Below are 71,474 nucleotides of genomic sequence, written 5' to 3' on the forward strand. Positions count from 1 at the left end.
AAACCCAAGCTTGTTTCCCTATCGCCTAGCTGGCGACAAGATGGTATCCCAGTGAGGACATGACCACATCCTAACTCCACTTCTTGTTTCATGCTGCCCCACCACCCACGGTCTCACACTCGTCAGCGACGCACACAGCATTCAGCTGATATGCCTGTGGTCCTGCTTGTTAACCGTCTGTTGTCGCCCCGCGCCACAGAAAAGCCCAAAGCTAAGTGACAGGTGAAGGAGCTCTCTTTCATCATCAGGGGCGGGACCACCTCAATTCAAGGGTATTCAGCTGAATACCCATTATTTTTGCAATTTTTTTTTGTATATATACATGTATATGCTATGTATACATTGGTAAATATGAAATAGACTGGATGTCTGCATATTTGGGCCAAATAAGCTTCCAATCGGCATCCCTTCCTTCTCCCGCGAGGCCTAGTAGCAACTACGAGGCCTATCAGCGCCCCAACCCTAAACCGCGCCCCCGAGAACCCGCTCGGCCGCGCCGCCGCAAGCTCGTAGGACGCAGGCCCCGATGGCCGCCGCCGGACGCAGCGCCAGGTCTGCGCAGCGCGTGCGCGTAGGCCGCCGGCGGCCGCAGCGCGGGCGCGTAAGGCAGCCGCCGCCACTCGGCCGCGTCGCGCCGCGGGCAAGGGCGCCGCCGGCCGGCCGCGTCGGGCGCGCAGGCAGGAAGGGACGCCGGCACGCCGCACGGCCGCGCCGCTGCCCGCTGCGGTCTGCGGACGCGCAGGGCCAGAGCGGCCAGGGCCTTGTCGCATGGCGCCTCGGCTGCTGCCGCCTGCCGGTGCAGCGGTGCTGCCTCTGTGTGCTGGCGTGCTGCGCCGTGCCGCAGACCGCAGTGCATGGACTGGGAGCAGAGCAGTAGAGTAAGCACTGAGCAAGTGAGCAGTGAGCAATCGGTGGTGAGTGATGTACCTTCCTGCTTTATTTATTTTGTGATTTGACGAATAATTGCTTTAGTTAAGGACTTAAGGTGCTCTATGTTGTTGACTTGTTGGTCATTGAAAGGGAATTCTTCTTGCAAGTCAAGCGGATATCATCACTTATTTTCAAGGCACGAAGGATTCGGAAAGTTGTCTTATAAATTTTAAGCTTTCTTATCATTATGTTATTTTTTGCTTTAATATGCCAAACAACTAGTACTTAGTATGTTGGATAATTTCAAGATTTGTCCAATTCCATGTTAAATGTATTGTGATCTTGTTGTGCATACTCAATTTATATGTCCTAAATATTAAAAATTATTGGTATGGCATGTGATTCTATAATAAATTATATATGCCGGTAGGCTAGGCTACATGCCGTCAAAACATTTTCTACCCTTTCATAGTTTCGAATACCCACCCTCCAAATCCTGGGCCCGCCACTGTTCATCATATCCTCGGCCTCTACTTTGCTCCGTGGCATAATTCTTTCCCTCACCTATCATATCATTCTAGCCATATTTCTAACTTACCCTTGGTAAAGTCATGTTGGTATGTCCAATAATTAGCCGCAAACAAAGCCATCACACATGACTTGACTATAGTCCTTTTTCATATTCTTCTTCACCATTTGTCATATGCATTGGCTCGTCATCATAAGGGCACAAAATAGATAATTTATGTGTGTCGACTAACCTAATAGTACCGGTTGCTAACTGGGGCTGGGCACACCACGTAAGGATCACTACATACGTCTGCACACGAGTGCTGTCTTTTCCCAACAATTTCTAGTACATATATGGTTAGCTACCGACCTATACATAATTGTGTACATTGAGTTTATTATAAATTAAATTACATTGTTCATCTATATCTATACCTATTTCTAAAGCATGTAAGATTTTCACCTAAATTTTTGGTTTGGTCCGCCTTGTGTCATTGACAGGTGGGCCAAGGTCCATCCCATATGTGAGTCGGACTAACCATTCGTCCACGACTCGATCATTTAGATCCCTAAAAATTAACGCAGGGACAACTATACGTATTTGATATTTGTTCCAACTTTCCGCATAGCAACGCATGGGCATAATTATCTAGTGATTAAAAATGTTGGGTAGGTTACAGTTGGACTTAAAAAACCGCAGGCTGCTCGGGAATACTAATTTTGTTGATGAGTAGATAAAAACAACAATTGAAGAAGACAAATTTCATGTAGTGGATTAGAGATGAAACCGAGGCCAATGGAAAACTTGGATGAATATATATGCTTATTATCTGCTGATAGGGTGCACTTTGTTTTAAACGACTAAACTTTTATTCTGAATATCATGGATGTGGACCAATGTGAATTCCAAGGCTGCAAATGTTTGCTTCATTGAGATCACTAGCTATGAAACCTTTTCTTTCCTCATTCACAGAAGATATACAAATACTGACTAGATTTAATTGTCTTGATTTCAGTACTTGTATCTAAAAAAATATATATGTGACAAACAGGTGCAGCAGAGTATGACGGCTTCACGGCACGCAGCCCAGTGCCGTCTCCATTCGCTCATTTGCCAGACAGTACTATTCAAGTAAGGATAGTATGTGCACCATGCCATTGTTGCGTTGGGGATCCTAGTTGCCCTCAAAGACCAGCGTGCTGCATGAAGTTAACGTGCAACCAGCCTCATGATCCGCTAGGCGCTTGTATAGTAGAGCAGCTCGCTTGCAATTGTAACAATTGCCCAGTGTAGTAGCTCCGGCGATCGGTCCTACAAGCTTGATCCATGGGGACTTGGGTGTCTTATTGAGGATAGTTTTATTCCTCACTAAATAAATAAAAAAATTTCTGTTCAAGGACATATATACGCGTGGAAGCGAGCCGCAATTAATAATACTGCAACATGCGTATTGACTGTTCGAGGGTGCCCAAGGGGGTTCACTGCTGCAAGGGGGTGGGGTGAGTGGTGTTGTTGGGAGCTCATGCCCCCTACCCTCACGTTGGATCCACACCCTGCCAATTGGAAAGCCCCGAAGTTAGTTTCAGTCATGTCTTCACTACAACACATGTGAATTGTATTTGCTATAGCTTTCTATAATAGTACCTCTGTTCCTTTTTTTCTTTACTTTCTATTTCTATTCATCAACATGCATGGCCCCGTATATATTCCCCCCCATGTTTTATTTAGGGGAATAAAATGTACTTATATATGGTCCACGCTTATACCCAGCATTTTGCCTTCCAAAAACCGAACCTGCAAAAGACAGCGGCCACTCAGTTATTATTGCCACGAGGTTCTCAATTCAATCGATTCCTCTCTCAATCCTTACCAAGTTCTCAGCCTCATCCACAGGTTATTGACTCTCAAACTCACATCCTCCAACGAGATGTGTATATGTACCCCCTCTCTTCTTAGACCTATATATATACCAACTTGCGCTTATAATTAATTATGTGCATACCATACTTGATTCCCCTTTCCCCGTACGGCTAGTTTGGGAGCCCGAATCCTGATCAAGAACCCGGCATTTTCCATGGGCAGGACCCAACGTGCAAAGTTGACCTAGGTCAACTTCCCCACAATGAGCGACTCAAACCTCATGTTCTCCCTGGGGAGGCTCTTCCCCACTTTTTCGAGCCGTACACGTCGTCCTCATCTGGTCATTACCAATGCGATGCCAGTGATGTGCCACGGCCGCAGGGGTGGATCTAGAATTTTACATAAGGTATGCCAAGCCAAGACTCTAATATATACAATGTGTAGCATTTAATGGAAAATTTGGTAAAAAATTATAAATTTTACTGTTCAATACACCCTCCATCCACTTCTTATAGCTATATCTCAAAAGCTCGAATGTTCAAAAATGATAGCTATATTTGCAATTAGCATGCACTACCGGAAAGGAGCCTCCTCCTCGCTGCCTGACCTTCTTCGAGGTCCAGTCCATGATGCCCCATCATGTCCTCCCCTCCAAGTCAGATCCGGAAGCTAGGGGTCGCCTTCGAGTTTGCCCAGATCTCGCCTGCGTCGCCGGTGTCGCCGGCACTGGACAAGTGGGGCATGGACTCAGTTTTTGCAGCAGCGAGCCTGGCGGTGGAGGAGGTGCAAAAGGTGCGGGTGTTGCGCGCCTCGCAGATGGTAGTGGTGCGCAAATTTGGTTGCGCCACCACCGCCGAGCATGACAGAAGTCCGTGCTCTCCATCAGGCGCTCGATGAGACTGGATGCGTGCCCGTCAAGACCGTCTTCCTTAGCATCATATGATACATTTTCTCTTCCGTGGTGTTATTTTCTCTCTAGGTGACCGAGTAAAGATTTGACAGGAGAAGTCCACCTTGACTCCTGTCGGTGAATTCCCGACGGTGAGCCGTCAGGAATCATATTCCTGATGGTATTTCAGGCTTTCCTGACGGTTTTTGGCCATCAGGAGTTTCCTATTTTCTGGTAGTGATGGACTGTGTCAATAGATAGCACTAGTAACGAGGAGTTCTCATTTAAAATATTGGAGGACCAATAAAAAGTGTGTTGCATTTATTATATGATAACTAAGGTTTTTTTGTCATTGTGTCGAAGTGAAATATAGCTATCAAAAGTAGATGGAGGGAGTATATAAATATAAAATAAATAGAAACGTGTGTCGGAGTTGTGCCTTAGTATAAGAGGACCTGGTCCTAAAGGCACTAACTGCCCATGAGAATAGGGTCATGTTGGACCAAGCTTTGCCCATGATCAATGGCCCATCCAACAGCTAAATGATAAGATCCTAGGCCACCACAAGCTATAAGAAAGGGCAGCCACCCCTTCTCTGAGTTATGAGAAAATTTACCATCTGCCCTAACCCTCTCAGATTAGCTCGCGAGTGCCACTCTAGGCCTCCGCCATCCACGACCCACCCATGCTATACGCCGCCAGCATCAAGCAGGCACCGGGTTATCGGCTCCCCTAAAGGCTCGTTTGGAAACCTCAACCCCCGCGGGTAGAAATCCCACGGGGCAAATTTTCCTCAGGCGGGATAATTATGCGTTTGGGAACCCATGGTACGAGGATTTCACGCCCCAAACCCCGCTGTTTCCACGGGGGCAAATCCACGACTCAGCAGGTCGGGAACTCCTCCCCGTCGCTTCGTGCGGCGTCTCAGCCTCCGGTGAAGAACTGCTTTGGTTGGCAACGGATCTTGCACGGATTAGGCTCCGGTGGTGGATCTGGAGCCGATTACCTCCGGCTAGAGGTGGATCTTCACAGATTAGACTCCGGCAACTGATCTCGCGCTGGTAGGTGAATCCATCTTCCTCCTCTTCTCCTTCCATTGTCCTACGAGTTTCTCGCGGTGAGGTGTAGTTCATCTAAACCTTTTATTTTAGTTGAGTCTCGGTTTCCACAGAGAGAAACTGCCGAGAACTGGTGATGGAGGCGATTTGTGGAACGAAAATGCAACTACTGGCTGTATGAGATTTTATTTGTGCTTCGAGCCTGCATCTGAGGTGCTGCTTCTCCTCTCATTTATTTGACGCGTTCAGATCTGCTCATGATTTTGTTTCTTTTTTTTGTTTGTTCAAGCATCAGTGTTTCATTTATTTGCTCATAGCACCGCCAACGCTACTACTAAATCAGAAGAAAATGTCAAAATCTATTTCCTGTAATGCCATTTTTTTTGTCCATGATTCTGCTGGTATCAACTCGGGGACCAATTTATATGTGTTTGTACACCAAGCTATTACCAATTCAATGGCTGAAGAAGGCTAGTACTTACTAATGTTGATAAAAGTTCGCGCAATTTATTTTTTATTTATTAAATTAAATGACTCTCCGTCCTTTCAACAGTACACTAGAACAATCCTTTTTGTGTGCATAATTGTTTGCACATTTGCAGGTTGTCATCCTTGCACTGCATAATCGTAGTTTCCTTGAACTAAATTGACAATCTATTTTTATGTCATATATCAAGTACAATGGTTGTCCTATCATGTTGTCTGTGGTTATGTGAGTCTGCGGTAACATTTAATACCTAAAAGTACAGTACTAACTACTGAAAACAGAGGCCGCAAGATCGGTTTTCTAGAACCTAGTTGACATTTGTCAATGTCTTTCCCTACTATAAATACTTGACCTGCGTATAATTTGATACATGCACAATACACCATTAGTTTCCTGCTGTAAGATGGCACTGACACCATCTTAGAATATCAAACCATCTTAGAATATCAAATATGCTAGTACAGTATCTATTTCTGATAGCACAAAGTTGTATGTCAGGTAAATGTCATTTCTTTTACCATTTGATTATATGTACTAAATCCTGATGTTCGACTAATTTGGCTAAAGAGAACAAATCCTGATGTTCGACTATATATTTTGGCTAAAGAGAAAAATCAGGTTTGTCTCTTTGAGCCTGTTAGCATCTTTATATGTACTTGTTCATTTATCTCCATGGTAAAGCTTCTTTATACAGATTCAGTTTAGTTTCAGTGATAAAGCTTCTTTATACATATTCAGTTCAGTTGCATTTTTTTCTTTTCATAACAATTTAGTCGCAGTTTGGAGCAGCTTCTACATGTTCTTATATATCCATGGTAGCATGGATGATATAGTAGTAGCGGTTCATGCTTTTAATTTTTAGTGTTTTGATTAGTTGAATGCATAACGTTTAGATGTGTTTAGAGAAGTAATATTTGCATGCATGCTGGTGGTTTGAAGCTGTTTCATTAGTTCTTCACCAGTGCCTTAGTAATTAAAGCAAAATTTCTTTGTATTACTTTGCAGAGCCCTTGCTGGTTAGAAGGTAGAAGTTATTTTGTGGCAAGATGCAAGAGTGGAGCAAATGCAGATTGGTGAAAGTTGATTATTGTGTTGCTCATGACTTTGAAATCATATATATTGGTGCTTGAGTTCTTCCTACTGTCTGAATTTTGTTCCAATTCAAAAATTGTCAAATAAATGGCTCATATCGCATTTTATTTTGTATTATCTATCTGTGAATGTGCATGGACATGACCATATGTAAGCCATTCATCTTGGTTGGCAGTATATCCTGCTATTCAGAAGGCCAAATGATTATGTTGTTGCTCTATTTATCCCCTGAATTTTTTCTTTATTTTCTGAACCTTTCTAATGTTCCTATATCATGGAAATGTTAGAAAAAAGTGAGCTGCAAATGGTATATGTGTTGAAATTATATGAGTAGATACAATATATGCTAGAGAATATTTTACAGCAAACTATATCTGGACCCTGCGAAACAACAGGGGAGAACGGAGAGGACGCTACCAAACAGCAACGGGGGAGGTGGGGTGCGGAACCCAGGGAAGCACAGGGAAGCAACAAAGCACAAAAACCCCCCTTGGGGGTTACGTTCCCTGGGTTAATGACCCTTTAGTCCCAAACGAAGCCTAAGGGGATCTACTGATTCCCATGTGAGTTCAATTAAGTTATATTTATTTTAAGTTCTTAGATGTTCAAGTAAGGCCAGGTTAGTCTAATCAAGCAGCCTAAGCTAGCTACATGATCCTAAGTTTAAGTGGCGATGTTATTTTTTCTAAAATTTGGCATCAGTGCCAGGTTAGTCTAATCACGAACCCTAAGGTCTTTTTTTATGTGCAATTAGCCATGCAGATTAAGAGTTGGTGTGCAATTAAGTTGGGTTCATTCATGTTTTAGTACAGATATCGCATGCAAATAAGAGCCGAGCATAAGAATGGAAAATGAGAATAGAAACCATTAGATCCGGTTTAGTTTTTTATTTATATTGAGGGTGAGATTAGAGACACACATGCACCGAGGTTGAAGCTCAAGATCTCTTCTTGTTTTAGCTCTATAGGTTAGTGTAGAGTTTAGGCTGAAGTAGTAGTCTTCGAGTCCCCGGCGTTGCTCAGGAGTTCTGATATGAGTTCATCTCTAGTTCTTCTTTGTAATTCTTGCCGATATCTGCATGATTTATATCCTGAGTCATCAGACATAAACTTCATGATTTGGTTGCATTATTTCCCTGTGCTTGAGATGATTAGCATATTAGTCTTAGAACTCTGACAGCTGATCCAGTATTTGTATGTTTGCTCTAGTATGATGTCTGTCCATCCGAAGGGTGAGGGCTCCACCCGGGATAGTAGAGTATCGCTTGTTAATGCAGACGTGGTGTCTCGTTTAATTAAGCATTGTTGGATGTGGCCCTTTCCCACTGTTTGTAGAGGCAGCCGGCAGGTGGTGATAGCCCTGTCCGTGCCTAGTAATCCTCCACATTCAGATTGAGGGTAGGAGGTCCATAAAGAGTCGTATGGTTTGGTCGGGCTTCTTCTGTCAAGCTAGTAGCGGTCTACCGGTTGTACCAGTTTAATCTAATGATAATGTAATCTTGGGATAGTATAGATATAGATAACTTAAGTACATATGACCCGAGTTGCTAACTTTTTTTCCTTTCTCCCTACCTTTATCCTTGTTTCGAGCTGAGTGTAAACTTGTATGTCACACTACCTCTTTATACCATTTATCTTACACTCTGTTTGGATGTCGGCATTCAGCCTCTGAATTCGGAATTGATATTGGCTAGCTTCAATTGCGGTTGTTTGGATGGATTGGAATTCAGAATTGGAAACGGAAACCAATACCAATCGGTATTCGCCACTCTCGCACCCCACGCCCTCCAATACCGAGCCTTACCCCTTGGTTTTGCGCTGAATTGGGCATGGGAGCGCCGCCCCCGACCCCCGTCTCTCTCGTTGCGCCGCCCCATCCTCCTCGCGACCAGAGCCCCCTTCTCTTCCTCGCGGCCGGAGGCCAGCGCTCCCCTTTTTCCTCATGGCGGCCGATGCCCGCTTCTTCCTCGCGGTTGGCACTCCCTTCTTCCTTGCGGCCGGACGCCCCTTCTCTTCCTCTTCCTCAGGGACGGCTGCTAGCGACCGCCACCCCCTTCTTCCTCGCGGCCGGTGGCATTCCTCCTTCCTCACGCCCGGGTGCATCTTCTCTTCCTTCCAATCGGCAGCCGGCAACCATCTCCTCTCATCGCAGGCACCCCTTTCTCCTCACAGCCGGCGGTCAGATCCACTTCATCCTCGCGGCCGGCACCCCTCCTCCTCCAACTACTCATCTTCCTCGCGGCCGGCGCGCCTCCTCCTCTTCCTCATGGCCGGCGCCCCCTCCTCCTCTTTCCTGTGCCCTATAGAGGTGGACGGCAAGGTGAGCTCCGACCCGGAGGGCGGACCGCGCGGTTGAGCTCTGGCCAAGAGGCGGCGGCGGCGCGGTGAGCTCCGCCGAGGAGGCCGGACGGCGTGGTGAGAGAGGAGAAGTAGATGGTCTAGTTCCCAATGCCAAGGTATAGACATCTAAACATGAATCGGAATTCGTTAACTCGCTGGATTCTATCTAACAATTTTATCTACATCCAAACAATGGATTTGGTATTGGACCCGATTACCAATACTACTCTGCTTTGGCATTGAACTCAATTCAATGCCAAGCCTTCAAATATCTACATCCAAATGGAGCCTTACCCCCTTTTTATGCAAATGAATATCCAATCAAGATTAGTTTACTAACTAGCCTATGCATCTTTAACTGCCGCCTTCCCTGTGGAAATATAAATGACACCCCGGTTGTACTCCTAGGTAAAATGCTACAATAGTATTTCGTACGCTTACGGATTTATTCATGGTTTATGAAATACCTACCACCCCCTTGACCTCTGTGGGAGTTGCCGTCCGGGATCACCCGATTCCAGCGGTGACGTTGGTAAGCGTCAACTGGTGGAAAGGGTGGTTCGCCGTATGATTTAGTAATATACGGCGGCACAAAGTTTGCCAATTCATCGTTCGGCCAGGGTTAGCCAAACTTGGAATTGACACTTGGCGGCGCTCCTCAGGTATCACTAGTGGAAATCGATGCATCGATGACGAACAGCTTTCGTCACAGAAAGATCCAAATTCATCGTGCAAAGAATCCTGCGACGAATTTGTGACAAGTAGTGACGAAATTTGGTTCATCAAAAACGAAGCATCGAGTTAGATCTACCTTGACGAAATAGCCAAAACGTCACTAAAATGATTTTTTCACGACGAAAGGAAATTTCGTCGTGAAACCATTTTTGCTTCGCTGATGCGTCACTGAAACGTCACTGGATGCCTGGATCCACGTGTGCACGTCCGCACTGGCAGGCGCCATGGGAGACGCTGGTGCTCCACGTGGCTTTGTCCACGCTGGCAGGTAACGTTGCTAGCAACACGTGTCGCGAAAGACGGTAGCGACGTGGCAAGCTGGTAACAGTCTATGTGGCGATATGAGCAACTGACACGTGTCAATTTGTTTTCGATCATGTGTCATCTTCCAGTTTTTCCATGTGTCCTTTCTCGATTCTGTTGACACTGTTTTTGACACGTGTCAAGGAAGGTGATATCACGGAAGAAAGATTGCCGATTTGCGAGAAACTAAAACATGTACAGGGTCAGGGTCGGCCGATGAAGTTGCAGCCGATGGGCTAGAGGAATATTCCATGAAGATGCTGATCCATACGTTTTGGTGATCGGCCGATGAGAGTTGTCGACGAGTCGAGTCAGGATGAAGGAAGGAAGCCCGAACTTTACATGATTTTGGCGAGTCGGTTGTAATATATTATTATAGTTTAATTTAGGGAGTCCTTTTCTTTTTTCTTTTAGGTCAAGTAATATGTTTGCCGTAATCGGTTAGGACTTGTTAGCGTAGACTATAAATATCAGTTTTACGGGACCGAAAAAAGTTGATACACATCCAATACAACAAACCCTTTACAATTTCCTCGCACTTTATTTTTCGGCGACTTCGCCACTTTTTTTTCTCTTTTCAACGAGTTCTTTCAAGTTGATCAAGGACGTCTAACATTCGAGCGATTTGATTTGCTGGTGAGTTTTTGTTTTATCGAGTATATTTGAGCTTTAGCTACCGGGCGTATCGCTGTGGCTTTGTTCAAATCTATTCAAAAGTTATCAAATTCATCTAGGCTTTGATCTCGGGCGTATCGCTATTTTCTCGTCTAGATTTATTCACAATTTATCGATATCGGCTAGATTTGTAGGTTTTTCTATGCTTTTTGGCCATTATCACATCTAGTCGAGTAACCCTTGCTGAGTATTAGTATACTCAGGGTTGTTGTTGTAACCCATCTGAGCAGGTTGTGTCCCCGCTGGCTTCGAGAAGGCTTGTGCGTCCTGGACTGGACAACCGCTTCCTCCTGGGTGGACAGTCGAGTCGGTCCCATCTTCCCTGTGAAGCTCGGGCAGGTTGGCATCACATCAATGGGTAGGATGTGGAGCTCACCTTGTATCGTCGTTCGTAGTTACTGTATTGTATTTCGAACTCTGTTTTAATTTCCGCTACGTTTGAACTCTGTAGTTTGTATTCAAAATTTTTATGTAAAACTAGTGTTGTAAATTAATTTGAGAATCTCTATATGCTTGTATCACCTGTGCTCATCTTTGTGCGAGACTTCTAGTGCAAATTGTGATCCTGGAGTACAGTAGTTTAATCAGAAATTACCCGACAGATTGTCGGATTACACCGTTTTAAGTGTGTGGTAACTTGATTATTTATTAAGATAATAATTAGTGCACCTCAGCTGATTTAATTTGGGTGATTCTGCTACAATACTGGGGACCAAGAGTGACTGACGCCACCAGAGATTGAACTCTAGCAGCTCGTTTGTTGAAAAGTTGGTTAGCCGGCACCGGATGAGGTAGTGCGGAGTAAATCTGGTGACAAAAGGACACTGGCCATAGCTCCATATGAGGGAGTGCGAAGTAAAAGGTAGCAAGAGAGTGGTCTCCTTGACACAGTTCTTTTTTTATAGTTAATCCAATCTCCAGGAGTGCCATTAAGAACAACTTATCTGACTCGTGGTTGGAATGTTCTGAACCCATTGTCTCCATTTCTGAGGAAAATTCTTCGCTTCGAGGATAGCATCAAGTGCTGACCATTCAATACAATCAAAAGTTTTACAAAAATCGAGATTTGGAGGAACAGCAGGGATGTGTCTTTCGTGATAAGTTTGAACTAAGGCCAATTTCAATAGAAGTTTTATGGACACAGATATCTAAACTGAAAAATAGGTAACCATGCTAGATAAGTTTCATGGTGATGAAATTCTCCTCACATCCCATGAAACTCTATTCTTCTCTCTCCTTTTCACGTCAGCAAAATTGATGATATTTATTGTCATAAAATTTTCTATGAAACTCCCACTGAGACTGGCCTAACTCGGCTGCCTAAATGAAACTTTCATAGATCCTTCGGCTCTTGCAGAAGCCCATTTGATCTGGGTGGATTGTGATTAATTCCATACTAACTCTTGGAGCCAGCATAGTGAAACAACTATTCCTTTTCTTTTTTTTCTATCACTCCTTTCTAGACATTTGGGCCTGCAACCAACCCATATCTGCAACTATTCCTTTTCTTTTTTTTTCTATCACTCCTTTCTATAGCCATTTGGGCCTACAACCAACCCATATCTGCAGCCTAGTAGAACACCTTCGAGGCCCGCATTTGTGACACTAACCTTTGTTCTGACTTTAGAACCCTTTCTTTAGTTGCCCTGCAAAAAAAAATGGATTTAAACCATCAGCAGTAAACTGTTGCAAGTGAATCGATAGGCCAAATACCAGTCAAGGTAAAATACTGCAAGAAAAACTGGATTTTATACCATCAGCAGTAAAATGTTGCACGTGAATCAATAGGTCAAGTACCAGTCCAAGTATAATAAGTCATTGTCGTCCTTCTTTAATGGTAGTAATTTAAAGTTATTTCTAAAAATGGCATATAATACTTTATTTCGAATTCGCACGTAGCATCCTAAAATTAGCATTACTTTTTTACATTTTCATTTGAATAGTAGTACAGATATGGATATTTTCAATATAAATAAATTCTGATTGAAGTCCAGATTCAGTTGACACACTGTTTTGTTACAGGTTGCCCCACATCCTTCTGCTTTGGAAAGGTTTCAGGAAGTTGTGCAGCTAGTAACGTCCAAGGAAATCGTCCTTTTTCTAGACTGCGATGGCACTTAGTCGCCAATTGTAAATGATACGATGGCACGTTGCAAGACGTCATCAGGTGTTTCAGAACCTCGATCGTCAGCGGGAGGGCGGGTGCAAAGGTGAGCAATTTATTCTTTTTTCAAAAAAGTACAATTCACAATTTTTACTTAGCCATGCCGCTCGCTATCATCTGGTGCACTTCGTGACAGATAGTGGCGGACGCAGGATTGAGTCTAGGGAGAGTTAGTCCCCTACTCCCATGTTGGATCCGCCCCTAGCAGATGCAAAAAAAAAAAGCATATTTAACTTGTCCAGCCCTACCAGTTTTACTTACGCGTGCTCTATTTACAGGTTTTATTTTAACTCTGCCTCGTAGGTGTTCAAATTTGTTGGTATCGACGAGATCAACTACGCGGGAAGCCATGGAATGGACATTAAATTGTCCACGGCCACTGCAAGTACCAGTAACGACATAGTAGACAAGTTTTATTGTTTGTTTTTTATTTCTATTCGTTTGATCTATAAATTTGTTGATATGTGAACTTGTATATTTACCTTAGACTGAAGAAGAACGTGGTTCCTACCAGTCTGTAGAGCAGCACCTGGCGGCAATCACTGAGGTACAGTATATATCTGTCAAAAGTAATGTTCAAACTAATCTATAGAATTGAAGTCTAACAAATAGTATACTTGCACAATAGGTCTATAACTCTCTGTTGCGTGCAACGAAAGAAATAGATGGTGCAGGTGTCGAGAACAAGTATCAGGTGTCTGTCCACTTTAGAAATGTAGCAACGGAGGTAACTTATATTCTATTTTGCTTGCAATTTTCCTGCTTCATGTCATCATATGAATTGCAACAAACATATAACAAAAATAATGAATATCTTCTTCTTTATTATTTACAGGATCACCTTCGTGTACAAAAGGTCGTGGAGGAAGTCTTTGCAAACAAAGGGGGTGGTCTTAAGATGACTGAAGGACATAAGGTGTGTTTTTCTTTCCTAGTCAACTTTAATTATATTTACAGTTTACATATTGGATATGGATATTTCAAAATGATACATGTAGATTCATATCAAAAATAATTATTTTGTGGTACAAATATATTACAACGAAAACTATAAAATTGTTATCTTGGTGTAGTGCTGAGGTCCTAAATGTCACTCTTTGCAACTAAAGAGTATATTAGTGTGATTTCTATATTAGTTTGCTTTTCCTATTGCAAGGATTACGAGGTTTGTCCACCAATCCGTTGGAACAAAGCGGATGCTGTCTTGTACCTCCTTGAGCACCTTAGGCTAGGCGACCTAGCAAAAGTATTCCCTATATACGTAGGTGATGACAGGATAGATGAAAAATGCGTTCGAGTTATGTTTCTGGACAACCCTGCACCACTAAATAAATAACTTTTTTACATGATTTCTTAATTTGTTGGTTATTATTCAAGCGCTCCCTGAAAAAACTAGTGGGGTTGGAATTCTTGTTTCAGAGGCCGCCAGGGAGATCCACACCTTCGACACATAAGAAGACCCTTCCCAGGTAATTTCTCTAATCCACATCTATGCATTTGTAATCCTTGTATCACATATAATACTCACGGTTGAAATACTCAGGTCATGGAGTTCCTTAAGCTTCTGGTAAGAGGGAAGAGGGAAATAGAAAGTAGGCGCCAGTGGCGGATCCAGAATTTGTGCTTCAAGAGGGCTCATCTTCCTTCTCCATCCTCCAGCCCCCATTTCTTTTTCTCTCTCTACTTTCCATGGAGTTTCTGGTGAGGGGGGCTTGAGCCCCCTGCCCTCACGTTGGGTCCACCCTGAGTATACCGCAACTTGATTTCCGCCATTGTGTGTGATTGAACTATGTGCGAGTGTGAGATCGGACTATTTGTCTGATGTAACTATGTGTGAGGTCAAACTATGTGTGTGATTGAATTATGAACCAATGTGTATACTACAAGGGTGTGCTTTGAACTACGTATGCCACAAGAGTGTGCTTTGAACCGTATAGAACTATGAATTTATATGTGCTAGATGAACTTTACTACGAATTTATATGTGCCGGATGAACTTTACATGAGTGCTTTAAACTTATTCATGTTTGATGATCCTTGGCCGAATTAACTTACATATGCTTTGAACTTCTCTCTTTAAATTCAAAAAAAAACTAACCCACCAGGGAAAGACCTCCCCGAAGGTATTGTAATTAAGATAGAAGAAACCTTAATCATGGATCAAGAAAATACCCAAACCCCAGCTTGTGCCGGTGAGGGAATTTTTTAACACACCAGCCCCGTAAATTTCACTCCGACTAGGATTCGAACCCATATCTGCTGGGTGCTACTCGGAAGCTCTAACCGCTAAGCTAGAGGACCTTTAAATTCAAGTCGATGATACTCATCAAAGGTTTTACAATTGTGAAATGAAATTTGGAGAGAAAGGTTCCTGTCGCACCAAGTCTGGTCCCATGCAACCCCAACCCACTGCCCAAAGTGGTCCGGGTATGTGTAGTTGGTTCCAGTCATCACAAACATCACCTAGCAGACTGTTGTAACACGACAGAAGATAGAGCAGCAGAACAGCAGGGCATCAGGAAGACCAATGTTCCATCTGCATTGTCACAAGAACAAATTCTAGGCAACGATGTGATACTAACATATTTACATTCTTATGATACAAGTAGGCCTCATCATCTGAACATCATTTTCTTCTCCGTGCAAAGAAACAGCAGGAGATCAGAACTGGATAATTTAAGAAGCTTAGGAGATTTCAGTTTTCATTGTTCCAGAGGACGATGGTTCACCGCTGGAATCAGGTGAGGCAGCAGGCTGTTGAGGCTCCTTCTTCAAGGAAGTGGGCATTCCTGAAACTTCCTGAAGCAAAGATAGATCCAATGAATGTAAATTAGCATCGTATATGAGCCTTATGGACACAAAGCTTCAAGAAAAGAATTGCATCATAAATAGCTTAGAATTGCATCATAAAGTGAAAAGAATCACAGCATGGATCAAATCTTATTATTTATCCAAACAGATTGCAAAAGCATCACAAACTGTATATTGTATACCCCAGACATTGTGCTAAACCTGTTCAGTTTGGAACACCCAAACCATCATGCAGTTTATGAACTATCCAGTCACTGATGTGCAGACCCTAAATGCGCGCACTTCACCTTATACCCTATAAATTGTGGAACTTCCATATCAAATAGCATGCAAGCCAACACACAAATATGACACTAATACCACCCAGTTTTATTTGATTCCTCTCATTTGAGTTTATATGCACTAGACATTTAAGTTACTAGATACAGTGCCACAAGTGTGTTCTCAAGGAAGGATACTCTTTTGCGAACAAGGTCATCATTTCAGAGTTTTTCTGACAAAGTGGTGATAAAAGCATAAACCTCAAAATCCAGTCTCTTCTTTCTTATTATTTTTAAGACTCAACCTTAATATATGCTGAGGTATAACTGCACTTGAGTTTGAGAAAGTTAGATCAACAGACATATCAGTTAATTCTGTCTCAGGTCCGCATACATGAACCAACATAACCAATTGCCAAGAGTGCAAGGCATCTTACAAAAGGCAACCATTTGTGGATAATAGAACATAAAAGCCACTGATGTGATACTAACAATTCAAAGCAATTAGAAGAAATGTTTCATAGAGAAAATTGAATCAGGCAAGAACCTGGTCAATAATGTCAATGCATGGGTGTGGCAAATAGGAAAACAGAATAAATTATACCAAAAGTCAACGAACTTGTCATATAGGATCACATATGTCATGACTCATGAGACTCCTAAACCCCTCTTGATGTCACTTAAAACAAATATTAATAAGATGTTATCTGTAGATTTTTTTACCTCTCAACTTATTGGAGCCAGCTGATTTTGTGAAATTACTACTGGTTGCAACAAGTGAACATTCAAGAGTAGCTATTTCTTAGGATCAGAAGGAGATGGTGAGAATAATGGGACTAGTAAATAACAGTTCAAAGCCATAGCAAAAAAAAAAAATCATACGCTCATCTGATTCTTGTACAGATTTTTGTACAAATTATAGACCCATCACTGTGCAACCAAACAGTTCAGTGGGGAAGACAGCAAACCATGTTAAATAGACCTACTCTGGTGAAAAACATCTCAACTTTAGCATTTAGAAAAACTAAAGTGCACTGGCACCAGCAAATGTTAAACAGAAAATAAGATGGAAACTAACTAGAACAAAGCATTTATCTGCTCAGGGAGCAGTTCTTCAAAAAGAGAAAAAAAAATATGATCAATGCACAAAGATGGGTGAAATCACAAAGGTCAACCATGATAAAAAGATAGATGAACCCCATATAACAAATATACCTTCATAAGATGCAACCTGAGATCAGTAGGGCGAACGTCCTCACCAATGCAGACCATAACAAACTGTGAATAGTGGAAAAGAACATCTGCAGCAGCTTGCTTCTTTTGTTCAGTCTGCAACACATCACTGATTATAAGAGCACATACAATCACAATTCAGAGTAAATTTAGATCTATACAGATGTGACAAAAAATATACTGTTACTTTGTGGATGGGGTCGCATCCTCTACCCAACCCCGTAATTCTGCTGCCACATGATTCTACATCATGGTCTATTTCACACTGCTCTCAAGCAACTAGCTGTTCATAATTCTGTACACTCATTCTTTTGCAGACTATGATTCTATGAATCCTCCAAAAAAAAATGTGGTGACAATTGATAAGTTTTCCATTCTGCTAATCAGTGAAGTCATCTATCAATAATTCCACCTAGCTAGAAACCAAAAAAAAAGGAAGAACTCATCCAACAACAATAGTTAATCAACTTCTGCTCGACTGCCTAAGTAATTTACACTATAGTAGTGAAAATGTCATCTATTCATCCACTTACCAGCAATTAGTCAGTAAAGGCGTACCTCCACGCATTTCTAAATTAGTAAATGTGATCCTACAGAAAATAGAAAACAGAGCAACAGCTGTAACTCATTTCTTCCCTACCTCATAATCATCCTCGGAGGCCATGGAAGTGCTCCGCGCAGCCATTCTTAACTTATCCTCTCACTCTGCCAAGAGTATGAGATGTGAGCGGATTAGGCAAGGGCCGGCTTAACGTGTGGTGTGGGGATTCACCTGAACCCCACGAGTAAATTTTTTGCAAAATAAATAAACTGACAGAGAACCAATCCGCGGAAGAAAAAGAAAAGGTTAATTGGAGAGGACGGGAATGGATTTGAGGGCTCCCAGCAAAGAGAAGACCTTGTGGGAACCAAAGCTAGGGCAGGGGTTTCCTTACCAGCACTGCACGAGATTGGATCAACGCAGGCAGGGGTTGGATCCCTGCTCCACGCCCGTCCAGGTGGGGGCGCTGTGGCCGGCGAAGGCGCCGAAGAGAGGAAGAAAAGGAGGAGCAGCTGGTGGAAATACCGAAATAGCGCCTTGAATCGGATTGAGGCGCGGAAGGGCGGCGATGAGGTTGGGAAGCGGCGGCGGAGCAGGGCGAGGACGGCGCGGAGCCGTCGACACTCCAGGGGGAGGAAAATTCCGTAGGGACGGACCACAAATATCCTCCACCCGTCCTCGATTGGCGCCGCGTGTCCACGGAAGGGAATCGACGCTCACGGCTCGCTCGGCTCTGCGCTCTGAAGAGGGAGCACCCAGGATCCGCCTCCGCAGATAGGTCATAGGCAAGGTTTTTTTTTTACCGACCGGAACCGGTGCGAAACGGCAGTAATCGGTTAAATCGATCCGGAAACCACGATAACAGGTCCGCACCGGTTCCGGTACTTGCCGGTTTCGAATCAGCCTGAATTTAAATTTTAAATTTGAATTCAAAAAAATAAAAAAAAATACTTCAAGATGAGACGAATTTAATGGCGTCAAATTTTTTTAAATATTCGTTCATTTAGTATACTTTGCGGGTATTTGAATTTAAACAAAAAAGAAAAAAAATAGGCCAGAACCCTCACTCCCACGCCTCCCCCCTCTCGAACCCTCAGTCCCCTCCCTCTCTGCCGCCCCACGCCCCCGTCCGGCGCTCACCGCCGGCTAGCCGACTGAAGAGCGCGGTAAGCCGGGCGGTTGCTCCGGTTAGCCGGGGGACCCGCGGATCTACCGGCCCCCGAGCGGTCAGCGGCGTGCGCCACCGGTAAACCGCGCGCGCACCCGGTTTACTGGCCCTGAGCGGCGGTAAGCCGGCGCTGAGCGGCGGTAAGCCGCCCGAAGGTTTTTTTTCCTATGAGTTGATTTAGAATATTAGATGATTTGTTTTAGAATTTAGGTAAGATTTATGTGTATAACTTAGGTGTAGTTAGGATTTAGGTAAGATTTAGGTGTATGATTTAGGTGTGTGTATGACTTAGCCACTTAGATTTGATTTATGTGTATATTTGATTTACGTAGATTTTATTTATGTGATTGATATGTTTTTGTTGTCTATTTATGCAGATAGACAATGTCAGGCAGAGATAAAGATGTTGTATGGGAACATGGTGAAAATCTTTATCCTAGATGGCGATGCAACTATTGTAACACGCACAATGGAGGAGGTGGTGCAACTAGATTGAAACAACATTTGGCTGGGCGCGGGGCGAAGGTGGTCCATTGCAGGAATGTGCCACCAAATGTGCGGGAGTACTTTCAGCGTGACCTTGAGAGGGCTAGGAATGCAACTGCTGACCGGGCTCGAGAGAGGTTGAGACGGCAGAAGGCTGCAGCAGAGGAAAACAATCCCGGTGAAGAAGAAGATGAGGAGGCTCAGCTGCAGCGTGCCATGGACCTATCGAGAGCGGAAGCAGAGTACCGACGGGGGTGGAACAGAGAGGTGCATACGAGCATAGAGGGGGTAGTGGTTCGACGAGGGGGGATCCTATGCAGAGGATGTTTCGAAGGGCAGCTTCGCAGAGAGTGTCCTGCGGTGGAGGACTATAACTTGGCATCCGATGGAAGAAGAGGAATGACGCAACCAAGGATTGATACAGGCTCCTGGACGCAGAAGGGTATGAATGCAAAGGAAGCTATTGGTAAAGCTTGGTCAAAGTTGTTTCATATTGCGGGAGTACCTGGAAGACAGGCTGACAATCCATACTTTGTCAGCGCGGTCAGGGAGACACAGAAGTGGGGTAAGTTTTCTTTCATTCGTATGACACCTATGAGCTTACATTCCCGTATCTCATGATTTCCATATGGTTGCAGGTGAAGATATCGCATCACCCACTGGACGGGATATTGATGGCAAGTACTTTGATCAGAACAAGCAAGACTTGAAGACGAGGTACGAAAAGTTTCAGAAAGACTGGCCCTTATTTGGCGTCACGTTGATGTGTGATTTATGGACTGGGCCGACGAGGATGAGTGTCATCAACTTTTTGATATATTGCAATGGGGTTATGTGGTTTCACAAGTCTATTGATGCGAGTGGAAGAACTCAAGATGCCACATATTTGCTCAAGGTAGCCCCTAAACATGTTTCATTCGCTTTGAGTATGTTTTGAAACTTACTAAAGATTCTGCCTATTTTGACATGAGATTCGAAAGGCGGTGGACGAGATTGGACCGGAGAATGTCGTGCATATAGTCACCGATAACGGCTCGAACTACAAGAAAGCTTGCAAGGCACTAGGAGAGGTGTATGAACACATTCTTTGGACACCTTGTCTAGCACACACCGTCAATTTGATGTTGAAGGATATAACTCAAAGGCCTGAACATTCTGGTACGACCAAGCAATGCAAGCGAATTTCAAATTGGTTACACAATCATGGTAAGTTGAATACAATGATGAAGAACGCAATCAGTGGTGAGTTGGTCAAGTGGAATGCCACTCGATTTGTAACCAACTACATGTTCCTAGAGAGCATCTATCGGAAACGTGATCATTTCATGCAATGGATGGCATCTACTGAGTTTTTACAAAGCAAATGGGCAGATACCGAAGATGGTAGATTTACTCATTCCAGGTTTTCAAGTTTGGAGTGGTGGGACGGATTGATATATGTCATCGACACAGTTCAAGCAATATACAAGTTCCTTCGCTTCGCTGATCAGGACAAGCGGCCCAACATGTGCGAAGTCGTGATGGCCTACCAGAATACGAGACAGGAGCTGGAGTCTTTCTTTGGAAACAATGTTTCCACTCGGACTGAGTATCTTAAGGTTTCGGACAAAGGATGCGTGACGTGTTCATAGGCACGTATGTCGGTCCAGGTAAGACTGTACGAGTCATCTATTTTGAAGCTCTATTGACTTTATGCTTATTTGAAGTGATTTATATTTTGCAGCTGCTGTCCTAAATCCGATGTATTCATATACGATGGATCCAACTCAAGAAATGTTTCGTGGACTCAAGGATACATTTGAGCGCATGACGAATGTCTAGAGCGCTGTGCAGGCATTGCAGGAGTTTGAGGTGTTTCGGCAGAAGGTTGGCGAGTTTGGCAGTGAAATGGAAATGAGAATGGCGATGGACCCAAAGACATCCCCATGTAAGAGTTAGTCCGTAAGATATTATTGTTTTCTCTATTCGAATATATTGCTTACATACTTGGTTGCACATGCAGCGTCCTGGTGGATGATGTTCGGATCAAGCATTCCAAAGCTGCAATACCTTGACATGCGGCTTGTTTCACATTGTTGTTCATCCAGTGGATGAGAGCGGAACTTTAGTACTTTTGCCTTGCTGCATACAAAGGTTCGCAATCGGTTGTCGCACAAAAAACTTAACAAGCTGGTCTGTGTCAACTACAACCTTTGTCTGCAACTTGAGGAGGTCTCCGGCCCATCGATGCGTGAAGAATGTGATTTTATTGACCAGCTAGGCCATCTTTCATTCTATGATGAGAATTATCCGGTGCAGGAATGGATGGAATATGGTAGATCTAACCGGGCTCTAGTTCTGGACGAGGATGGTGATGACGGGGACGTCCCTCTCCTGTCCCATATTGTGAGGGATCAAATAAACCTCTCAGATCTACGTGAGGCTACGGGGGATGATTGCATCAGCGATTGGGCACGTAGATATGTGGGTGACACTGACCTAGGGAAGAGGAAGTTCCAGAAGGGGCCTACGAAGGATGACCCGAAGCGTAAAAAACAAAAAAGAAAAGCAGCAACAAAATCAGTGAACAGCGACACCTCCACTGATGATGGCGATGGTGAGCGTAGTCCACTGTATCAGGAGACTGGGGATAGCAGCTCGACTGATGATGGTAATGATAGTGACAGTGCTGATGCTGGTGGTCGTGGTGCTGGTGGTAGTGGTGGCTATGGTGCTGGTGGTAGTGGTGGTGGTCCCATTCGTTTCACAGGTATACATTGCACATACATATGCACACATGTTTCTGACTATGAGTACTAATTATGATATATGCTTAATTGCAGGGGAGACTCAGTTCACACATGCTACTCAGAACCCCGACCATGGAGCACCGGAATCTCAGAGGAGAACGGTTGGACCGACGGACTACGACACTCCACAGTATTCTTCTTCGTCCTACAGCGATACCTCGCACTCTTTTCACTATCCCATACCTGACATCAGCATGCAACCACCGACGAGATGGGTGTATGAATGGAAAGACCCCTATTTTTACACTATGTTAGTTCAGGAATGGGAGACAATATCGGCGTGGACAGGACAATCTTGGCAAGACTAGAAGGCTAAGCTGCTTAGAGTGCGAGGTTTGAATGTGATGTCCACCGCCGAATACCAAACGACGTCCCAAATGGGGGTCTTCCCATTCTTACGTTGAACTTTTATTAATGTGTATCAGTGACTACTGTAATTGTATGCGCGATTATGACTATGGTATTCGTATGCATGCTTATTACTATTGTATTTGTATGCATGATTATAAATTATTGCTTTGGTGCGGTATTTTACATTAATATGTGCATAGCTCATGCCAAAATTTTCATTTATTTCACACTGGGGAACCACTCTAAAACTGTCGGACCAGACCGGTTTAAGGACCAAACCGGTTGAAACCGGTTGAACTGACACTTTTGAATTTGAATCTGAATTTGACCGGTTTTTTCCGATAACCGGTCAAACCGGTCCAGTATACCGGAACCGGAGGCCGGCGGTTTCAGGCGACCGGTCGGTTAAAAAAACCTTGGTCGGAGGTCGATCTACGCTGGGGTAGGAATGAAAATAGTCGGAAAGTATCGTCGAGAGGTTTCACTATTTTCATTTAACATTTATTAGTATAGACGCACGTACGACATGCACGTGATTTAAAAAATCAATTAGATTTTAACTCATAAGTATATTGAATGAAGTATTAATTACATTAATATTGGAAATAAGTTCTAAAAATATATATATCATGTTAAGCGTGACTGATATCTTATAATATTTATTGGTTTGAAACCACAAGCACAAAACATAGAATTGTTTATTCCTTATATCTTTTCTGTGTGATGAGAAGGTCAATGGCTAGCACGTGGTTTGAATGAAACATTTGGAGTGCAGGTTGATTTCTTGTGGAAATTTCATCAAAATGAGATAATCTGTTCATCACAGCTTCTAGAATTTCTGGTGATTCATAAATAACTTTCAGACAATAATTGGAGCACCAAGTAAAATGAAGAAGTGATTATTAATTAAGAAAAAATTGAAGAGACGTTTATGCTGCAATTAGCTAGCTACGTACTTAGCTTGTTGTCGGGGACTATGAGCAATGTAATTTTACTATTTTCATCTTGCTGTTTCTTCTTTCTTCTACTTGTTGTTCACACCTTCCTCCACTCCACTCCACCTTCCTCCCTCTCGCGCTTCACGTCCCGCAGCGGCGCAATCGAACTCGTCGATGCTGCGAATCGTAGAACTCATCCAGTAATCAAGGTGGACGAGGCCGCAACGAGCGCACGGCCACAACAGCGAGTGCGCACGATTCCATCACTACAAGAAATCCTTTAATCTATGACGGATTGTACATGACAGTTTTAGAAAACGTCATAATCATTCTTAACCTGTGACGTTTGCAGGTTTTTCGTCATGGATCTGCATCATTGGATATTAGGCCCATATGGTAGTGACGTATTATCAAAAACATCATGAAATGGCCCAATACATAGTGATGTTTTCTAAATATCGACATGGATCAAGAACCGCCTAGTGACATTTTCTAAATAGTCATGGATCAAGAACCACCTAGTGACATTTTCTAAATATCGTCATGGACTGAGCTGCACGGCCCATCATTTTTTTGAGAGCCCATCTGTGCGGTCCATTTATCAGTTTTTTAAGGGGCCATCTCCACACAATGCGCGGCCCATGTTTCGTGACAGGAAGAAATCGCCAAAAAACTGGCTGCCGCTTGAGAATCGAACGCTGGCCGCCGGCTTTGGAGTCTCGTGACTTACCACCGAGCTATCGTTGTGTTCAAACATAGCTTTTTATTTATTTAACAGATAGTTGGCGTGGGAATTACCTGAAATTCAGATCATTGGAGTTTTTCAGATCAAACGCTACCTCTACCGGCGCCGCCACCACAGCCCACCACCACCGGCGCAGCCGCCGCCGTCGCCCACCGCCACCGGCGCCACTGCCACCATCGCCCACCACTACCATGGCCGCAAGTACTGCTGACCTCTACTACGCCTGCCACCGCTGACTAGCACCACGGCCGCCGCCGCCGCCCACCACCCTTGCCCCCTGTCATTACTTTCCCCTGGCCAAGCGAGACGGAGGCAGCCCTCTACAGTTTGTTGCTCTGAAGACAACGCCGGAGGCAGCCCTTCTTCCCCCACCGACTAGCAGGTATATCCCAGTGATTTACTTCTTGATTTTGTTAGATATAGCTTTTGAATTGGTGCAAACTTTTTTATTTGGATTTGTTTTTCTGCAATCCTTGACTAGATGGATCGAAGTTGGGTGTATGGCAGATTGCTTTCTCCTGAATATATTGATGGTGTCAACCAATTTATGAGATTTGTTCAAGGAAAATTTTCTGAGAATGCTGAAATTCTATGCCCATTTAGTAGATGCCTTAATCACAAGTACCTAAGGCAGCCTCTTGTGAAGCAGCACATGTTGAGGAATGGCATGGACAGTAGCTATACTCGGTGGATTCATCATGGAGAGAGCTTGCATGCAGATATCATTGAGCATCCTATTGATGAGCAAGATAATGGTGAGGGTTCCATACCTATGGAAGCCATGGCAGAGGATGACAACTATGGTGCTGACCATTTCCACGGGCTTCTAGGAGAACTACAAAGTGTGGTAGAAGCCAGGGCAGAAAACCAAGATAGTGATCCAAAACCTCTTGAAAAGAATTCATTTTTGGAAATAGCCATGAGAGAGGCAAAGCGACTGTTTTATCCTGGTTGTAGCAAATTTTCAAGGTTCTCCTTTGTGGTAAGGCTTCTTCATATGAAGTGTTTGTATAGGATCTGCAATTCAGCATTTACTGCAATATTGAAGCTATTGTCTGAAGCATTCCCAGAACACAATAGCTTTGCCCAAATCATATGCTGAAGCAAAGGGTATTCTAAAGGAATTAGGTCTTGGATATGACTCTATACATGTCTGCTTCAATAATTGTGTACTATTCAAAAAGAAGTATGGCAGTCTTGACAATTGCCCTGTTTGTGGTCTCTCAAGATGGAAAGACCCTGAGAAAAAGAAGATCCCGCAGAAAGTTTTGCGGCATTTTCCATTGGCACCTAGGCTGAAGAGGATGTTTGCGACGAAGGAACATCAGAAGAAGCACAGTGGCATTTGTTAAAGCGGCTGCCAAGTGAGAAGGAACTAAGGCACCCAGCTGATGGTGAAGCCTGGAAAAATTTTGACAAAGAATTTCCGAAATTTGCAGGAGATGCAAGATTAGACTAGGCCTTGCTACTGATGGGTTCAATCCTTTTTCAGAGAAAAACACAAAATACAGCATGTGGCCCGTGTTTGTTGTGCCATACAACCTTCCACCTTGGGCATGTATGGATGAGTCAAATTTCATGAAGGATTTTGATGTAGATGATTTACTTGAGCTTTGGAAAGGTGTGGATGCTTATGATGCTAGAACTGACAAAAGTTTTAAACTTCGTGCTGCTGTTTTGTGGTGCATCCATGATTACCTAGCTTTGAGCACTCTTTCGGGCGTACAACAAAAGGCTATTTTGCATGTATTCACTGTGACAAGGACCCTCTATCATATGGCCTGAGGAGCGAAATTGGCTATTTTGGGCACTACCGCTTCCTTCCAAAGGGTCATCGTTTGCTTAGAAACAATGAGTTTATCGGCCTATATGAAAGCAATGATCCACCTGGTAAATTCTCTGAAGAAGAGATGATGGCTGAATTGGAGAAAGTGAAAGATGTTAGACCTGGGAATCCAGAAGGAAGTGGGAAAAGGAAGCATTCCAGCATGGAAAGGGGTCGTGTGCCAATTTGGAGCCGAATGATGAGTTTGTGGAAGTTGTCATATTGGCATAAATTGAAGCTAAGGCACAATCTCGATGTCATGCACATTGAGAAAAATATATTGGAAAACCTAATTTGGACAATTCTCAAAATAGCTGGGAAGACAAAGGACACATTGAAAGCTAGGCTTGATCTGGTAGATTTGGGAATTAAAAAGGAGCGGCATATTAGAGAGCATGGAGATTCATATGAGATGCCTAATGCTAGATATACCTTATCCAACAAACAAAAGATGGCCTTCTGTGATTTTTTAAGACAAGTGAAGTTTCCATATGCCTTTGCTTCAAACATCACAAGATGTGTAAATGCTGAGGGGACTAGTGTTCAAGGGCTAAAAACACACGATTGTCACATTTTTTTGCAAAGAATCCTACTAGTTGCGATGAGAGGATTTTTGGAACATGATATTTATGAAGCAATAGCTGAGTTGGGGAAACTTTGTTAGGGTTTAACTTCTTGTTTGCTGCTAATGTAACATAAATCCTGATTACTTCTCTTCTTTTTGCATTTAAGGAAATGAGTCGCAGACAAGAAACTGACATGCCTACAAGTGCTCTAAGGTTTAAAGGTCATCATAAAAGAGTTTTTGCAGTAGAGTCTACTACAGTGACAAGGTCAAAAAGAGCCAATGCGCAGCGGCATCCTTCACTGACAAGAAGTGACATTGATGCGCCACCCCCATCCCATCCTAATATGAGCAAATCTACGGAAGGTTAGTTCTACTACAATGTTCACTACTGTAATTCTATTAGTTTGATTACATGATGAACGAACTCTTGCTGCAATTTTTTTAGATGTTGTCCCCATCCAACCTTCTATTCCTCCGCCCGATGGACCCAACCCAATGGCCAATGAAGGTGATGCTTTGTTACCGTGATAATGCTTTTCATTGCATGATGAATGCATTCTTACTAGCTGTTTTTCCTAGATGGTTTGGACCAGCATGATGAAAACCCACTCATGGGTCACGACGATGGAGCTGATGGCAGTACACATCCTGTTGAACAGAACCAGACAAATGAAGGGGATAGTCTGTTCATCGATTGGCCATATTTCAGATTGGTTACATGTTTGCTTTACTTCACTAATTGTGTTTTGAATGTACTTTTAAAACTTGGAGGAGTGGAGCGCCGGGAATGGGAGCGGGGACCTATCATGGGACATGGTCTGCAAAAATTTACCCGAGCTCGGCGTGGGAAGCTGCCACTTGTCATCAATGAAGGAAGAAAAAAACCTTTTGTACCTTTTATTGCTGCCAAGTTTGCAACTGAATGCAACATTACAGTAAGGAACCACATACCCGTGCTCAAGCATTGGAAAGAGTACAAGAAACGTCCTGCTTTGGTGACTCAGTTTATGGGGTGGATCCAAGTAAGCACATGCTGCCAATCATTCCCCCCACTATTTTGTGAACTTGTGTTTTAGAATGTTTCTGGGGGTTGGGTTGCTGCTGATAGGATATTGCTTGCTGCAGCAACTGCTTGCTGCACAGCTGCAGCCCAAGGACTTGCAGCAAGCAGCAGCAAACATATATATATATATATATATATATATATATATATATATATATATATATATATATATATATATATATATATATATATATATATATATATATATATATATATATATATATATATATATATATATATATATATATAAAACTGGTCTATTCAGCACCCCGGGTGGGCGGAGCGCCACCCCTACTCCGGCGAGCTGAATTTACGGTGCCACACTATGCGGGTAGTAAAAAAGCGAGCATGCTAGTGCTTTAATGCATATTTGACTAGAGATTTAATGGCTTGTTCGCGGCCGGAATTAATGCTTGCATGCGCACCACGGCTAGTGAGGCTGTGCGAATGGGCTTTAAAATTGTCCGGCGAGATTTGTGCAGGGAGCAATGTACGCATGGATTTGGGCCCTTGACAATATTTTAAAAGTAATTTTCCAATACATAGAAAGTTAATTTCACAAGAAGTAATTAAGTAAATATTTGTTGCGTGTCGTAATGTGCAGTTGACCACCCATTAGCATGAAATTTTGTATGAGTAGAGTTTCTTTTACTGGAGCGTGACATGAAGTTATTTTTGCAAATAACAGGAGTATTTTTCAATTGACAATAGGAGTATTTCTTTCAAAATGTAACAAGTATTTTCCCAATTGACAAAGAGTGTATGCCTTTTTGATTTAAGCGCTCCAGCGACGCTTGCAGCCAGAGGTCCAGCAAGCCTCCGCGACCGTAAAATCCATTATTTTTGTGCGGCAGCCGTAAAAATTGACAGCAGCTAGCTCTTGGAGCTCTAGTGAGATCATGTGACCGTAATTTGTCACGAAATCCATCATACAAAATCCCAAAATGAGTTTGTAATATTCAGCGCGTACTACCGTTTTTAGCGGAGCTCCGACAAGCCCTCTAGATGACTTTTTTACTATTGTTCATTGCGAGTAGTAAAAATTGTGCAGCATTTTAGTTATGATTCCGGTTTATTACTCATTTGAATGCTAGGTTGTCAATGCCTTCAACGACGCGGTCACCTGACCATTGGGCCGGCATGATAATCTCCCCAAGGATTTAAGACTGATTAAACCTTAATGGTGCATGCATGATTTTTTTTTCATGCGGCGAGTGAGTTCTCCATGAAGGTTCATTCCAGTTGATGAAGGGATTTCAGGTGCAGTTAAGACTTGCTTGCGCACGGGTGCAGTTATTTTTTACCCCAATGGCCAATTTCTCCACCAAAATGACATGGAGTAATTTGCAAAAGTTAGTCATGGGAATAAAGGAGTGAATTTGCCCAGGTTAATTATTCATACAAAAAAGTAGTTAGACATAACCTGACTCAATTTTATTTACCAAAGTTTTCTTTTGAAACAAATTATTTTGTAAAGTGAATGGACTACATAGCCAAAGGAGAGGAGTAATTAGTCGTCGGAATAAGAATTAGTTTGTAAGCGAAGGATGTGATACAAAGAGTACTTACTCCTTTTCACCTAAGGGAGTAATTATAAATGTACTGATAAGTAATATTTATACAATCAACTAATAATTACTCCTAGATATCTTCATATACACAGATGAACAAAATTTGACTACACTCATTCTAAGAATAAAAGAAAGCGAATAAACATCCATGCATGTATCTGTCCCTGCATCCTTCTAGCTTGCAGCTTCTCCAACAAAAGGTATACAAGGTTATCTGCACAACATTAGAAACAAAGAGGTCAAGCTGCTTTTGCTATGAAGATACTTTGGCCAACAGAAAATATTAGCAATTGACATACTAATAAAGTTGTAAATTACTCCTAAGCGATACTTATGTCTTGCGATTTCCATATTAGTTTCGATTGACTCCAATAAGCAACTAGAAATTAGTTGCGTGGTAAGCATGACCTAATGGTTGCATGATTCGCAAGTTATGAAGTACTATAGAGAACAAAAATACTACTCTATATTATAAAAAGATACTACTCAAAATTATGAAAGTACATCTCTAAATTGTGGAAAATACTACTTCAGTAAGAAAAAAATACTACTCACATTTATAAAAAACAATATACTACTCAAAAGTGTGAAAATACTACTTGAATAAGAACCAAATTCTACTCTGAATTATAAAAAATACTACTCTAGCATGCATTTGCCTTGCAACGTGGAAACACAATGATATTTTTTGATGCTATGAAAATTTCTACTACAGTATTGCTTGTACTACTACTATTTTGGATATTGCCCCAATTGATTTAACCATTGGCAAAAAATTACTGCTACAATATTTATCATTCATTTATAGAACAATACTACTCAAAAGTGTGAAAATACTACTCAGTTGCCCTCTGCTCGAACACACAGGAGCAGTAGAACTTCATGCATGTGGGGTGTACAGCAGCAGATGAACTACCAATTGAAAGCATTTGAGGGCGCATACGAACTAACCTGCTACCGTCACTGATGGGCGCTCCGTGTTGCTACCAAATTGGTGGACGTCGGTGGTGAGATTGGTGCCCGCCTTGAAGAGAGGTTCGGACCTCGATGCGGCTTGCATCTAGGAGGCAACGATTCAATGAAATTAGGAGCAGGATGATGAAATGTGGTAGCCTGACTTACCTACTGTATCCACAAAATGTGGCTTCGTCGGCTGATGACTGTCGCCTGCCGGATTCGTGAAAGCTGATGAAACCTACTGTATCCACAAGGTGATGGATGGTGGTGGTGAAAGCTGGTTGATTACCCTTTGTTTATATACCTTGCACCATTGGCATTTTATGGTCCCGCTGAAATTTTTATGGTTGCTATTATAATCTATGCATTATTGCTTAGCAGTTTTGACTGTGGAGGAGGGTATTAAGATAAACAAAATTAATAATGGCTAATTAATGGCCACCAATTATAGAGCAAAATGACCATAATAGATACGGCAATAATGCATGTTTTATGTGCCACCAATAAATAGCAATCAATGGCCAGTAAAAGGTTGTTTTTAGACTGTAAAAGCTTTGGTTTGCATGCGTTGCTTTTAATTGCGTTGAATGTGGTGCGTGTTGGTGGAGTAGTAAATATTCAACACCCTACGAGTAGAATAGACTATATATATATAGTCTATTCCACACACGGGTGTTGAATACTATTCAACACTCCAGAGGCGCCGGGCGCACTCCGGCGAGTAAAATCACATTGCGCTAATTACTGCCACCACCACCGATTCCATATATATTAATCAATGCCATTGAAAAGATACACCCCTTAATAATCCGAAATAAATTTCACAGTCTTGGAAGCAGTTTTTTACGGTGCCATAACACTGTTCCAATACACTAGCTTTTTTACTCCCGATCTAATTTTCACGCAAGCAACGGAAAGTGCGCACCCCATTATCTACAGTATACTACATTTTTAATACTAGTAAAACAAATTAATGATAGCGGATTGAGCCACTCCATAGCACCATCTTCGGGAGTTAAAGCCAATACATTATCCTGCCATTAATACGCTGCCAATCCCACTAACGCATCTACGTGATTTTTTGCTTTGCAATCACCGCATTCACTTTCACGCATTGATACTGCCGAACGACGTATCGATGCCTTCTTAAATGCCCCTACTACGCACTCGAGTAAATTTCACCAGCGGTCTCTGAACTTGTCCCGAGTTCTCATCCCGGTCCCGGTACTCTCAAAATGCACGTCTAGGTCCCTAAACTTGTCCCGAGTTCTCATCCCGGTCCATAAACTTGCTAATCTGTTTCATATAGGTCAAAACCTCCATAACATGCGCTCCGAACAGTACGATTAAGTGAACTGATAGGTGGGGCTCATATGCCAGTCACACCTCTCCCTTCTCCCTCTCTTGCTCCCAACGTCGCCGCCCATGGCCATGGCCATCTTCAACCTTGAGAATGGGGAAGGGGGCAGGCTCGGGCGAGGGCGTCGCCGGCTCGCCGGCCGGGGCGGCGCTGTGCGGGCCCGCGGGCGCTGGACCGGGACCAGGACCGGAGCGGGGCTCGCCCGCCAGGGCGCGCCGGCGGTGGTGGCCATGGAGGGCGCCGCCCTCGGGGTGGCACGACATCCACAGGGAACGGGGTAGCCGAGGGTCGCGTGGGACGACGGCCTTGACGGCAGCGCGGCTGGGTAGGGAGGGCGTGGGGCCGGTGGAGGGGCGGCGGGGATGCAGGGTCCACCGTCGGCGTGGCCAAGCGGCGGTTGGGGCATGAACGAGGACCGGGGCGGCGCGGAGCTGAGGTCCATCGTGGCAGCGCAGGCGCACGGGTGGCGACGGACGCTAGGGGTGGGGTCCGGCGGCGCCCATACAGAGGGAGGAGGGAGAAGGGAGAGGTGTGACTACCATATGGGCCCCACCTAATCAGTTCACTTAATCGTACTGTTTGGTGCGCATGTTATAGAGATTTGGACCTATATGAAACAGATTAGCAAATTCATGGACCGGGATGAGAACTCGGGACAAGTTCAGGGACCTAGACGTGCATTTTGAGAGTACCGGGACCGGGATGAGAACTCGGGATAAGTTCAGGGACCTAGACGTGCATTTTGAGAGTACCGGGACCGGGATGAGAACTCGGGACAAGTTCAGTGACCGGTTGTGAAATTTACTCTACGCACTCCGTCTCCTCAGGCCTAATGGGACGCCCACACGAAGACAGCTTCGCCCGCAAGCAGCGGTTACGCACTGCTGCATCCTCCGGTCGATCCACACCAGTGGCGGCATCAAGAGCCTCCTACGCGAATCAGGTACCAACACCACGGTTCATCTTTGAAATTTTATAAATTAAATTCGCGTCTCGTCAGATTTTGATCACTCCAGTCCCGTGCGTCAGGAATCAATGAAGCAGGATGCATCACATCATCAACGTACGCCGGGTTTTGCCAGACATGATGTCGCCACCGCACCGGCTCCAGAGGACGCCGACGTTCAAGTGACACCTCCGGCAACACTAACCGCCGCTGAAATGGCCACCCCGGAGGAGGGGCAGACATACACACACGTAAGCTTCACGTACCCAATTGTCTCGTAATCCATACCTGCGCCGTGACTTACAATTTTTATTATAGTACAATGTCCAGCGATTTTTTACTGCTCCAAACACCTAATTCCATCAAATATTCCTTTTATTAAATCACGCACCAATTTTTTTCAATCACTCGGCAAGAAACATTTTATTTACGGCATCTCCAACACATCACTACTCGAAGCACCAGCATTAGGCATGGAAAATTACCACAACCATAGAGTAAAAATACTAGCATTACCCAGCGAGCAATAATGTAGACATTATTTGTCAGATGCCACTTATATTATTTATTCCTCACGTCATTTTTACTGCAATATTAAAATGCCATGAATGACGTACATCTGCACCACCCACCAACATCTTACGGCACTACTTTTTGTGAACTTAAAACAAACTCACGCTATCAGCAATAAAGATCAATAATTACAAACGTTACCCATTTTGAATTTACCATCAGCAATAAGAACTTTTTTGATAAATCATTTTACTTCTTTCCATGAATTCCTTCAATCATTTTGGATGGCCCGTTTCTTACGCATACGGTTAAATAATTTAATCATTTACTGCACAACCCTTTTTCCTCGAATTCGTAGGACAATATACTACACCCGTTACCACAAAATACTGCACAACCCTTTTTACTCGAATTCGTATGACATTATACTACACCCGTTACAACAAAATACTGCACATCCCTTTTTACTCGAATTCGTATGACAAAATACTACACTCGTTAACACAAAATACTGCACAACCCTTTGTACTCGAGATTCGTATGACATTATACTACACCCGTTACAACAAAATACTGCACATCCTTTTTTACTCGAATTCGTATGACAAAATACTACACCCATTAACACAAAATACTGCACATCCCTTTTTACTCGAATTCGTATGACAATATACTACAACAAAATACGTCTCAAACTTTAATGTAATCACACTTTTTTTAATCCTGCCCTCCATCACTAGTGCAATAACCACCAGTTACTCCCTACCGTGTCAGCGAGTTCCGAATTCTGTACTTAGTCTGACCATAGTGCATTTCATTACAACATTGTCGCATTTTAACCTACACAATTTATTGCCAAACAACCTAGTTTTTCACTCCCTCCGTTCCAAATTATAAGTCATTCCAAGAATCTTGGAGAGTCAAACCATCTCAAAGTTTGATCAAAATTATAGAGAGAAATATAAAGATTTATGACATCAAATAGGTGCAGTATAAAAATATAGCTAACAAAGAATATAATGATACTTAATTGATATCATAAATATTATTATCTTGTCATATAAATTTGGTTAAACTTGAAAAACTTTGACTCTCCAAGATTCTTGGAATGACTTATAATTTGGAACAGAGGGAGTACCTATTCTGTATGTGTTCCCCAGCTACTGACTACCCAGTCCGCTTCACTTTTATTCGCAGGGGCCAAACGTGCCGGAGGAGCTGGTCCCAAAGGTTGGCATGTTTTTTGACTCTGAGGAGGAGGCTTACGAGCTTTTCAGGAAATACGCAGAGAAGGCTGGATTCCCAATCAAGTGGGATGGGGCAAAAGGCACTGTGCGTGACATATCCTGTTCAATGTCAGGTCATTGGCCCTACTTCAAGCCTGGCCAGCAACGAGTCCGTAACAAGTTTAGCAAGAAGACTGGGTGCAAGGTTCACATGAAGCTTAAGGACGTTGAAACAGATGGTGAGGAGTACTCTGGAAAGGTTATGATCGAGCAAGTATGCACGGAACATAACCACCCGCTCGCAAAAAAACACCGAGGGTGGTAAAGCAGATGCGCCGCCACAAAAAACAAAGATAAGGAAGTATTGGAATACGTTGACCATCTCCATGATAGCAATGTGCCATCCCAGTGTGTTCGAACCATCATCTCCGATATGTACGGCGGAGAACCACATTGTGTTTTACGGCTAACTGCAATCGCTTCATGCAAGTATTATCTTCCTTTCACTGTGCTAGGACCATCGAATCACTACTCTTTACTTCCGTGCGCTCTAATTTATACTCCAGTGGTATACGTGCAAGGCAGCCCATAATACACACATGTCTCCAACAAAAGAGTACCTGTAACCTAGGTTTTTTACTTTCGCATCTTCAAGTTTATACTCCATCAGCACAATTACATCATATTCAGAAAGCAATTAATCGCTCATAGAGCCCTTTTTCCTGCGTCGTTCAAGGGGCTCTCAAATCACACATGAAAGGGAAAACAGTAATTTTATACCCTTCATTTTGCGTGCATGCAAGATTGTGTCCCATAAACACGCTTCCTCGGTTCATCCCCTCTCAAAGGCTGCTGGTCGTAGTATTTACTCCAACAGTGCAACTCCCACCTGACCCCCTTTCTTTCGATTTTCTGGCCCATGATTGCAGGCAAGGTTAGATACAGATGCACCCACACAACCTACAAAACTCAGACATAACTTTTTACTTTCGCAGAGAATTGTTTATATCAAACACTACTTTTTACTTTTACACAATCTAATTTATACTACAGAGTCACGCCGGCAAGGTAGCCCATAAGACACAGACGACTCGAACAACAATTTTTTGGATGCCATGACCTGCACGTAACTGTAACCTAGATTTTTACTTTCGCAGAATCTAGTTTATACTCACTCTTCAAATCTACTTAAAATTCGAAAAGTAATGAAGTGCTGATATTCGTTGGTCAACCAATGCTCAAAAAATATGCAGAAAATTGAAACTGTAATAAATACTCCATTCCCACGTCAAACCATGCGAATTTGACCGGACCCACCGCAATCTACATTAAATGCAAACTCAATACTACATTTTACTCCCGTCTTAACAAAGCACCGTAAATACCTCTTGCCAGAGGAGGGGCGGCACTCCGCCGTGGGTGTTGAATAATAAAACGGACGAACCACTTATTTTTACTTCCATGCATGCCACTTTATACACCACCCGCCCATTTTCGTGCATCCCTGAAATTGCTGATTTGATCATATTTGAACGATCCCTGCATGGCGCCATTTTTAATGTTAATTCAATGCTTTATTGATGTGCGAGAAAGTCAGTCATGCATTAATACAGTCAATAATTGCGCCAAAACAGTCTTCATGGCCAATTATGCATTGAAAGCACACAGTCTAAGGATTTTATTGCCCTCCATTGTTGCACCATAATATTTCCTCGCCGGAGAGCTAGTGGTGCTCCGCCGTGGATGTTGAATAATATTCAACAACCGGGGTGCTAAATAGACCGGTCATATATATACACACACACACACACACACATATATATATATATATATATATATATATATATATATATATATACACACATGTTTTTCGATCTGAATAGGCAAAGTTTGAAGCCGACATAAGTGATCCATCAGTTAAAAAAGGTTGTCTTGTGATGATGAAGTCGGCTGTTCGCCAACAACGACACAGACTGAAGAAGAAATACTTTGATCCTTTTCCATTGCATTTGGTTAGGAAGACTTCTCCTGTGAAATGTATGGATAATCAACAGTGGGTTGATCTTGTGGAAACATGGATGGATCCCAGAAAAATGGTTAGTTTCTTCTTCACAACCAAACTCTTGTCTTGTATATGCCACTCTTGCACATGCCTTAATTACATGTAAATTGTATTTGATGCAGGAGACATGTGAAAAGAACAAGGAGAATAGAGAATTGGTGAAGTACCATCAAACAACCGGCTCTTGTAGCTACATGGTCGTCATTGATAATCTTGTAAGTAAACCATGGTTCAGTTGTTCATGCATTGTTTGGTCAAATTAAAGCTACTATGAATTCTTGTGACCAGACAAGTAAGCTTGATGTATACAAATGTATTTCAGGGTGACCAGTTTGAAGAAGATCAGGAAGAACCTAATGCATTTGATTTGTTCAAGCTGTGCCACTACAGCAAAAAGAAGGGTACACTCCTAATGTGCAGATGGCAATTGTAAGACTCCTCTCAAATGATGGTGTTTCAAATGTTTATTTTAGGTTATATCTCATGATTGCAAACTTTGTTTGCTCCTTATTTGGTAGAATCAAATGGAGAATAGTCTGTCGACACCTGCAGCAGAAGATGAACAACCCAAGTCCACGACTCAGGTGGTAGCTGATGTGCTTGCTGAGAAAACCAAGAAGAACCAGTTTCTTCAGAATGTGGGGATGCAGGATGCGCGACCAAGATCAAGTGTTCGAACAGAACTGGAAGCGGAGAGGATGACAAGTTCTGAGCTTCTATCCATTGTCCAGACCTAATGTGGACAAATTGATGAACTGTCAAGGAAGTTCAAGGAATCAGAGGAGGCAAGGATTAGGAATCGTAAGGAGATGAACAGGAAGCAAGCTGAGATGAATGCAAAGCTTGAGCGTTTGCTAAGTCAGAGTCTACCAGGTTAAGGTACATGGTATGTTGAACCTATCCTTTTGCATGATATGCTGCTGCTGCGGGTGCTGCAACTTCATTCTTTTTCAGTTTATTAGCATCTGTGCAATGTTTAAGTCAGTTAGCATCTGGGCAGTGTCACCTCTTAAATGAAATGACATGTTTGCTGTCAACTACTATAGACTGAACTGCAACCTGTCTTCTTTGTCAAAATGTTAATCTTCCAACCTGAAATTCTTACTGATAATTGTTTGGTGATTTGTTTGTTTTCAGGTTGAGGAAAATGCGAACATAGGCTTTGGAAGATGTTTTGGTCACTCACTACAGCAGAGAAAGTTTTCGTCAATTATCTCTTTTTCTTCACTTCATGCAAACCTTAGCAGAGGACCTTTTGGTCAATAATAGCTCCTTGTGGTCAATCAGAGCTCTTTTTGTTAAACTGATGTTTTACTGCTGTTCTGTGATATTATAATTCTGTTTTGTGATGAAATCATCAATGAATATACTGTTTTGTGATGAAATCATCAATGAATGTTATAATTCTGTTATGTGTGTTGTTGGGCTGAAATGATATGGCAATGTTCTGTTTTGTGATGAAATCATCAATGTTGTTGGGTTCTGCTGAAATGATGTGGCCTGGTTGAATTTTGGACTGAAATAGTATTATTGGTTGAGCAGAAATGTAATGCTGGTCTGCTTTGCATCATGAGCTAGATTGAAATGGCAGTCTGTTTATAAAATTTCACCGAGCTCAAAAGAACGGCCCAATTTAAGGCCTGCTTATGAAATTAGCCCAACACTCTTGATGCTGACATCATCCGCCATGTCATCTGATAAAAAAATAAAAATAAAAAACAATAGCCACGTCAAAAACCACGTCATCCACCATGTTAGCATCCATGTCACTTGGCTATACAATCTATGACAGTTTCTATGACGTTTATTTTCATCACAAATATTGGGCTCTGGGCTTGAGTCCACGGCCTCTGGGCTTGAGTCTATGGGCTCAACACTAATCTATGACGGTTATGGAACGTCATGGATGGTGGTCGTCTGTGACGTTTTCATCAAAATGTCACTGGGTTAAAAGGTGACGCGTAATAGATGACGTTAAAAAAACTGTCATAGATGATCTGTGACGTTTTTTCTATGATCTGTGACGTTTTTTCCCGTCATGTATTAAAGGATTTCTTATAGTGCATGCTTCGCAATCTTCATGAACTAGTAGATGACAGCGACCACATATGAATGCGCTCGGCGGCAAGGAGTCCGGCACCGTCGTCTCTGCGCCTGGCGGCAAGGAGTCCGGCACCACCGTCGTCTCCGAGTCCGGCGGCAACGAGTCCGGCGCGAGCAACTCCTCCGACTCCGGCGCAACGAGCTCCTCCGAGTCCGGCGCGAGCAGCTCCTCCTCTGGCGGCGTGACGAGCTCCTCCGAGTCCGGCGCGACAAACTCCATGAAGAGTAACAGCTTGGGGCGGGCGTAGATGCTTGGCTGGTGCGGGCGTCGTAGCAGCTAGCAGGTTGGGGCACGTTTTGACGGGGGCGTAGTAGCTTGGCACGGACGGACGGGAACCGAGGCAGGGAGGATAGCAACCGAGGCGGCGCGGACAGGAAACGCGCGGCGCGCCAACGACTGTAGTTAAGGGAGGGCAATCCCGTCCAAAATCATCCACACATGGGTTGAACGGCTTCCTTTGTGCAATCCTCCCAACGGCCAGAACGACGTCCTTTGGCATTACGGAGGGAGTAGGATTTAGATGTTGTTTTGGACAAGGTTTGAGTCAAATATTGGAAATATAAATCATGAATAACTTTTAAGTTATTGAGTTTGAAAAAGTGAAAATTATACGAATAGATTTGTCTTAAAAATACTTTCATAAAAATATACATATATCACTTTTCAACAATTTTTTTATAAAAATAACCAGTCAAAGTTATGCTTTGAAGACCGTGTCGCTGTCACAAACATCATCTATTTCCTATATGGAGGCAGTATGACCCTAGGACATGAGTAATTAGCTTCTGAAATAAGAAGTAATTTGTAAACGAAGGAGTAATTTTATATGCCAATGGAGGACAACCAACTCCTTTTTTATTTCCTACTGGAGTAATTTTAAATGTACGAATAAGTAACATTTACATAATAAAGAAATAATTACTCCTAGATATCTTCATATACACAGATGAACAAAATTTGACTACTCTTTCAAGGAACAAAAGAAAACGAATAAATAACTATGCATGCATCTGACCCAGCATCCTTCTAGCTTGCGGCTTATCCAACGGAAGATATGCAGGGTTATACATTAAAAATAATAGAGTGCTATACAGATATCTTGCTCACTAAAAATATCAGTAATTGACACACTAATTAACAATTGCTTGCCATGAGATGAGATTGAGAATGGAAAGGGGAAAAACTACCAGATTAACAATTGCTTGGGTGTGTGATAAAATATTTGTACCTAGTGATCCTTTCAGTGCAAAAATAACATAATTGTCCTAGATTTTCTCAAAAAAAAAGGATTGTCCTAGATTGGACCGCCGGAACAGATAAAGGCAGGAGTGAATGTGAATTTAATGTGTGTTGAAATGGGGCAGGAAATTAGGAAATTATGACGTGAACCTGTTGTAGTGTATTTATTGTCCCACGACCTTCATTAGCGCAAGTAAATATGATGGAAGTAATTTTATTTTTTTATAATTTCACTCATAGGTGCGTTGAATACTATTCAACACACTGTGAGTAGAATAGACAACATGTGTATATATAATGTCCTTACTATGTGGCCAGTGGAAACAAAGAAGGATCTTTTAGGAGCAACCGGAAGGAATCGGTGCTCATAGCCTAAAAAGGGGAGGGGTGAATTAGGCAACTAAAAAGTAAAAACCTTAACCTCTGGCTCCGTCTAATTTGCAGAAAACATAAACTAAAACATACTGTGATTGCTATCTAAATGTGCAACTATGGTCCTTCTTATGTGAAACTCTCATCCCAAAATAAGTTTTACAACCTATAGCCAATTCTAACTTGATGCTACTCTAAGAAAATAAAGACACACAAGTTGCAAGTATGAAATGCAGAAACATAAAGAGGGAATGAGAGGAAGCAAACTCATCACGCAAAGATTTATCCAGTGCTATCGGTAGGCACTAAGCCACATTTAGTCTTTTTTGTTGAAGCACTCAATCAAGAGTATCACTTCTCGACCACCAAGTCTCTTTCGGGGACCCTTTGACTTGCCGCCAAGACTCACGACAAGTTTTCGGTTACCTTGATCCCACTTTCCACTAAGGAGCTTCTCAACGAATGATGAGGGGTTATCACGTCCCTCGTATAAAGTTGCCGACGCTACTCCACGCGAAGCCGGAGATGTGCCGGCGAGTCCAAGACTCGAAGGGGCCGGCTCACTGAGATACAAGCTTGAGTTTCACTCAAGCACAGCACACAATGCACAAGCTCTCTCTCTCTCTCTCAAGAGCTAACCTAGCACTAACACTCTTAAGGGTGTGCTAAAGACTATGGATGTGATCACTAAGTACCCTTGTAGCTTGGAGGTGTTCTTTAGGATCTATGTGACTTCTCTCAACTCCAACAACCTCAAATGACCCGGGGTGAGGCCTTATATAGTCTAGAGATCCATAGTTGTTACTAGCCGTTAGGCTAATTCTGCAAACACACCGTCGGTTAAATTGGCGAGATGGGTTAGTTCAACCGGTCACACTGACCCCAGATAGTAGCCGTTGGACCTCTGACAGCCTCTTGTTGTTGATGTAGATGTACTGACAGTTGTACCAACGCCATGTCAGTTTAACCAGTCCTTAAAGCTTGTGCTCCTATAGCTTCACATGCTCTCTGAACAATGTGATACTAATGCACCGACACCTTCCATTTGCACCATCAGTTTAACTGGTGCAACTGTGATTTCTTGTGTCACTTCAGTGTTGCCCCGTCCAATGCACCAATTCTTGTAATTTCCATGCAGTCAGTTCAACTAGTCAACTTATTTTAGCTGCACCAGATCAATTATTGCACACATCATTGCACCGAGCCGTAGTTTGTGTATGGTGTCGGTTTAACTGGTGCCCTATTTTCTGCAGAACTCATCCAATTCAACAATTCTTTGAATTTTTTTCTTTATTTCTTGTTTTGTTATGGCTTTGTACTTCATTCTTAGCACCTAAGATCATTCAGTTGACATTGTTAATCTCATGATCATGTTGTCACACAATCACCAAAATCACAAACATAGAAGGTGCTTTTGCATTTGTTCATTCAATTGGGATTGGTGTAGATGAGGGAGAACTTGATGGTGAGATTCGTCTTGTTCTTCTCATCCGGAATCTTCTTCTTTGGTTGAGGTCACTTGTTGGACTTGTGGCCTTCTCGATGGCACTTGAAACATGTCACTATTGACTTCTTCTTAAGCTTCTTCACCATGTCTTCACAATTATCTTGAGGAAGGTTGGATAATGCTATTGCCCTTCAATCTTGCCAAATCTCTCATGAGCCTTTATACTTCTTGCTTGAGCTCATTATTTTTCTTTGCAATGAGATCATCACATGATTCTACAAACACATTCTCAAAGCATTTCTCATTGCAAGAGTTAGAGCAAGATTTATCAATTAAATCAATGTAAGAAGTTAAAACATCAACCTCATAAATATGAATTGCACAAGGGATAGATTGCTCCATTTACAAAGAGTCATTAGTTTCATTATTAATGCTCTCAATTTTTTATTTAAGCTCTTCATGCTCCTTTCTAAGCAATTTGAATTTGCATACGAAATCATCATAACTTATAGCAAGGTTAGAATTGGGATCATTAAGAGCATTAAGTTGTTTGATTTCTTTAGATTGTTTCCTAATGATTTTTTGGTGCTCATGAACCAAGTCAAGAAGTTCATCAATGGAAGGAAAGTTGGAGTCATCATCACTTACATCTCTTTTCATACCTTTGGTCATAAGGTATATGTTTGATGATGAAGACACATGTTGTGCGAGTGGTGAATCTCTTAAATAACTCATCAGTTGAGCTTATGCTTGATTCTTCACCGCCGCTTACACATTTACCAAAAGTGGCTAGGGATTGGGCTTATTCTCCTTCTTATTCTGCTTCTTCTTCTTGTACTTGATCCTCTCAACCTTGATGAGTTGATGGTGATGTCTATCCTTGAGGAAGACCGTATACCCTATCATGTTAATCTTCTTCAAGATCTTGTTCATGATCTTGGCTTGCTTGAGAAGCTCGGGGCTCATTTCTTCTTTTTCATCACTTGAGGAGCATTTGCTTGCTTCATCTTCTTCATCTTCACTTGAGCTTGCTTTTATTACCATCTTCTTCAACTTCTTGGCTTACTTGCTTGCCAGAGCACTTGTGTTGGTGAAGAAGTTGGAGCTCTTAGCTTGATGTTGTTGCGAAGCTCATGGGCGGTCACCTTCTTGAGGACTTGATTTGATGTCATGGTGATGAGCTCTTTCTCATAGAGAATTGTTGTCATCAAATCATAGTCCGGCCTTCGTAGAGAGTGAAGGATCTTTCGAATGAGTTCCATTTCTCTAATTTGCTTAACAGCTAAGGAATTAATCGCATCCACAAGAATATTCAATATTCAATCGTGAGTACATAGATTTGGCATTTTCATGATCAAGTTGCTTGAAGCTATTAAGTTTATCAATCAGAAAGTGATATTTTTCATTTGCCACATCCTTTGTGCCTCCATGGTTCTTATTGATAGTCTTCCATAGATTTTTAGCATTTTTAGAAGCAAAAACATGATTGAACACATTGTGATCAAGAGAACACAATAGAATACGTTTAGCACTAACATCATATTGCTTCTTTTGTTGAGCATGGTTTTTTATGCCCTCGCTCACTACTCTCCAATCGTTTAGACCCTTAGCTTGGAGACAGGCTTGTATTAAAATGTTCCATCATTGGAAGCCCATGCCGTCAAATTGTGGAGTGGGTCCTAAGGTATACATTCCTTCCCCGATGAGCTAACTCACTAGATGGTGAAGCTTAACCATTCCTATGAGTCGGTTATCATAATTTTCCAATTGAATCGGCATTCCTTTATGAAAGAAGTGAGTCCCGATTCTGATACCACTTGAAAGGAATTGGTGCTCGTAGCCTAATAGGGGAAGGGGTGAATTTGACAACTAAAACATTAACCTATGTCTCCAACTAGTTTGCACAAAACACAAACTAAAACATGCTTTATAAATGTGCAACTCAAGCGACTCGAGCTTCGGTCCATGCTAGCATACGACCCAAAATGCCTAGGACATCGGCGGCAGCTCTGACCACGCACGGCTCCGGCACCACAGGCCCGGCCATCGTCGTGCCCAAGCCAAACTCGCCCTTATCCTCTCTAGGCCACTTGATCAGCTTCCTCCCCTTCTCCCTCTCATGCACCCCATTCTGAGAGGGCCCGAAAAGCTTGGCCGAACAGTCGAGCCACCGGCAAAAAATCCGGCATAAAATCTTCACCATATCCAAATTAACTTCACGTGCACCTTCTTCACCTTCCCAGCTACCTCTTCAGCAGCTCCAGCATGGGCCCCAACCGCCGGATGGCTCAAAAGTTGTGTTTCCCGAGCCACCATTGTCGTCGGCTGCTCAAGATCTACCCGATGGTGATCTCCTACCTCCGGCCACCGTTTCTGCCCACCAACCGCTCAAATAAAATCTAGATGATGCTCTGAAACATATACTCCCCTCATTCTTGGGCGTTCCCATTGTTTCTGTGATTGTTGGGCTCGACGCCAATGAGTTCCAGCCAGTGAACATCTGGCGGCTTGCGACTTTGATCAGACTAGAGCGGGTAGGAGACGCCCTCGTGCAGCTCCATCAAGATAGAACAGTTCATTAATTTTCCTTTTTTTATAACTCCATTGGTGGAGGATTTAGCAACCGGAGATTCCAAATAATTAACCTAGCCAAGTATGAATAGTTTTTTTCCTTTGACTTGGAGTTTTACTCTGATTTGGGGCTACTGATCTACTGTTACAAAGTGGTAAGTAACATCCACCACAAGATGGTTTTGCCTGCAGTCCAACTCCAACTCCACCCCTGCCATCTCCACGAAGCAAGAAGCGACAGCTAGCGAATGTTAGACCAGTTGGTTGAGCAGTGCGCTTGGCACCTTGCTGACCATAATTTGAACCCCCACGGTAGCAGATTTCTTGGCCAGAGGTGGTGCAATTTATCTGCGTGTTGCACAAAAAATCTCCTCGCTTGTCCTTTGTCCAAAGCATAGTTGGAGTCTGGTCGTTCTCACGGGTAACGGACCAATATGTACAGGTGGGGCACTAGTTTGGGATTTTCTTGACATGTGCGAGAAGGTCTTCTATTTAGTGCAATGTTGTGGAGCGATCTCCCCCCGCAGGTCAATTTTTTTTGAAGCGAGAAGCAATAGTCGTTGGCAGGCCCGGTCTATCACACTACGTGAAAACCTCAAATAGGTAACACGGCATTAGTAACGGGCTCTAGAAGCCCGTTACAAAGAAGTAAAACTGTAACGGACCACAAACAACACGCGTTACCAATAATCCTGGTAGGGCCCAGCCCGACCACGCCACCACAACGCCCGTTACTAATAATCAACAATAGTAACGGTCGTAAATAAAGACCGTTACTGGATTCTGGGCCGTAACGGTATCTGCACGCAACCGTTATGAATGGGGACATTATCAGTAACGGTTTGTTAAAGACCGTTACTAAAAATACCAAAATGTGTAATGGTTGGTTTAACCCCCGTTACGAATGGCACTGACATGAGTAATGGTCTGCTATGACCGTTACCGATATCTTGTTTTCGTAACATGGGAGAGCACCCATTTCATATGTTGCTCAACGCCCGTTACGAATGGCTCAGACATGAGTAACGGTCTGCTATGGCCGTTACCGATGTCTTATTTTTGTAACGTGGGAGGGAACTCGTTACGTATGTTTCTCAACGGCCGTTACAAATTGTCTAGCAATGATTGAGGTGGAGAACTTTAGCAATGATTGACGTGCGGCATCATTCTAGCACTGTAGCCTCTTGATCGCCGGCGTCGTCCACCCGGCACCGGCGGTCCTTCACCGCTGAGACTACCGCCGCTGTGCCCGCCGGCAATGTCTCTGCTGCGACTGGTCGCACTCCGGCTCCACCACCACCAGCGCATGCCGCGCTGCTCCTCTGCTGCGCCCACCGGACCATCGACCGCCGGCGGTGCCTCTACTCACCCGGACCATCGACCGCCGCTGCTCTGCTCTACGACCACCGCCGGCGCCTCTGCTGCGACCTCGGGCCGCCTCTACTGCGAGTTGGCTCCACTTGGCTCTACCGGCGACCTCGCCGGTGCCTCTGCTCCACTTGGCTCCACCGGCGACCCCTACGGCAGCTTGGCTCCACCACGTGGCTCCATCGCGCCACCGTGTTCCCTCCCCGCCGCTCCTACAGTAGCACATTGAGAGGGTATGTAATTTGAGCCTCCTAATCCTCCCAAGTAGTTGGCAAACCTCTAGTAGAATAAATATTTATCAAATACAACCAAAATACTCTTGTTGATCCATGTTTTCAAGTTTTTGCTAAAGCCTTTGTAGCACTTTGTTTCATAGTACAAATTTGACCAATATGAAATGAACAAAACATCTTGTAGATGGCGGTTGATCGGACTTGGATGTACAGTCAGCCTCGAGTTTGGGAGACCTTCCTAAGTGGGATTAATGGTTTCCTTGCTCAAGCAGAGGCGGACATGAGAAATCGGGGTGTGCCTTCAATGCATTGCCCTTGTGTTGACTGTCTGAACCAGAAGAAGTTTGGACAACGAGACAACATTTTCCATCATTTGATCACACGTGGATTCAAAAAGAATTACATGTGCTGGAACAAGCATGGTGAGGAAGGCCTTAATGAAGACGAAGATGGATGCCTTAATGAAGATGTAGCGCGATGCCATGCTGAAGTCCATAATGAAGGTGAAACGAGTAACTATTGACTTTACTCATTGATTTCTCATTGTTACAGGGTAGAGCATAATGGATTAACTCTTTGATTTGTCATTATTATAGGAGAAGAAGAATGTGGCAATTATGACTTTGAGGAAGATGAAGCATTCCCACCGGGCGTGATGCAGCCTAAGGAAATGACTGACCAAGAAGTTACGGGTTTCAACTATGATGATTTACTGCCTCGTGTGAATAATGTTGATCAAATGTTGAGAGATGTTGAGTTTCAGGGCGTGTACACATCTTCAGAATTATCGAGGCTGAAGCAATTCGTCGAAGATTCAAAGAAACCCCTGTACCCCGGTTGTCACAAGTACTCTTGGCTTTCTGGTGATCTCAAACTTTTGCAGCTTAAGGCAAGTCATGGTTGGACCGACAAAAGTTTCAAACAACTATTGGATCTGCTAAAAGACATGCTACCAGAGGGAAACCAAGTGGCCAGGTCTGTCTATGAGGCTAAGAAGATAATATGTCCTTTGGGTTTAGAGGTGGAAAGAATACATGCATGTAAGAACAACTGTGTGTTGTTCCGTGGAGAGTATGAGGACCTTGACAATTGCCCTAAGTGTGGGTTCGGTCGTTTCAAGAGGACGAAAGATGGCGGAGATAATAATGCTGAGGACGGGAACAAGCCCATGGAGATCAGAGATAGGAAGGGTAACAGAGGGGGTCCTGTGAGGGTGGCATGGTATTTTTCACTCATTCCCCACTTGAAACGCATGTTTGCCACACGAAAGGAGGCCCAACTCTTGCGTTGTCATAAGGAAGGTCGTAACAAGACCGGGGATGGCAAGCTTAGGCACCCAGCAGATGCAGCATAGTGGGGTAACATTGATGCTCACTTTCCTTGGTTTGAAGAAGATTGCAGGAACATTCGGTTCGCTATGAGCACAGATGGGGTGAACCCATTCGGTAATCAGAGTTCAACGCATAGCACCTGGCCTGTCGTGTTGTCAGTGTTGAACCTTCCACCGTGGCTCTGCAAGTAACGTAAATAATTGATGTTGTCAATCTTGGTCTCGGGGCCAAAGCAACCCGGTGACCGTATTGATGTGTACTTGAGGCCCTTGGTTGATGACCTGCAGACACTTTGGAAGCCTGGTGTGAAGGATGTTTGGGATGAGTTTGAGCATAAGGACTTTACGTTGCACGCCATGTTGTTCACCACCATCAACGACAACCCGGCTCATCGCAACCTCTCCGGGCAGAGTAAAAGGAAAGGTGAAGCTTGCCCCCACTGCTTAGATGAAACTTGCTCATTGTGGTTGAGAAAGTCGAAGAAATTTGTCTTTTTGGGGCACCGTTGTTTCCTCCATAAGAAACATCCATACTGGAACATGGATTGTCAGTTTGATGGGGAAAAGGAGAATCGAATGGCGCCTCAGCATGTGTCTGGAATGGAGGTCCACTTACAAGTCAAAGACATCAAAACTATTGAGGAATTATCTAAGGATGCTATCCTTGGCAAAAGAAAGAAGCAAGATGGTGAAGAAGAAGAGGAGCAGGGGATGTGGAACAAAAAATCAATATTATGGGAGCTAGAGTATTGGCAGCTGTTGGATGTGCGTCATTCGATTGACACCATGCACATCAAGAAGAATGTGTGTGAGAGCATGTGTGGAACATTGTTACAACAGAGGGGCAAAGGAAAAGATCATGAAAATGCAAGGGAGGATCTGAAAGATATGGGCATTAGGCCGGAGCTCTATGCAGAGGAAAAAGACAAGGGGACGGTCCTTCCTGTAGCTGCAACCACATTGTCAAAGACGGAGAGAAAAGAATTCTGCGAGTTTTTGCATGGTTTGAAAGTACCTTCAGGTTACTCATCGAACTTCAAGAGGCTAGTGTCGGTGAAGGACATGAAAATGAATTTCCACTTGATGAGATCTCATGATTGCCATGTGTTGATGACACCTCTTCTGCCTGTTGCACTTAGAGGTATCAAGACAGTACTAGTTCGCGAGGCTGTCATGAGCTTGCGCTTTTTCTTCAATGCGATAGAACAGAAGGTGATTGACGTGGATGCACTATCGAGGTTACAGAAAAGGCATTTTGAGACCCTATGCTTGCTTGAGGCTACTTTTACACCAACATTCTTTGATCTCATGGTCCATTTAACAACACATCTTGTGAAGGAGATCTTCTACCTTGGCCCATCTTACCTTCATCAAATGTTTCCTTATGAGAGGTTCTATGGCTTCCTCAAATCTTTGGTACATAACCGGTCTTTTCCTGAGGGAGCCATGGTTCATGGCTATGGTACCATCGAAGCAGTGGAGTGGGCCATGGGTTATATGGACCCCCAAAACCCCATTGGTGTGCCTCATTCACGGCATGAAGGTAGGCTTGCAGGTGTTGGGACCTTGGTCAAAAAGTCAATCACTCCTGGTCGAGATTCCTTCAACAAGGCTCATTTCATCGTGCTACAACAGACCGACATAGTTACACCGTATGTCAACGAGCATTTGCGACACCTAATTGAAGGTAATCCTAATCGAAATGAGGCTTGGGTCGCAAAGAAGCACATGCAAGGCTTTAACACTTGGTTTCGAGATTATGTCCAGAAAGGCAGCACTGCTATAACCGATCATGAGATAAGAAAACTAGCAGCGGGGCCATTATTCACTATTACAACATACCAAGCATATGATATCAATTGATACACTTTCTACACCATGGCCCAGGATGCCAAGAGCATCTATCAAAATAGTGGTGTGCGTGTTGATGCCGTCGACAACAACATGGAGACAGACACATATTATGGTCAGATAGAGGAGATATAGGAACTTGATTATGTTGGATTGAAGGTAGCCCTGTTTCGGTGCCGATGGGTCAATGGGAAGAAAGGTGTGACCGAGGACAAATATGGGTTTGTTAGTGTTGATCTACGAGTTTTTGGTTACAAAGATGAACCGTTTGTCTTAGCCAAGGATGTGCAGTAGGTGTTCTATGTACCCGACCTTGCAAAGAAAAACTGGTATGTGGTTATGCCTGGGAAAAAAAGGATTGTTGGGGTTGAAAATGTTGTTGAGGAGGAGGAATACAAGTATACAACCAATTTGATGAAATTCCTTCCTTTGACATGCCATACGTGCCCCGACTCTTGGCAGATGAAAAAAACACCATACTTGCGACGCGACCATCGGGAAACCATCAAAGTACATAAAGCAAGGAAAAAGCAAGCTTGATGTATGTATTGTGGAAATTGTGCCTTTTTGTTGACTTTGTATGTGGATTGGTGATTTTTGAATCCATTTGTAATATATGATGTGGATTGGTGATTTTTGAATCCATTTGTAATATATGGTGTGGTAAATTCAGACATGGTGATTGGTGATTGGTAATATTCAGACATGCTTGACTTGGTAATATTCAGATCACATGCTTGACTTGGTAATATTCAGTCTGTTACATTCTGTCTGTTGCATTGTGTAGTTGGTCATTGGTAACGGGCATTACGAATGTGCCCGTTACAAATTAGTCATTCGTAACGGGCCTTACGAATGTGCCCGTTATGTATGACACAATTCCCAGTATGGCTTTTAGAGATCAGATCACAAAACACAGATCACAGAGCACAGAGCACAGAACACATGACACATGACACAACTCATTTTTAGAGATCACATAACATATATATATATATATACCCTTCAGTTTTTCACAAGTATATATATATATATTAGCAGGAGCACATGACTAATTGGGCACACACAGAAATGGACAAAATCGGTGTGCCTTAGAACATGGGCAATTAAAAAGTATATGAGGCACACACAGGCATGGACTAGTTCAGTGTGCCTTGGTCAACCTCTAGCCTAAGAACATGGCCATTACACAGTCTACCAAAATCAGACATGGCCATTGGAATCCAAACCAAAATGAAAACAGGCCTGGTGGATTAGATGTTTCTGCCACCTCTCTGAGCCTTGATCGCTGCTTTCAGTGCACGCTCAATGGCCTTCTTCCTTCCTCTCTCCCCAGCAAGCTCATCTTGAAGTGCCACCACCCTCTCATGTGAGTCTGCTAAGGTGTTGTGCAACTGCATGATGGTCATCTGATCAAAAGGTACCTGCAAGACAAAGTTTATCAAACAGAAACTAAATACCATGAATTAAATCTAGATATATGGCAAACAAGATCTAAAAATTCTCTAACTTATATATCAGCAAGATCTCAGTAACATGTTCATCCAGTAAAAATTTCAGAGCTAAACTATGACTAGGTCTACCAGCATTAATATATGAAGTTCACTAGTAGATTTAAGAATCTTTACCATTTAAGTAAGTAAACGAGCTCAAATAGAGTTCATATTTTTACCAGGTGTTTCTAACAACACTAAGATTAACATACCCAAAAATCAAGCCTAGCCACTGAACTAAACTACCAGAACATTTATGGGATATTTATTCTATTCTTTTTCATAGATTAAAATGTGGACAGATTCTGATGATTTGCATCTAACAAAACTTGTAGATTTCGTTGCAAGGATTACCTGAGACGCGTTGGAAGCGCCCTTCCCCGCAGCCGGCGGTGGCGGCGGCGGGGTGGAGTGGGAAGCGCCGACGTCCTCCACTTTGGGCCCGAAGCCCGGCGGGTAGGGCAGGAGGGGTCTCGGCGCCGGCTCCTCTTCGGTCACCTCCACCTTGGGGGTTAGGGCAAGAGGGGCCCCGCGGCCGCCATCCCCGCCGCGACTGCCATAGCCGCGGCCGCTTTCCCCGCACGGGTCTTCGTCCCCGCGCACGCCGTCCCCGCGGCCGCCTTCGTAGCCGCGGGCACCTTCCCCGCGCGGGCCTTCGTCCCCGCGGCCGCCTTCTTCCCCGCGCTCCAGTATGCCGCGCCTGGCTTCTTCCCCGGGATCCAACGGCCGTCCTCCCGGAGTTGCAGGGCGACCAAAGCACGCCGCTTGCGGGGAGACATCGCCACCGGAGACGAAGAGGGAGATGACGAGTAGAGGAAGAGGAAGAGGAAGAGGCGGAGGGATCGAGGGAGACGAAGAGGAGAGGAAGAGGAAGACGAAGAGGCGGAGGGATCCAAAGGCTGCGGGGTGTGGGTTATAGAGTCTGGCCTGGAGCATTGGTAACGGGCATTAATGTGACCGTTACCAATACAGTTACTATTTGTATAGATACATTTCAAACTGCTGACTAAATGAACTTACTCGCATAGCGCAGCGGAAAGGCTTTTCAGTGTGGATCAGGTCGGCCGCGGTTCGAATCAGGGCAGCTCGCCAAAAAATTTTGATGTTTTGTCGACCGAAAAAAAACCTCCAAAAAAGAGTGTCAATGGGGGGGTTCGAACCCGAGACCAGCACTTCATGAGGTTCAAGCACTACCACTCTGCCACTTCATTGTTTGTTGCACTCTACTGAGTTTTCTATTTTTTTACTTAGTTCTACACTGCGGGCCAGGTGGCAGCGCGCGGTTGCCTCGGGGCCAGGTGGCAGGGCGCGATTGGCCCAGTTCTATTGCCCCAGTTGCCATTTGTCCTTTTAATCTACAATTAAAATTTGTAACTAGTATTACTCGGTCATACGGAATCCAAATTCGATGTTATTTTTTCCTGAATTTTTCTAAAATTACCCTCCTTCCTTTAATGATGCTTTCAAGTACCTATTCAATTTATCAGATTCTATTTCTATACCTGACCTTGTTTGACCTAAATAGATATTAAAAAACACATTTGTTTGACACTACCATTACCTTGTACTTCATCATATTTTGCAATATTAAGGTGAGGAAAAGGTTATGTTGAAATTTGACATGCATACGAGTTCGAACATGTGGTAAAGTATGGAAGACTTCAATGTTGGAGTAACATTGCATGGAACTATGTGGAAGATGTAGGCATTTGTACACAATGCGTATTCTTCCCTCATCGAATCCATTTGAAATTTTTATGTAAAGCTTAGGGACGCAAATTATGTTGCCACCTCAATTTGTAGAACTTTTAGACCAAGTTAAGATGTTATTAAAATTGTTATATCATATTAATTTATACAAGATGCATCATATTGTAAAGTAAGTTACATTCTTAGTAAAGAACTATGAATTATGTTATTTTCTTCAAATACTATATGTCAAATGATGAATTGTTGACATTTTTAATGAATTTTTAGGGGCTGTTTTCTGAACTCTAAAATTAATGGAACATTCAATTTGGGTTGTTTTTCTTTTTGAGTTGTGAACAAAACATAGCAGATCCAAGGGTGATCCATATCTTCGATTGTTACATCTGTTTTTATCTTTCCAGAAACATTTTTTGCTGAATTTTTGAACTAAAGTAGCTTAGGCATTTGAAGGTTCAAATTTTAGTTTGAAAAAAAATGATTTCGGGCCCACGCGTCAGCGTCACAGGCCAAATCAAACCGGAGGCGCCAGCCGGACGAAATTTTGGAACCGCCTTGCGTGCCTTGGCCACGGGCCCACACGTCAGCGTCTGTAGCCCAAAATAAACTGCTTCTCCGCCGCCGAACCAAATCAAATCCTCTTCTCTTCTCCTCCTCCGCCGCCCTCCTCTCCTCCTCCTCCGGCGCCGCTGCTCTCCTCCTCTGGCCCTGTGCTCCTCCTCCGCATGACTCGCCTTCTACCCTACTCCTCCGCGCCACTCGCCTTCTCCTCCCGGCGCCTCTCCTCCACTTTGTTCCTCCTCGCTTCGTCGCAGCTAGGGTTTGAAACCCTAACCCGACCCGACGCCGGTGAGGCGGCACCTGGCGTGACGACGGCGACCCGGCTTTTGGCGTGACGACGGCGAGGTGGCTACTGCCATGACGACGGCGAGGTGGCTCCTACCTTGACGACGGCGAGGCGGCTCCTGCCGTGACGACGGCGAGGCGGCTCCTGCCGCCGCCGCCGACTCCCGGCGACGGCGACCCGGCCACCTCAGGCAACGACGTGACACAGCCACCTCGCGACAGAGGAAAGGGCTCCTTCCTCCAATTTTAGAGTCTAGAATGATCCAATTTGGCTAATTAACGAGCAGTGACTTCATGAGGAGTGAAAGTGTCCTACTAAATGATTAGGGATGATGCATTAGTGAATGTGTTCACAGTTTCTGCTCTCACATGCTACTTTGCTGTGGTTTTGGATAGGAATTGCCTATATTAGTTACACGAACTAGTTAGACATTTTTGTGCTACTAGGGAGAAATGCCACTTTGATGTGGTTTTGGGTAGAAATTGCCTATATTAGTTACAGAACCTAGAAATTGCCTATATTAGAGAGAAATGCCACTTCAATTTTTATGCTATTAGGGAGACATGCTATTTTGTTGTTGTTTAGGGTCATTTCACATAGGATTAGCAGTCCTCATCTGCAATTGAAAAGAACAACAATTTTTTTGGCTGTGGTTTAGTTGTTTAGGGGTGTCACTTTATTTCATATCTAGCCACCTTTTTGCTGTTGTCTTGATGTATAGTTTTTTTTCTTGTCATAATTATACTAACTGATTCCTCTATCCTATTCTTGCCAAAAGGCCATAGAATCTACACTTCATTGCTTTGATATATAAGCACTGCTTGCCACTGTCAAAATGGTTAGTACCTATCCCCAACTATTATATAATTATTGATGCTTTGCAGCCTTACTTATGTTGCTCTATTGACACACTTGTATATAATCTATGCAGTCAGCCTCATCAGCAAGTTCCACTGGTGATAGTGAACCTGGTACACAGGGCAATAATGCACCTGGGTCAAATGATGCAAATTTCAATAGTGCAGCTGCTTCGCAGGCTCACTCCTCACAAACTGCTGGGAGTAGCACTCGAGCACGCAAGTCACGGACACAAACCAAATGGCCAGAGGACAAAGTGACTGCAACTAGACTTGATGATGATGGTTGGCCTACCCCAGATGCTGCGAGGAAAAGATTCGTTACGGTCTGTGGCCTCATTGCCCGGGAGAGGGTGTCAATCAACACAAATGCTGAGGATCTCACACCAGAACAGAGGAGAGATCTGTTCACTGTTTTGGAGGAAAAGCTAGAGTACCCAGCTGATCTGTCCACAACTGCTCGCGATAAAGCATTTAAGGCAGCTATGAAAGAGATTGCGAGTTTGCAGCGGCGATTCAAGTCGCATTTAAGAGCAGATTTTGTTTGGCAAGACGAGCTTCCCTATGAGAAGCACCCCTTTTTAAAGCAGGAAGACTAGGAGGAGTTTGTGGAGACAACCAATTCTCCATTGTTTGACCATGTGAGCCAGGAGATGAAAGAGAAGAGAGCCAAGCACAATAAGCCACACAAGATGGGCAGAAAAGGTTATCATGGTAAAAGGAAAGAGTGGGAGGAGGAGGATACAAAGCTAGCTGCAGAAGGAAAGGAGAACCCTTGGGAGTAATTTCCTGGACATTCGAGGCCATATCTGCGGGCAAGGTCAGGGAAGGCCACTAGTGAAAGCGGGAACATAACATTCAGTTCCCCTCTGGTGGCGGAAGTAGCAGATAAGGTGAAAAGAATTGCAGCTCAAGCTAGCGATGGTTCTTTCACCGGGGTTAGGGAGAATGATGTTCTTACTGAGGCACTTGAGAATCCAGAGCATAGAGGTCGGGTGCGAGGCGTGTCAAGTTCCCTTGGCTGGGGTAAAGGGTTTGGCGAAGAGTGTGCTGGAATGTACAGGAAGAAAAAGAGGAGGAGGTCAGATGTGGACAAGGAAGAGATCGTTGGTGAAGCAATCACCAGAGTTATGGAGTTGCAGAGAGTTGCAGGCGTGAACATACCGGATGGTCTGTGCCTTACCCAAACTGGAAACAACAGTAGGTGTGAGGAGGATTTGCACATTGACGAGGACCAAAATGATGGTCCACCACCTAATGAGCCGGACACAATAGAGCAGCTGACAGAGCCAACTAAGTGTAGTCTTGTGGATTGTGGCGGATGTGACATGGAGCTCGCATTAGCCACTGTCTATCCAAATCAACAGACTTGCCATACAGTATCGGTGCAGAGTGGGTATGCAGTGGTGCAACCTACTTACTTGTGCCCAATGCAAGGCACATCAAACTTCCTATCCCGGTAGGGGATGAAATCTGTCGGTGTTCCGACCCGGGGGCCTGGATCCCAACTAGTAAATGTTGCGTGTTTCCTCGTCCCAGATGATGATGCAAGAGGCAACACAGTAACGCACGGTTTATCCTGGTTCCGGCCACGGGGCCGTACGTCCAGCAAAGGGGGTGTGCGAGGGCACTGTATTATCTTGCACCCGGGGTGCTTGTAGTAGGGGATACAAGCGAGGCGAGAGAGGGAGGGAAGCTCCCAAGTCTCTGCTAGGAGTGGAGTCGGTTGAGATGAGCATTCAGTAGTGCTGAGAGTTCTCTGAGGGGAAAAACCAGAGAGCCCGCTTCCAACTCGGCCTAAGGAAGCCCACCTCCTCCTTTTATAGTCACAAGGAGGGGCGGTGCACATGAGTGGGGGTATGGAAGTCGTCGTTTTCCCTTAAATCGCGGGGGTACAGTGTCGAACACCGTAGAAAGCGTACTGTGGGAAGGCGGCGCGCGTTGCTGTTGTCCTGGGTTCCGTCCTTGGTCCCGCGAAGATTGCGCCGGTTGTCCTGCAGTGTCCCGACAGTAGTAATGGCGTGGGACGGTCCCGGACCCCCTGGTCGGAGTGTGAGCGTGCACACTAGAAGGTCCGAGAGCGCGTGGAAGTCCCGGACCCCACAAGGGGGAGGTCCGGGGTCCCGCCCGTGCGTGCAGAGTGCCCCTCTCGGAAGGACACGTGACATCGCCGGACTCCTTCCCTTGTGGGAGGTGAGTCCGGATGGTTGATGTCGGCAGAATAGCAACGGGGGCGGCGCCAGCTTGTCTTGTCCCGTAATGCCCACAGTGCTGCTACAGCGATCGGGGTGGCGGAGCGGTGACCGGGGTCAGCGGATGGGACCCCGGTCACATCTACTGTGGGAGTGGCGGCCTGACGCCGCCCGTCCTTTGAGCCGTGGTGGAGCGGCTGGCTTTTAATGCCTTTGTACGGCGAGCGGTTTGGGCGGCGGGGCCGTTTGTCCCTTGTGCCGAGAGACGGCCCCGAGCGAGGCGGAGATGAGTCACCTGCTCGAGGGTAGATCTGCTACCCTCGAGCGAGGCGGAAGTGTGTTGCGCGGTCGAGGGTCCCGAGGGGGGCCCTCGAGCGAGGCGGAGATGAGTCACCCGCTCGAGGGTAGATCCGCTACCCTCGAGCGGGGTGGAGATTGCCCTGCGGGCCTGAGAGGGACCCTCGAGCGAGGCAGAGGTCGTTCCACTGGCTCGAGGGGGACATGAATGGGCCGCACGCCGGGCTTCTTTGAGTCCTTTCCTTTTTTCCGAATAGGGAATAGGCCGTGGGCCTTCGTGGGCCCAATTGTCTTTATAGGTGTTTGTGTTTTAAAGCGATCTTATCACCCCAATTAGGGTGTCCCTAATTGTGGCACCCGACAGTAGCCCCCGAGGCTTTGGTCGAGTCGATGGATTCGGCCAAAGGGTGTTTCCGCGATTTCCCCTTTGTCGTGATCAGTCAATGCCGCGCACACGCCAGACGCGCCTGGGCGCCAGCCTAGTGGATGTGACAACACGCCGGTCGGGGCAGTACGCCCGTGGGTGGAGTGCTTCGAGGCGCGCGCCACTTTCTTTGTTTGTTTGAAGGACAATACGTGTCCGCGCGCTGAGGGGGGCCAGGGTGATGGTAGCGCCCGCTGCTTGGCAGCTGGTGCTCCCGTCGCGCTGGCCCGTACGTAGGGCCTTGTAGGCCTGTTAATGGGGTTGAACCCACCCCAAATCCGCCCCTACCCATATTTCAAGAGCCCTAACTACCACACGCCCCGACCCACCCCGTCGGCCCAATGCCCCAACCCGCCCCAACCCGAAGTCACGATGGAAGATGATATGCGACTTACGTGCCGATCTACTACCATAGCGCCCCAACCCGTCCCAACCCGTCTATGTCGTCAACCCAACCCGCCCCAACCCATTTCATAGTGTCACTCGTTTCCACCCATCCAATAGTACCCGTATTAAAACCCACCCAAAAAACCCATCAAGCCCCGCCCCATTAGCAGGAGTAGGGCCTTGGCCCCGGCGTTCCTGGTTGCTTTACGGCGCGCCGTTCGAGGGCATCCGGCCAGAGCCGATGCTGCACTGCTTAGCATTCAGGGGCTCAGCTCCGCTTTATTTCGTTCGGTCATGTCTCAGCGCGGGGACCGAGGACATCCTTTGCTCGTGGAGCGCCGCTTCGTCACGGGCGATACAAGCCTCCGCTCTTTGATAAGCTTGAAGCTTTGTGCCTGGCGCAGCTATAAATAGGGGTCGTGGGGTTTCCCTTCTTCTCCAGCCTCCCGACTCTTTCTTCCAGTATCACCCTAATTTTGTAATGTTTTCTCTGCCCTTTTGTGACCGGCCCCCAGATGGGGTGGCCTGGCTTTTTTAGGCTTTTGGCGCTAGAAGGATGCTTGCGAGCGGTTGGGGAAGACCGGAGTGGGCGTGCGCTCCATCCCTCAGGTTCAGTGGGATCAGCAGAAGAGCATTGGGCCCGTGGGGTCATGCTTCCGCGATGTCCCCTAGCCTGAAGGGGGATGGAGACGCCTGACCGGGGCGCTGGCGCCAGGTCCGGCGGCTGTTTTTCGCATCGTCCCCCCCCCCCCCCCCGGCGACAAGGTTGCTCTCGGGGAGACGGTGCGGAGGGCGCTGTCCGCCAGCTCGACCCCCCGCATGGTCTTCGGTGGAGGAGACGCCAGAAGAAGGCTTGCGAGGAGAGCGTCCTGCTGGACCCGTGAGGTCTGGGGGCCGCTTCTCGCATCCCTAGCAGCCTCACTGCTGAGTCAGCTAGGGGCTCGGTGCCTTTCTTCGTCGCTCGCTCCTCCCCAAGACAGGGAAAATTGCCACGTAAGTGGCAACGTGTTTGTATCTTTCGATGGCTTCGCGCCGGTGACCCTTTGTAATCTTTTCTTGCATTTGAGCAATAAAGTCCCCTTTCCCCTCTGCGGGGAGGATAACCGAGGGTATGGGGGTGTACATAGAGTTACGACCCTCGAATGTGTGAAGTCACCTTCGCGGGGGCGCGTCAGCGCACCCGCGGGTGTAGCCCCCGAGGCCTTGGAGGAGAGTTTGTGCTCGTCCAAGGGCTATAAATGTTGTCCCGCTGGGTAGCTTTACTGGGATGGCCGTCTAGCGTCTTTTTCAGCCGGCATCGGCACTGTTTCAGCCGGCCTCGGCACTCCCAGTGCTGGTACCGCGACCCGGCGTTCAGCTTAGCCGTTAGGGGAACATACGTTAATAGCGGTGGGTTCGGTTTACACATGGAGCTTTGTCAGTGATGGTTGTCGATTTATTCGAGGGTGTGGTTTTGGACCATGGTGTGCGAGGAGCCCCCGAGCCTAGGCCCGTGTGAAGGCGTTAAGGGGAAACCCTCGACTTCGACTACGACCCTCGTCGCCCTTCCACAGGGAGGAGGGGTGAAGCGCACCATGCTACCCATGCCCGAGCCGCGAGCTATGGCTGCTTCAGTTAGCTATTAGCGGGTTGTTCAAGCGGACGTTCGTGCACCGTTCGATAGGGGTCGGCTCGTGGTCCATTGACACGTCCTATAAAGCGCTCGCGAGGGTTGGCTAGGCGGGGTTCGGACCCATTCGATAGGGTCCGAGGGCTCGATGCTCTCCCTCGATGGGATCCCCCTTCTAAGCACCCTCGACTGGACTTGAACACTGTGTAGGATGTCTCGAACTCCACGTTCGAGGGTAGCTTGTATGGCACATCCCTGTAGTCCCTGACTCTGGGGATCTGGGGCGCCTGTCGAACCCCCTGAAGGGCCAGGCTTCGAACCCCTGATCAGTAAGGCCTCGAAATGCGATTCCTTCGAGGGTGAAGAGACCCTATGAAGGAATATTCCGTCTTGGTTTGAAACGACACGGAGTCGCAAGTCACGCGCGCGGGTCTTCCGCTGGTGGTGGGAGACGTGACCCGATCCGTGCGGTGCGGTGTGGGCGCGCCTTTTCAGGCGACAGCCTCGGGCAGATGAAGCGGCGTGGGTGGCTGCTGACTGATGGGATAACGCAACAGTCACGCCGCGCCTGCCGGTTACCGTGCCGCATTCATTGCCGCGTGCGCGCGTGGGAGACTCCGCGGTCGTGGGGCCCACTCGATAGCGATAGCAAAATCTACCGCATTCAATGCGGTAGATTTGGGCCATGGCTACGGATGCGCCCGTCATGGTGAATAAATACGAAGAGAAAGGGGAGGTTCCGGGTTCACCTGGCCATTTGCCTTCATTCTGCTTCGCCTTCTCCGCCTCCTTAGCCATCCATAGCTTTCGCTCCCACATTCCCCTTTGAATCGAAGACATGTCGGACATCCAGGAGCCCTTGCCGTGGGCGAAGTCCTCCGCCACTGTGGCGGTTCTGGAGCAGCTGGTCGCCGACCGGCTGCTGCCACGGAACCCAGATTTGGGGGCGCCGGCGTGGATTTCCCCGCACCCGGACGAGACCGAGCCGAAGCCCCCGCAAGGCTACGTTGTGAGCTTCGTGCGCCTCCATGAGCGAGGCTTCGGCGTTCCCGTCAGCAGGTTCATGCGGGCCTTATGCGACTACTACGAGGTGGAGCTGCACAATTTCAGCCCAAATGCCATCTCGCAGGCGGCGGTCTTCGTCGCCATCTGCGAGGGGTACCTGGGGATAGAGGTGCATTGGGATCTTTGGATCCATATGTTCCGCGGCGAGCTCTTCGTCGAGAGCGGGCAGGGCCAGCTGAGGCGGTTCGCGCGCGCCGGCAGCCTGACATTCCACGTGCGCCACTCCCGGAGGAACCTCTACATCCACAGCAGGATGACGACGAACAATGTTGGGTGGAGCCGGGGGTGGTTCTACCTTCGGAACTTCAGTGGCGCGCTCCCGGCGTTCACCGGCAGGGTTCTTCGTGACCGACCGCCGAAGTGGCATTGGGGGGTATCGCCCCCAGCGCAGTAGGACAGACTCGAGGGCCTCACTGACGCGCTGGTGCGTCTGGCGAAGAAGGGGCTGACGGCAGCGGCTGTCATCGCGAACTTCCACCGGCAGAGGGTTATCCCCCTCGTGGAGAGGGCCCTGCCGATTTTCGAGCTCACCCCCGGGAGCAAGGTTGAAGGTTCGAGGACGTCGAGCAAGCTTCTCTCCCACACCAATGCCGCTCGGAGGGCGAAGTATGCGGTGGTGGATTTCCCCCAAAATACCGAGGATCTTTGGAGGATCAAGATGCGCCCCGAGCCGGGGTACATTTCTCTGGTAAGCTTTGGTTTCGAATTCGTCGTGCGTTGTATAGTCCTTTTCCTGACCCCATCTTCGGGCGTGTTCTACAGGGGTTGAGGTGCGGCTCCTCGAGGCCCCCGATCCCAGAACAGCGCCTGATCAATCGCCTCCATGTGGAGAAGATGAAGAGGCGGAAAGACGCGGCGGAGGCGAAGGCCGAGAGGAAAAGGAAGAGGAAGGCGAGGCACGGCAAGGCGTGCAAGCTCGCTCGTGCGGAGGGGAAGCCGCAGCCCGCCACACCTGAGTCCTCGGAGGAGGATGAGGAGGAGGCCTCGGATGCCGAGGACCATGCTCTGAGGAGTGACGGGGAAGGTGCGAGCGCGAGCTCCCCACCGTTCTACCTGTGGGACGAGGACGAGGGGGAGCCGGTGGTGGCAGAAGAGACGAGGGCCGCAGGGGGGCCATCGGCGAATCCCTCCCTCGAGGCTGCGGCGCGGGAGTCATCCCCGTCGGCGGCCGCCGAGGAGATGCCCACGCCCCAGGTGCTGATCCGTGGAGCCGAGGCTGCGGCGGGAGAGGAGTCGTCTGTGCTGGCAGCCTCGAGCCGCCGGGCCGACACGAGGGGGGCGCCTTCGGGGCAGTCTTCGAGGGACGGCTCGATGCCCCGGGCTCGAAGGAGCGCCACGAGGAAGCGGAGCATGAGTGCTCGATCTGGGTAGGTATTTTGGATTTCGTTTTTGTTGCGTATCTGGTGGATTTCACGATCCTGCTCAACTCGCGTCTCTTGATTTTCAGCCCCGGGGCCATTCCCAAAGATGCGGTGCAGCTCGCCCCGGCCAAGGCTCTCAAGACCGGGGCGCGCAGCACGCCACACACGGCACCGCAGCCCCAGCCTGCTGTGGATCTCGAGGCGGCGGCCGCGAGGCTACGGGAGGCCCTGGCCCGAGGGGCCCGGGCGGCGCAGCAGGCTCGGGCACAAGAGGAAGGCGACGCCGGCCAGAGTGGCGCCGAAGCGGCTGCTCAGGCCGACGATGCCGAGGAGACCGGCCGGGGCGGTGCCGGTGGCGCCGCCCAGGCGGCCATCGACATTGAGGCCGGTCAGGGCGACACGGCCCGCGCCGCCCGACCGGATACGGAAGGAGAAGCTAGCGGGGGCGAGCAGGAGTGCCCTGTCGGCGGCGCAGAGGAGGATACCCTCGTCCATGAGTCCCCGGGGGCTGAGGGCGAGGGTGTCGCGGAGGAAGAGACGGCGCAAGAGGCGCCAGGGGTGGGAGGAGCTCCCATCTTGCAGACCGCCGAGGCGCAGGAGGGCGCGACGACGGTGGTGGAGCTGCCGAACAGCAGCGAGGAGTACGGGGACTCGATGGACATCGACCCCGCTGCTGCGGCAAGTGCCGCTGCGCACATTGCCGAGTTCGCGTCGGCCGGTGCGGGCACGCTCGAGGCGGGGACGTCCGAGGGGGGCCATCTCAGGGCGATTGTTCCATCCGGGGTCCCCTCGGAGTTCATCCGCAAGGAGCAAGAGGAAGAGGAGGCCTGGAATAAACAGATGGGCGTGGGTCGGGAGATTTTGCAAGCCCTCGATCACGCCTATCAGCTCCATCAGAATGCGGATTACCAGGTCAGCCAGGTAAGTATTTCCCTCCCGAAAATTGCTTTGATTCGGTTTCAGTTTTTTACGCGTCTTCACCCACGTCCTCCCCTTTTGCAGCAGCTGAGGGAAATCTCGCGCGAAAAGAGCGTTGAAATGAACCGGTTATACTCCCAGCTGAGCCAGCTCGGGCAGCACAACGCCGAGCTGGTACTCAAGAATATTGACGCCAACGCGAAGATGGCGGATCTGGGAGCGCGCCAGCAGGCGCTGGAGGAGGAGCTGGCGCGGGTTGCTGGTGAGCGGGACGTCCATAGGGCGGCAGCGGAGGAGAAGGCCCGGGAGGCCGAGGCACAGGCTGCCGAGTTGCAGCACCTTCGGACGGCGCTCGAGGAGAGGGCTCGCGAGGCGGAGGTGCAGAGCGCTGAGCTGCAGTGCCTCAGCGCGACGCTCGAGCAGCAGAAGGCCAAGCTCCTCCATAAAGAGGTGGCCGTGGTTGCGCTCGCCGGGACCCTCCGGGAAAAGGGCGAGGCCCTCGAGGGGAAGGAGGTGGCCCTCCAGAGCATGGGGGCCGCCCTTAGAGAAAAGGAAGCCTCGCTGTCCTCGCTCGAGGAGGCCGCCCAAAACCAGAGGGAGGAGGCGCAGAAGAATATCACGGGTGAGTACCTTCGATTTTTCGTTGATTTGTTACTTTCGTAACTGACGTCGGTTTCCTTTGCTCAGAGCTGAGGCAGAAGGCGGTGGATGAGACCGCGGCGAAGGAAGCGGTCCATACCGCGCTCACGGCGGCACAAATGGAGTTTGCTGAGCTGGAGCAGACCGCCGTGAGCGTGTGTCAAGAGCTCGAGGGGGAGGGTGCCGTCTCGGGCAGTTCGGTGATCAACCGCCTGCGCGCGCTAGGCGGCCGGATTGCCGAACACGCCAAGAGCACCTTCCGCCTCGGTGTCCTGCGGGCTCTCGCCGTGGCCTCGACGCATTACCTCATGGATCTCCAGAGGGTGTCGTCGGGGTACGTCGTTCCCGATGATGCTGACGCGGATGCCGCATCGGTCATCATGGATGAAGCTGACGCAGCCGCGGAGGAGTTCGCTGCCGTGCTCGCCGAAAAGCTCGAAGCCGACATCCCTCCCATCGCCGAGTTCGACGCCCCTGAGGGCCCGCAAGGGGGGATGGTAGCCTGTAGGAAAGTTGGGCCTCGAAGCCCATTGTAAATAGATTAGTATTTATATCATAGTCGCGCTTTGTAATCGCATCCTATGAATATAAGAGATTTTATTTCGTTGAATTGACTGTGTGGCCCGTCGAGGCCTTGTGCGTTCGAGCCTATATTTCTTTACTTTATTTCTGTGTTCTTCGTATGTGACTTGGATAAATATCTGCGAGGAAGTTTGTGTTCATAAGCAACGTAGCCGTAGGGTGGTGAGGGGGGTGCCGTATCCCGGAGGCGTAGGCGGCCCCACGACTCGGCCAGCCCCGTACCGTAGTTGCTTACGCCTCGCAGTCCGTTTTTTCCAAGGATACGAGAAGCTTAGGGTCGAGACGGAAATATTTCGAAAAAACATTGGCGACTTTTTGGGGACGTTCGGGGGTTCCCCCCGTAGTAGCCCCCGAGGGAGGCTCGGCTTTGCCAAGGGTAAAGCCGAGCGTACCTCATTGTTCTTGCGCATCCGAGCCCTCGAGGGTCCGGAGGGTTCCCAAAAAGCAATAAGTAAAGCGTACTTCCTTATTATTTTGGCAAATTGAAGATACAAGTACGAGCAATATAGAAATAGCTTGAAATGATAAGGATAGAAACGACGTAGCTGTTGTATATTCCAAGCGTTGGTGAGGACTTCGCCTTTTTCGTTGGCCAGCTTGTACGTGCCGGGCTTGAGCACCTCGGCGATTATATACGGTCCTTCCCATGGAGGTGAGAGCTTGTGGCGACCCCTGTTGTCCTGTCGAAGCCTTAGCACCAAGTCCCCTTCGTTGAGGTCTCGGCGCCGGACCCTCTGCTCTTGATACCTTCGCAAGGACTGCTGGTAGCGCGCATAGTGGAGGAGCGCCATGTCTCGAGCCTCGTCCACTTGGTCCAGCGAGTCTTCGCGAGCTCGCTGGTTTCATTGTTCTTGATATGCCTTAAGCCTCGGCGATCCGTACTCCAAGTCAGTGGGGAGGATGGCCTCGGCGCCATAGACGAGGAAGAACGGAGAGAAACCCGTAGCTCTGCTTGGGGTCGTCCTCAGGCTCCAGATGACCGAGGGTAGCTCCGTGAGCCACCTCCAGCCGAACTTGTTCAGCTTGTTGAAGATTCTTGGCTTTAGTCCTTAGAGGATCATGCCGTTGGCACGCTCCACCTGCCCGTTCGTCTGTGGGTGTGCCACAGCCGACCAGTCCACACGTATGTGGAAACTGTCGCAGAACGCCAAGAACTTCTTGCCTGTGAACTGGGTGCCGTTGTCGGTGATGATCGAGTTCGGGACCCCGAACCTGAAGATGATGTCGTTGAAGAATAGAGCTGCTTGCTCGGATTTGATCTTGCCGATGGGTCGAGCCTCGATCCACTTGGAGAATTTGTCGACCGCCACCAGCAAGTGGGTGAAGCCCCCGGGCGCCTTCTTCAGCGGACCGACGAGGTCTAGTCCCCACACGGCAAACGGCCACGTGATGGGGATCGTCTGCAGGGCATGGGCCGGGAGGTGTGTTTTCGAGCGTAGAACTGGCAACCCTCGCAAGTCCGCACGACGTCAGTGGCGTCAGGCGACCGCGGTGGGCCAGTAAAAGCCTTGCCGAAACGCGTTACCCACGAGGGTGCGTGGCGCGGCGTGGTGGCCGCAGACGCCAGCATGGATGTCGCGGATCAGCTCCTTGCCCTCGGGGATGGGGATGCATCGTTGCAAGACACCCGAGGGGCCACGCTTGTGTATCTCATTGTCGATTAGGACGAAGGACTTGGCCCTCCTGGCGAGGCGCCGCACCTGAGCACGGTTCGAGGGTAAGATCCCTCGAATCATCCAGTCAAGGTACTGGATGCGCCAGTCTCGCGAAGTGGGGGCCTCGTCGACTTCCATTGCTTCGGCCTCGTCCGCGGAGGTGGTCCCGAAGTCAATGTCCATGAGCTCGACCCCGTCTGCCGGGGGGTTCCCGTCGGGGACCCGGTGGACGAGGGGCCCGGCTCCGACCGGTCCTTGAATTCGGCGGAGGGCTTGGTGACGTCGCGGGCGAAAATATTCGGGGGGACGGTGGTCCGCCCCGAGGCTATTTTGGCCAGTTCGTCGGCGTCCTCGTTGTACCTGCGCAGGACATGATTGAGCTCGAGGCCGCCGAATTTGTCTTCGAGGCGGCGCACCGCATTGCAGTATGCCTCCATCTTCGAGTCGTAACAGCTAGACTCCTTCATTACTTGGTCGACGACGATCTGAGAGTCACCGCGCACGTCGAGGCATTTGACACCGAGCTCGATGGCGATGCGGAGGCCACCGAGGAGGGCCTCATACTCTGCCATATTGTTCGAAGCAGGGAAATGCAAATGGATCACGTACCGCATGTGTTCTCCGAGGGGTGAGATGAAGAGAATGCCGGCACCGGCACCAGTTTTCATCACCGACCCGTCGAAGTACATAGTCCAGCATTCGCCCTGGATTTGTGATGGGGGTAGCTGAGTGTCCGTCCACTCAGCCACGAAGTCAGCCAAGATTTGGGACTTGATCGCTCTGTGGGGGGGCGTAGGTGAGAGTCTCTCCCATCAGCTCCACAGACCATTTGGCAATTCTACCCTCGGCTTCCCGGTTGCGGGCTATCTCTCCCAAAGAGAAGGAGGAGACCACGGTGACGGGGTGGGCCTCGAAGTAGTGGCGCAGCTTGCGTCAAGCCAACACTACTGCGTAGAGCAGCTTTTGAATCTGCGGATAGCGTGTCTTAGTTTTAGACAACACCTCGCTGATATAGTACACCGGCCGCTAGATGGGTAGAGCCTGACCCTCCTCTTGTCTTTCAACCACGATCACCGCGCTGACCACTTGGGTCGTCGTAGCTACGTATATATAGAGGGGCTCGCCGTCCGTAGGTGGTGTAAGAATGGGAGCACGGGTGAGCGATGCCTTCAGCCTACATATGCCTCTACGCTCCGCCCGAGATGGTCTCCGAAAACGTGGAGCATACACCGTTGATAGGTAGCTCCGGCGTTTCTGAGGCCAAAGGGCATCGTAACGTAGCAGTACATGCCGAAAGGTGTGATAAAAGAGGTCGCGAGCTGGTCGGACTCTTTCATCTTGATTTGGTGGTAACCGGAGTAAGCATCAAGAAAGGATAAGAGCTCACATCCCGCAGTAGTATCTACAATCTGATCAATTCGTGGCAAAGGAAAGGGAACCTTCGGACATGTCTTATTCAGACTGGTGTAGTCCACACACATCCTCCAGTTTCCACTCTTTTTCTTCACTAATACTGGATTAGCCAGCCACTCGGGATGGAATACCTCTTTGATGAATCCGGCCGCCAGAAGCTTCTGCAACTCCTCGCCGATCGCCCGGCGCTTGAGCTCGTCGAAGCGTCGCAGGCGTTGCTTCACCGGCTTGGAGTGGGGTCGGACATCAAGAGAGTGCTCAGCGACCTCCCTCGGTATGCCAGGCATGTCCGAGGGGCTCCACGCAAAGATATCTGCGTTGGCGCGGAGGAAATTGACGAGCACCTCTTCCTATTTGTCGTCGAGGGTGGCACTGATCTGCACCGCCTTGTCGTCGGAGTGGCTTGGGTCGAGGGGCACCTTCTTCATACCCTCGGTGGGTTCGAAGCTCCCGGCGTGCCGATGCGTGGAGTCCAAGGCCTCGCTCGCCATTTTGTCGAGGGTGGCTGCGAGGGCCTCGTCCTCCGCTTGAGCTTCCGCGCGCTCAACGCACTCGACGTCGCACTCGTAGGCGTGCTCGAACGAAGAGCCGATGGTGATGACGCCCCTCGGACCCGGCATTTTGAGCTTGAGGTAGGTGTAGTTGGGGACGGCCATAAACTTGGCGTAGCAAGGACGACCAAGGATGGCATGATAGACCCTCGAAATCCCACCACCTCGAAAGTGAGTACCTCCTTGCGGAAGTTGGCTGCTGTGCCGAAGCACACAGGCAGATCGATCTGGCCGAAGGGTTGGACTCGCTTCCCCGGCACAATGGCATGGAATGGCGACTTGCTGGGGCGAAGCTTGTCTAGTCCGATCCCCATGAGCTCCAAGGTGGGGGCATACATGATGTTGAGGCCGCTGCCTCCGTCCATGAGCACCTTGGAGAAACGAGTGTTGCCGATGATGGGGTCGACAACAAGTGGATACCATCCCGAATGCGGGACGTAGTCGGGGTGGTCCTCGCGGCCAAAGGCGATGGTATCCTTCGACTAGTCGACGTAGGATGGCGTGGCTTTGGTGACGGAAAAGACTTCGCAGCGCTCTCGCTTGCGCTGCCGAGGAGTCATATTCGTCGTTGCTCCTCCAAAGATGAAGAAGGCGTTCTCCACTGGGGGGAACTCGTCATCTCCACCTTTGTCGCCCGCATCCTTTTTCTTGTATTCGTCGCGATGCGCGACGCGATTGTAGTACTTCTTGAGCATCTCGCACTGCTCGAGAGTATGATTGATCGGGCCCTTGTGGTAAGGACACGGCTTCTTGAGCATGTCGTCGAACTGGCCACCACCGCCTCGAGGGGGGCCTCGAGGTCCCTTGCGGTCTGGGGCGGCTGCAAAGGCCTCCTCGGAGTCCTCTGCCTGCCCCGACCCACGCTGGTTCGGTGGGACCGGCTTCTTTCCCTTCCTGCCTCGCTTCTGTTTCTTGGTGGGGGCGTTGGGCTTGACGTTGCCGCCCTCCGCGGGCGCATCATCCTTGCGCTTGCTTGATTTGTCGTCGAAAATGGCACCAATACCTCCTCGCCGGCGGCGTAGTTGGTGGCAGCGTCGAACAACTCATTGGTGTTGACGGGTCATCTTCTGGCAAGCTCATGCACTAAGTTCCTGCAGGTTGTACCCTCGAGGAAAGCGTTGATGACCTCGACGTAGGTGACACTAGGGAGCTCGGTGCACTGCTTGGAGAAGCGTTGCACGTAGTCACGCAGGGACTCGCGGGGCTTCTGGCGACACCCTTTGAGATCCCAAGAGTTCCCAGGGCGCACGTACGTGCCCTGGAAATTGCCCACGAAGATATGGACCAAGTCGGCCCAGTTGTGGATCTGATCCGCAGGCAGGTGCTCGAGCCACGTTCGTGTGGCGTCGGCAAAATGAAGAGGGAGGTTGCGGATGATGACCGCGTCCTCCGTCGCGCCGCCTAGCTGGCACGCTAGGCGGTAGTCATTGAGCCAGACTGCAGGATCAGTCTCGCCCGAGTATTTGACGAGGGTGTTGGGTTGTCGAAAGCGCGGGGGAAAAGATGCTGTTCGAATCTCCCGGCTGAACACCCGGGTGCCCGGAGGCTCCGGTGACTCACCCCTGTCGTGCTCAGGGTCGAAGCATCCACCCCGTCGAGGGGTGTACCTCCTGCCGTCGCCAGCGTACCCGCGAGTATCACGGATTCGCTCCCTCACGGGAACTCTTCCGATGCGCTCGTGCACCGAGGGTGCCCTCACGCCGGCCGGTACGGCTGCCTTGCCCTTCCCCGCTGGGGGTGTGTGCACGGAGACCTCGCGGTCCTGACGCGCAGTCCCGTCACGCTGCTCCGGTGCCCTCGAGCGCATACGAGACGCAGAGCTCTCGGCCTGCTACACGGCAGCTTGCTCGATGAGCTCCTGTGCCTCGCGACGCAAGTTGCGGCCCGAAGGTGTTGACGGCTCGGGCATAGCTTGGAGCAGGTAGGCCGCAGCGACGAGCTTCTCGCCCGCCGTCTTCAGTTCCGGAGATTTGTCGACGTTATCGTCGGCCAGGATGCGCTCCCGTGCAACACGTCCCGCCGCCTGGGCGTGTGCACCAGGCGCGGTACGCTGCTGCTCGAGTGCGGCGCGTAGCTCCTGGGTTTGTTGACGCTGCTCGTCGAGCTTGGCTTGAAGCTCGCTAAGCTGCCCCAGTTGAGCTTGTCTCGCCGCTGAACTTGACGAGGAAGGGGCTGCGACCAGGACCACTGGTTGCTTTGCCCGTACGTTCGCCCCGCCGCCCTCGTCGTTGGCTGGAGTATTGTCGTCTTGCTCGTCCGCGAGGTCCGCCATGAAGCATTCCCTGGAAGGATCGAAATCCCCCTCGCTGGAGTCTTCGGAGCAGGTGAGGCAGTAGGCCGTCGCCAGCTGGAACGCGCGGAGAGCGTCGGGGTCGCGGACCCCGGAGTAGTTCTCGGCCTCCTCGGCTACGAAGTTGTTCATGAAGAAGTCGATGTCGTCGGCGATCGAGCTCGCCGTCTCGGGGTAGGATTCGTCAGGAGATGACGCGATGGGGCTGCGAATCGACCGAAGATGATGACCCGGCAGATCCTCATGCTCGATGAAGCTAGCGCTGGTTGACGAGGTGTGGGCAGCAGCGTTGCGCATCCCAAAGGGGAAGGGTGGCGCCGGAGTCAAGCCCCCCTGGGAGGCACCAGTGCCGCAGCAGGTGACGATGTCGGCACAGATGACGCCGAGGTACGTGATGACGAAATGGTGGCCCCGTTGGCCATGATGCTGAGTTGCAACATGCCAGCCTCAACCCACGCGGGGGAGTTGTGGCGTGCCACACGACGCCGCTCCGCGCGTGCTTGTCGCGAACGCTGACCCAAGTGTAGCGCCTGTTGCGCCATGCTGGCGAAGTCGGAGCGATGGGGTTGCGTCCGGGAGAGAGGAGCTGCATAAGGTAACCGTTGTCGGTTGCCCTGAACTCGAGACTCCCGAACGAGATAACGCGTCCCGCTGGGAACGGATCCGAAACACCCATAGGGTATGGGCTGGATCTGCTCGCCATTCGTGGAGATCAAATGGGAAAAAGAGAGAAAAAGTCACGCAGCGCCCCTACCTGGCGCGCCAACTGTCGGTGTTCCGACCCGGGGGCCTGGATCCCAACTAGTAAATGCTGCGTGTTTCCTCGTCCCAGATGATGATGCAAGAGGCAACACAGTAACGCACGGTTTATCCTGGTTCCGGCCGCGGGGCCGTACGTCCAGCAAAGGGGGTGTGCGAGGGCAATGTATTATCTTGCACCCGGGGTGCTTGTAGTAGGGGATACAAGCGAGGCGAGAGAGGGAGGGAAGCTCCCAAGTCTCTGCTAGGAGTGGAGTCGGTTGAGATGAGCGTTCAGTAGTGCTGAGAGTTCTCTGAGGGAAAAAACCAGAGAGCCCGCTTCCAACCCGGCCTAAGGAAGCCCACCTCCTCCTTTTATAGTCACAAGGAGGGGCGGTGCACATGAGTGGGGGTATGGAAGTCGTCGTTTTCCCTTAAATCGCGGGGGGTACAGTGTCGAACACCGTAGAAAGCGTACTGTGGGAAGGCGGCGCGCGGCGCTGTCGTCCTGGGTTCCGTCCTTGGTCCCGCGAAGATTGCGCCGGTCGTCCTGCAGTGTCCCGACGGTAGTAATGGCGTGAGACGGTCCCGGAGCCCCTGGTCGGAGTGTGAGCGTGCACACTAGAAGGCCCGGGAGCGCGTGGAAGTCCCGGACCCCACAAGGGGGAGGTCCGGGGTCCCGCCCGTGCGTGCAGAGTGCCCCTCTCGGAAGGACACGTGACATCGCCGGACTCCTTCCCCTGTGGGAGGTGAGTCCGGATGGTTGATGTCGGCAGAACAGCAACGGGGGCGGCGCCAGCTTGTCTTGTCCCGTATTGAATGCCCGCAGTGCTGCTACAGCGATCGGGGTGGCGGAGCGGTGACCGGGGTCAGCGGATGGGACCCCGGTCACATCTACTGTGGGAGTGGCGGCCTGACGCCGCCCGTCCTTTGAGCCGTGGTGGAGCGGCTGGCTTTTAATGCCTTCGTACGGCGAGCGGTTTGGGCGGCGGGGCCGTTTGTCCCTTGTGCCGAGAGACGGCCCCGAGCGAGGCGGAGATGAGTCACCTGCTCGAGGGTAGATCCGCTACCCTCGAGCGAGGCGGAAGTGTGTTGCGCGGTCGAGGGTCCCGAGGGGGGCCCTCGAGCGAGGCGGAGATGAGTCACCCGCTCGAGGGTAGATCCGCTACCCTCGAGCGGGGCGGAGATTGCCCTGCGGGCCCGAGAGGGACCCTCGAGCGAGGCAGAGGTCGTTCCACTGGCTCGAGGGGGACATGAATGGGCCGCACGCGCGGGCTTCTTTGAGTCCTTTCCTTTTTTTCGAATAGGGAGCAGGGCGTGGGCCTTCGTGGGTCCAGTTGTCTTTATAGGTGTTTGTGTTTTAAAGCGATCTTATCACCCCAATTAGGGTGTCCCTAATTGTGGCACCCGACAAAATCATAACCATAGGTGATTCTCTCTTGCAACGCATACAGTGGCCAAGACAGAGAATTCTTGTACCACCCAGGTCAAGAGATCCAAACTCTGCAGCAACATCAACAGAGAATGCTTGTACAGGT

At 47.4% G+C, this 71,474-nt stretch overlaps 3 protein-coding genes and 2 long non-coding RNA genes across 5 annotated transcripts; 2 read left to right on the forward strand and 3 right to left on the reverse strand.

The window, feature by feature from the left end:
* The first annotated feature begins 653 nt into the window (after positions 1–653).
* On the forward strand, positions 654–1,262 carry LOC120701419. Its single transcript, XR_005686093.1, has 2 exons — positions 654–914; positions 1,021–1,262. It is a non-coding gene; the product is annotated as an uncharacterized LOC120701419 (long non-coding RNA).
* Positions 1,263–15,290: 14,028 nt separating this feature from the next.
* On the reverse strand, positions 15,291–18,534 carry LOC120699052. Its single transcript, XM_039982920.1, has 4 exons — positions 18,223–18,534; positions 17,928–17,992; positions 17,270–17,383; positions 15,291–15,782 (listed from the first exon to the last, which is right to left on the reverse strand). Exons 2-4 carry the CDS (start codon positions 17,970–17,972, stop codon positions 15,669–15,671), a joined length of 273 nt encoding a protein of 90 aa, XP_039838854.1. The 5' UTR covers positions 17,973–17,992; positions 18,223–18,534; the 3' UTR covers positions 15,291–15,668.
* Positions 18,535–26,878: 8,344 nt separating this feature from the next.
* LOC120699053 lies at positions 26,879–37,302 on the forward strand. Its single transcript, XM_039982922.1, has 5 exons — positions 26,879–27,061; positions 27,144–27,206; positions 27,278–27,720; positions 36,218–36,430; positions 36,519–37,302. Exons 1-5 carry the CDS (start codon positions 26,890–26,892, stop codon positions 36,657–36,659), a joined length of 1,032 nt encoding a protein of 343 aa, XP_039838856.1. The 5' UTR covers positions 26,879–26,889; the 3' UTR covers positions 36,660–37,302.
* LOC120699054 lies at positions 29,368–30,541 on the reverse strand. Its single transcript, XR_005685178.1, has 2 exons — positions 30,284–30,541; positions 29,368–29,546 (listed from the first exon to the last, which is right to left on the reverse strand). It is a non-coding gene; the product is annotated as an uncharacterized LOC120699054 (long non-coding RNA).
* A 12,862-nt stretch (positions 37,303–50,164) lies between the features above and the next one.
* LOC120700863 (collagen alpha-1(VI) chain-like) lies at positions 50,165–51,430 on the reverse strand. Its single transcript, XM_039985071.1, has 3 exons — positions 51,425–51,430; positions 50,759–51,331; positions 50,165–50,335 (listed from the first exon to the last, which is right to left on the reverse strand). Exons 1-3 carry the CDS (start codon positions 51,428–51,430, stop codon positions 50,165–50,167), a joined length of 750 nt encoding a protein of 249 aa, XP_039841005.1.
* Positions 51,431–71,474: the final 20,044 nt, after the last annotated feature.

Source organism: Panicum virgatum, chromosome 3K (assembly GCF_016808335.1).
Source record: "Panicum virgatum strain AP13 chromosome 3K, P.virgatum_v5, whole genome shotgun sequence".
NCBI lineage: Eukaryota > Viridiplantae > Streptophyta > Magnoliopsida > Poales > Poaceae > Panicum > Panicum virgatum.

Coding starts and splice junctions, on each gene's coding strand:
- LOC120699053 (XM_039982922.1), top strand. CDS start 26,890: ATGCCTACAAGTGCTCTAAGGTTTAAAGGTCATCATAAAAGAGTTTTT. Junction 27,062..27,143: donor TATGAGCAAATCTACGGAAG/GTTAGTTCTACT, acceptor CAATTTTTTTAG/ATGTTGTCCCCATCCAACCT. Junction 27,207..27,277: donor CAACCCAATGGCCAATGAAG/GTGATGCTTTGT, acceptor TGTTTTTCCTAG/ATGGTTTGGACCAGCATGAT.
- LOC120699052 (XM_039982920.1), bottom strand. CDS start 17,972: ATGGCTGCGCGGAGCACTTCCATGGCCTCCGAGGATGATTATGAG. Junction 17,384..17,927: donor CCTCCGAGGATGATTATGAG/GTAGGGAAGAAA, acceptor GATGTGTTGCAG/ACTGAACAAAAGAAGCAAGC. Junction 15,783..17,269: donor TCAGGTTGCATCTTATGAAG/GTATATTTGTTA, acceptor TCTTTGCTTCAG/GAAGTTTCAGGAATGCCCAC.
- LOC120700863 (XM_039985071.1), bottom strand. Junction 50,336..50,758: donor GCGCTTCCAACGCGTCTCAG/GTAATCCTTGCA, acceptor TTTGTCTTGCAG/GTACCTTTTGATCAGATGAC.